General features: G+C 38.3%; 2 protein-coding genes and 1 pseudogene across 5 annotated transcripts in view; all 3 read right to left on the bottom strand.

Moving 5' to 3' along the window:
- Positions 1-26,343: 26,343 nt before the first annotated feature.
- Positions 26,344-34,381, bottom strand: LOC107769324 (G-type lectin S-receptor-like serine/threonine-protein kinase At4g27290; annotated as a pseudogene).
- A 1,764-nt stretch (positions 34,382-36,145) lies between these two features.
- Positions 36,146-45,532, bottom strand: LOC107785042 (G-type lectin S-receptor-like serine/threonine-protein kinase At4g27290). 3 transcript variants are annotated; one of them, XM_075235471.1, is made up of 8 exons: positions 44,402-45,525; positions 43,918-44,237; positions 37,779-37,895; positions 37,498-37,622; positions 37,220-37,430; positions 36,898-37,135; positions 36,667-36,817; positions 36,146-36,579 (listed from the first exon to the last, which is right to left on the bottom strand). In XM_075235471.1, the coding sequence occupies exons 1-8, from the start codon at positions 45,346-45,348 to the stop codon at positions 36,277-36,279; spliced, it is 2,412 nt and encodes an 803-aa protein (XP_075091572.1). In that variant the 5' UTR covers positions 45,349-45,525; the 3' UTR covers positions 36,146-36,276. The 3 variants fall into 3 exon arrangements, with proteins under 3 accessions (XP_075091572.1, XP_075091567.1, XP_075091578.1); XM_075235466.1 differs by having other exon boundaries at positions 37,779-37,901; positions 44,402-45,523; XM_075235477.1 differs by lacking the exon at positions 36,146-36,579 and having other exon boundaries at positions 36,666-36,800; positions 37,779-37,901; positions 44,402-45,532.
- A 25,491-nt stretch (positions 45,533-71,023) lies between these two features.
- The window catches only part of LOC107785043 (G-type lectin S-receptor-like serine/threonine-protein kinase At4g27290), a 4,926-nt gene continuing 3,860 nt past the window's right edge, over positions 71,024-72,089 (bottom strand). The window contains exons 6-8 of one of the 2 annotated variants that reach the window (XM_016606263.2): positions 71,931-72,089; positions 71,699-71,849; positions 71,024-71,608 (exon numbers count right to left, since the gene is read on the bottom strand). The exon at positions 71,931-72,089 is cut by the window's right edge and continues 79 nt beyond it. In XM_016606263.2, coding sequence (XP_016461749.1) covers positions 71,345-71,608; positions 71,699-71,849; positions 71,931-72,089 — 574 coding nt within the window. In that variant the 3' untranslated portion in view covers positions 71,024-71,344. Of the gene's footprint in view, positions 71,609-71,698; positions 71,850-71,930 lie in introns of those variants that run through there. The other variant, XM_016606264.2, reaches the window with a different exon arrangement.

The raw sequence follows: 72,089 nt of genomic DNA, 5'->3' as shown, positions 1-72,089 counted from the left end.
GAATGATACCTGGAGTATCAAATAGGTGTGGATATTTGCTCCGGATCTCCCACTCAGTCTCCCAAGTAGCTTCTCCATCTGACTAGCCTCTGCACTACACTTTCACTGAAGCTATGTCCTTTGATCTTAGCTTTCTAACCTATCTGTCCAAAATGGCCATTGGTTCCTCGACATAAGATAGATCTTTGTCCAACTGGACTGAGCTGAAATCTAACACATGAGATGGATCACCATGATACTTCTGGAGCATGGAAACATAGACCACTGGATGAACTGCAGAGAGGCTAGGTGGCAGTGCAAAGACTGTAAGCCACCTCTCCAACTCTCTCAAGAATCTCAAAAGGTCTAATATACCTCGGGCTCAACTTGTCCTTATTTCCGAACCTCATAACACCCTTTATAGGCGAAACCCAGAGCAAGACCCACTCACCAACCATGAATGCAACATCACGAAACTTCTGATTCGCATAACTCTTTGTCTAGATTGGGCTGTACGAAGTCGATCCTGAATCAATTTAACCTTTCTAAAGCATCCTGAACTAGGTCTGTACCCAATAGTCTAGCCTCGCCCGATTCGAACCAACCCACTGGAGACCGGCACCGCCTACCATACAAGGCCTCATACGGAGCCATATGAATGCTCGACTGGTAGCGGTTGTTGTAAGCAAACTCTGCAAGTGGTAAGAACTGATCCAAAGCACCCCAAAAATCTATCACACACTCACGAAGCATATTCTCCAGTATCTGGATAGTGCGCTCGGATTGTCCGTCTGTCTGAGGGTGAAATGATGTACTCAACTCCACACGAGTACCCAACACTTACTGTACAACCCTCCAAAACCGTGATGTAAACTGCGTACCTCGATCAGAGATGATAGATACGGATACGCCATGAAGTTTGACAATCTCGCGAATATAGACCTGAGCCAGCTATTACGAAGAGTAAGTAGTAACTACAGGAATAAAATGAGCTGACTTGGTCAACCTATCCACAATCACCCAAATTGCATCGAGCTTCCTCTGAGTCCGTGGGAGCCCAACAACGAAATCCATAGTGATCCGCTCCCATTTCCATTCTGGAATCTCTAACTTCTGAAGCAATTCACCCAGTCATCGATGCTCATACTTCACCTACTAGCAATTTAGGCATCGAGCTACATACTCCACTATATCTTTCTTCATCCGCCTCCACCAATAGTACTGTATGAAATCCTGATACATCTTTGTAGCACCTGGATGAATGGAGTACCATGAATTGTGAGCCTCTAAGAGAATCAACTCACGCAAACCATCTACATTAGGCACACACAGCCTGCTCTGCATTCATAATACATCGTCATCTCCAATAGTGACTTCTTTGGCATCACCGTACTGAATTGTGTCCTTAAGGACAAGCAGATGGGGGTCATCATACTGATGCTACCTGATGCGATCATACAAAGAAGATTAATAAACCACACAAGCCAAAACTCGACTCGGCTCGGAAACATCCAATCTAACAAACTAGTTGGCCAAGGCCTAAACATCCAAGGCTAAAGGCCTCTATATTATTGGTAAGCATGCTAAGATGCCCAAACTCTCCGCCTTATGACTCAAGGCATCGGCCACCACATTGGCCTTTCCGAGATGATAGAGAATGGTGATATCATAATCCTTAAGCAACTCCAACCACCTTCGCTGCTAGAAATTAAGATCCCTCTGTTTAAATAGATGTTGTAGACTCTGGTGGTCAGTATAAACCTCACAATGGACACCGTATAAATAATGCCGCCAAATCTTCAAGGCATGAACAATAGCTGCTAACTCCAGGTCATGGACCGCATACTTCTTCTCATGTATCTTTAACTGTCTGGATGCATAGGCAATCACCCTACTGTCTAACATCAATACTGTGCCGAGACCAATACGCAATGCATCACACTACACAGTATAAGACCCTGAACTTGTAGGCAATACCAATACTGGGGTTGTTGTCAAAGTTGTCTTGAGCTTTTAAAAGCTCTCCTCACATTCCTTGGTCAACCTGAACGGAGCACCCTTCTGGGTCAATTTGATCATAGGTGCAACAATAGAAGAGAAACCCTATACAAATCGGCGATAATACGCTGTCAAACCAAGGAAACTCTGGATCTCCGTAGCTGAGGACGGTCTGGACCAACTTTGCACTGCCTTAATCATCTTCGGATCTACCTTGATCCCTTAGCACGAAACAATATGACCCAAAAATTCCACTGAATCAAGCCAGAAATCACACTTTGTAAATTTTGCATAAAACTTCTTTTCTCTCAAAGTCTGAAGCACAGTTCTCAAGTGTTGCTCATGATCCTCCCAACTTCGAGAATACACCATAATAAAGTCAATAAATTCAATGACGAAGGAGTCAAAATAGGGCTGAAATACACTGTTCATCAGATGCATAAATGTTGTTGGGGCATTGGTTAGCCCAAATGACATTATAAGGAACTCATAATGACCATACTGAATCCTAAAAGCAGTCTTCGAGATATCTGGCTTCCGAATTTTCAATTGATGATAGCCTGAACACAAGTCGATCTTAGAGAACACTATGGCACCCTGAAGCTGATCAAATAGGTCATCAATATGTGGCAATGGATACATGTTCTTCACTATAACCTTGTCCAGCTGGCGGTAATCAATACACATCCGCATAAAACTATCCTTCTTCTTCACAAATAATACAGGAGCACCCAAAGGCGGTACACTGGGCCGAATCAAGCCCTTATCAAGCAACTCCTGTAAATGTTCTTTTAATTCTTTCAACTCTGCTGGGGCCATACGATATGGTGGAATAGAAATGGGTTGAGTTCCCGATAACAAATCTATGCCGAAGTCAATATCCCTGTCAGGTGGCATACCCGGAAGATCCACTGGAAATACATCAGGAAAATCCCTTACTTCAGGAACTGACTCCACGGTAGGAGTGCCAACACTAATATCTCTCACAAAGGCCAGATACGCATCACACCTCTTATCAACCATTCGTCGAGATTTAAGAAATGAAACAACTCTGCTAGGAACATGATCCAAGGTACCTCTCTACTCTAGACGTGGTAGACCTGGCATAGACAACGTCACCGTCTTGGCGTAACAACCAAGGATAGTGTGATAGGGCGACAACCAGTTCATGCCTAAAATAATATCGAAATCCACCATACTGAGAATTAATAAATCAGCTCTGGTCTCAAAACCACTTATAACAATTAAACACGACCGATACATGCGGTCCACAATAATAGGTTCACCCACGGGTGTAGAAACATAAACAGAAGAACTCAAAGAATCACGGGATACGCCCAAATATGGGACAAAATAAGATGATACATAAGAATAAGTTGAGCCTGGAGCAAATAAGATTGATGCATCTCTATGACAGACCGGAATAATACATGTGATAACATAATCGGATGCAACGGCCTTTGTCCTAGCAGGAAGGGCATAATATCTAGCCTGGCCTCCCCGTCTAGGGCGACCTATACCTGTCCGACCTCCACCTATGGATGGCTGTGCAGGTGGGGTGGCAACTGGTAAAGTAATCATGGCCTGAGAAGCCTGAGGGCCCTGTGGAATAGGGGGCCTGAGGAATATGACGAGGTGCACCCCTCCTAAGTCTGGGGAAATCCCTCAATATATGATGAGTGTCACCATACTCAAAATAAGCCCTCGGAGGATGTTGATGTTAGGACTAGCTCGGGCCTGATCGACTAGACTGCCCCCTTAAGGCACCCTGTACAGGAGGTACAGTAGACACTGGCGATGCATAATATGGAATCTGAGGTCTGGGAGTAACCGGAATACCACTAAAAGCTAGAAGTGTTGAATGAATAGGACGGCTCACATAACCTCTACCATGACGGGCTGCAATTGGGGCACGATAATTATTATATGTGCCAGAATCTCAGGGTCTCTTAGCTTCTCTCTCTTCCCTCTCCCAGATCCGCATACCTTCCAATCTCCTAGCAATTGACACCACCTGTTAGTACGTGATGTCCTTTTCTAGATCTCGGGCCATACTGAATCTGATACTATGGTGGAGACCCTCAATAAATTGGCGAACCCGCTCTCAAATAGTAGTAACTAAGGTTGGTGCATGCCTAGCCAAATCACTGAATTGGATCGCATATTCCGACACGGTTATAGAACCCTGCCGCAGCTGCTCAAACTCTATGCACCATGCATCTCTAAGACTCTGAGGAACATACTCCCTCAAGAACATATTTGAAAATTGAGTCCAAGTGAGTGAAGCTACCTCAGTCGGACTATCCAACTCGTCTGCCCGCCACTACTAGTAGGCTGCTCCTCTAAGATGGAATGTCATGAAAGAAACCCCACTGGAATCCACAATACCCATAGTACGGAGGATACGGTGACATTTCTCAAGAAAACCCTGAGCATCCTCTGAAGCTAAACCGCTGAATGTGGGAGGCTGGTACTTTTTGTACCTCTTGAGCCTGAGTTGCACCCCCTCTGAAACGGCTTCCCTAACCTCGGGCCGAACCGGGACAACTGGCTGCACTAGTATAACCTCTAGGGCATGTTCAACTTAGGCATGTGGCTCTGGGGTACAGGCAGCGGGTGTTTGTGCTCCTCCCCCGACCTGAGATGTGGCAGGAGCAAGTGGAATTAACCCTGCCTGAGCTAGAGTGCCAAACATGCTCAAAAACTAGGCAAGAGTCTCCTGAAGTGCAGGAGTGGTAACAGGTGTCTCAGGTGCCTGTTCTCCAACTGGAGTTACTGGTGGTTCCTCTGCAGCAGTTCGTGCGGGTGCTCTGGCTGCACCACGCGGTCTTCTTCGGCTTCTTCCCCGACCCTGAGCCCGGCCTCTTGTGGCTCCAACAGGGAGCACGATTGTCTAATCATCGGATCCAGTAGTACGTGTCCTCACCATCTATGAGAGAATAGAAAGACAATGGTTTAAAATTTTGAAGTCAACAAATGCTCATGATAAGGAATCAAAGTAGTGAATATTTTCCTAACAGTTTCGTAGCCTCCCGAAGATAAATACAGACGTCTCTGAACCGATCCGCGAGACTCTATTAAACCTGTTTGTGACTCATAACACCTATGAACCTAGAGCTTTAATACCAATTGTCACGACCCCAAATTTCCCTCTATAGGATGTCGTGATAGCACCTAGTCTCTAAGACTAGGTAAGCCTATAAATGCGAAATAACAATAGAAATATGAAATAAATAAATTTGCAAACTCACATACTTATAACTCCCAAAACCCGGTAGAAATAAGTCAAAAGCTTCTAAGAATTTAATCTAAGTGTCTCTATACATCAGAGTCTAAAGGAAATAACGAAGACAATATAATAAGATAGAAAGGAACTCCAGAGTCTGCGGACACTGGCAGATATACCTCAAAGTCTCCTCGTACGGATAATTCACTGATTCCTGATGTGATAAGATGTACCTAGATCTGCACAAAAAGATTTGAAGAAGCATAGTATGAGTACACCACAACGATACCCAGTAAGTGCCAAGCCTAACCTCAGTAGAGTAGTGACGAGGTCAGGACATGCCCTACTGAAATAATAAAAGAAAGGGAGAAACGTTTAACAATATAGTAATAATAATGACAATGGGGATAAATCAAGTAAGTAGTATGTCACAATTTAACTACACAAAATAAGGACAATTAACACCTCGTGGAAGAAAACAGAAATTTACAACTTTAAGGAAAACACCAAAAATAACCAAAGGCAATACAGCAACCATACAGGAATATCAACAAGGGCACTTCCGAGGTACCACATCGTAGTACCAAATCATAAATAAATTCACAATATCTCATTTCCTTATATCACCACGGGAGACTTCACATTAAATGTTTAAAGAAAACATTTTTTTATTCGAAATATCATCTCGCGTTTTAGCCACCCTTATTATACCGCATGACTTCTAGTAGTTCCCCTACCAGCCACGCGTATCAAGACACCCTTATCTCACCGCATGCTTTTCAACACCCACACCTTATACCACCGCATGCGTATCAATATCACAATTTTCACCTCAAGTGTCCAAATATTTTAACTTACCAAAATAAATCAACAATATTTTTCACAATAAAGAGCTCATGGCTCATTCCAAAATAAATCAACAACAATAATATTTTTCCAAAATAAAGAGCTCACAGCTCAATTACAATGGGTACAAAAATCTCAATAAAATATTCAGCAAAAATAATATTTCACAGATTTAACACCTTGTCTAAATATCAAAATTTTAAATGTAAAATACTCCATTTTTAATAATATTTAAATTTAAGAAATTTATCCTTCAAATAATGCACAGAACAAAAGAAACAGAGTTTCAACTAAGTAGGTAAAACACTTAGTAGGAATAGGTCCGGAAAATTTAAAATACGAAAATATATTAATGATGACGAATATAACAGAAATAAATAATTTAATTAATATGCAACAGTGCTCTGCACAATTTAAAGATATAATCTTCCATATTTAGCCTGTGTACACACTCGTCACCTCGTGTACACGACTTTTAATACATCAACATTTTCATATCAATACCAATCCTAGGGGAATTTCCCCCCACACAAGGTTAGACAAGTCACTTACCTCAAACGACGCTCAATCATTCAAGTAGTATGCCTTTTCCACGATTTTTCGACTCCGATCGGCTCGAATCTAGTCATAATTAATTCGATTCAATTAATACAAATTATAGGAATAAATTCCATATGAAAATATAAATTTTCTAACAAAATCCGAAATTTAATCCAAAAATCGCTTGTGGGGCCCACGTCTCGGAATCTACGAAACTCACAAAATTCGGCAACCCATTCAATTACGAGTCCAACCATACTAGTTTCACTCAAATCGACACCGAAATCTCAAAAATCGTTTTATGAGATTTCTAAAAGTTTCCCCAAATTTCCATCTCAAAACAAATTAAATGATGAAAACAATGATATATATTCGTTTATATTGATCAAATCCGAGTTAGAATCACTTACCCCAATATTTTTCCTTGAAAATCTGTCAAAAATCGCCTCTCCCAAAGTTCTAATTTGTCAAAAATAGGAAAATGGTACAAACCCCCCGTTTTATAACTTAAAGTCTTTGTCCAGGCGCTGCCCTCGATTTCATGACCTCGATTTCCTGACTTCGATTTCAAGACCTTGATTCTTTACCTCTATTTTTGAACTCGATTTTTTTACCTCGATTTTGACAGATGAAGGAAAAAACAGATCAGCCAAAAATCAGCAAACTCAACTTCAGCAGTCCCGAACTTCAATTCTTGATTCGTTAACCATCTGAAACTCACTCGACACCCTCGATACCTCAACCAAATACACCAACAAGTCCTAAAACATCATACGAACATATTTGAAGCTTTACATCACATAAAACAATGCTAAAACCACGAATCATACTCCAATTCAAGCTTAAGGAACTTAAGAATTTCTAACTTCTACATTCGATGTCGAAACGTATCAAATCAAGTCCGATTGACCTCAAATTTTGCACACAAGTCATAAATGATATAACGGAACTATGAAAAATTTCAGAACTAGATTTTTCCCCCGATATCAAAAATTCAACTCCCCGGTCAAACTTCCCAAAAATTCAACTTTCGTCATTTCAAGCCAAATTTGACTACGAATTTCAAAAAAATAATTCCGGACACGCTCCTAAGTCCAAAACCGCCATAAGGAGCTATTGTAATCATCAAAACTTCATTTCGGAGTCGTTTACACATTAGTCGACATTCGTTCACTATTTGAACTTAAGTTTTAAACCTTGGAACTAAGTGTTCAAATTCATTCCAAAACCTCACCGGACCCGAACCAATTATTCCGGCAAGTCCCATGACAAATGTAAAGCATAAATTGAGAAGTAAATGGGGGAACAGGGTTGTAATACTCAAAATGATCGGACGGGTCGTTACATCCAGTAAGTTCTTTTAATGTACCACTAACACAGAGTTCCTATAATGATTATTCCAGTTATCCGACACAGGCTCAGTATGAGCAGTCGAACCCACATAGGGGGTTGTTATCAGTGTGGTGATACCAGGCCCATCATGAGAGATTGTCCCAGACTTGGGAGAGGCGGATTCCATCAGAATACTCAGGCTACAGGCTCAATTCGAGTTACTACCCCACATGCACAGTTATTTAGGGGTGGAGGATAAGTGGGTAGAGGGCGCCCTAGAGAGGGAGGCCCAACCCGTTGATTTAATTGGTATGGTATGCTGAGGCCGCTACACCAGATGGTGTTGTTACAGGTGCGATCCTAATTTGTTATAAAGGAATATTTTCCTTAGTTTGATTCGATTCTGAGTATCGAAGTGAGTCCTCCTATTATGCTCCACTTATGGGTGAGCTTCATAATTTTGAAATCTATTTATGTATTTATCCTTGTTGGGAGATTTGATAGTGTTAGCCTGTGTCTAGCATTTTGTTTTGTACAATATTGAGGCTAAGAGTCCAAAAGTGACTTTCTGTTACTCACTATAGTGGGATTTAATATAAATTCGGGATAGTTTGGTAAAATTTTGTGAATTATATGCCCTACCGGTATGGGGGTTCATTTTGTGTTGTGAAATTATTTCACAGAATTTATTTTTAAAAAGGAATGGAAAATTTCAATTGGCACAATGTGCAAAATACTTGTGATGCAGGGTTGAGGACGAAATCCTCACAATTTTTATATGATGTGAAATATTTAAGCCGGGCTACAAGCCGCGGTGGAAATTATATAAGGACGATATCCTTGTGGTAAAAATTTTATGTGTTTAAATTCTCCCTTTGTGAAATTAAAATTTGTCAAGTATTAATAGGGAGTCATGCCTGATAGGCTTATGTGATAAATTCTTGTATGTATTGTCTGTGCATATTTAGCCATATTCGTGCTGTGAATATTGAGTGATAGCCTACGAGGTGAGTGCCCATGTGTTGAAAATTTGGTATTGAATTATAAAGGTCGTGAATCAGGCTGAGGCAAAGTGCTACATTGTGAAATATTATTCGGTTGAGTTGTTCACTCCCGAACATTTTGTTAAGATGTTGTGCACATTATCATTGAGTCGTGGGCTCTCTATTGTGGAAAATATTATTATTGTTGATTTCTGTGGCAAGTTATGATATTTGAGCACTTGAGGTGTAATTTTTAATATGTTGTGATATTTGAGCACTTGAGGTGCAATTTGCAATATGTTGTGATATTTGAGCACTTGAGGTGCAATTTGTAATATGTTGTGATATTTGAGCACTTGATGTGCAATTTATGATATGTTGTGATATTTGAGCACTTGATGTGCAATTTGTGATATGTTGTGATGTTTGAGCACTTGAGGTGCAATTTGTAATATGTTGTAATATTTGAGCACTTGAGGTATCATGAGATACTTTGGCACTTGAGGTGCGATTTATGAAATGTTTTGATAATGATACGCATGCGGTGATATAAGGTGAGGGTGTTGAAATGCATGTGGTGAGATAAGGTAGGCTTGACACGCGTGGCTAGTAGGGGAACTACTAGAAGTCTTGCGTGTGATAAGGGTGGCTAAAATGCGGGATGCTCTTTCGGGAAAAATGATTGTTAAAACTAAATGTGAAGGCTCCCGCGGTGATATATGAAAAGATTGTGAATTTATTTATAATTTGAGACTACGAGGAAGTACCTCTAGAGTGCCCTATGTTAAAACGTATTTATGATTTGGGACTACGAGGTGTAACCTTAGGAGTTCCCTGTGTTGATATTTCTCTATGGCTGCACTTGCCTTTGGTTATTTTATTTTTCCGTGATAGGTAAATCATTGTGTTCTTCTGTAATGTATTATTTGATTTTATTATGTGTTTTGTATTCCTTGTTGTAATGTGTTGGCTAATGGTTCTTCGTACGAGACTCTGAGGATTTGTGTTTCTGGTTTTTACAGGTTTACGAGGTTGAGTTATTTTGAATAAAAGAAATTGCTGCCATGTTTTAATTTAAAAAGTTTTACATCCAAAACAGCAGCTATCAGGTACTTCGTTTTAATTGAAAGGTTATTATCTTCACCCAAACGATTTTTAAAAAATAAATTCATTCTTTGTTGATTTCTTACTTGATTTAAAAATTATAAACTTACTTTATTGAAAATAAATTGATCCTATGGATCATATATACTTTGATATTTTGGTGCGTGAGTTGTACGTGCGGTTGTGACAGAAATATGGGCACGAAGTGCCATGGAAATATGTAAGTGGGCTGAGATCCGTATTTTATGATTATGAAATGGGGTGTCACAGGGTGACTTTCATTTTGAAAGAATTATATTCGAAATATATTTATTTGAAAGAATTATATTCAAAAGATATTTATTTGAAAGAATTATATTCAAAAAAATATTTATTTGAAGGGAGTATATTCGAAATATATTTATTTGAAAGAATTATATTCGAAAGGTTTATATTTGAAAAATAACTTATAGGTGAGATATTTATATTTGAAGGACTTGATTAATTGGTTATACTTGTGTTCATTATTTGTTTGATCAATATTTATGGTGTTCTTGCTGCCTTGTTGTTTACATCACTAGTTGATTATTATTGCAATCACTACTATTTATTTTCTATTATTTTTGTATACGATATTGCACAAGTTATTAGACTAGTGAGTGTCTTGAATGTACCTCGTCACTAATCCACCGAGGTTAGTCTTGATACTTACTGGGTACCGACTGTGCTGTACTCATACTACACTTCTGCACATTTTTGTGTAGAGCCAGGTATTTGAGATATCATACTCGGACAGAGTTAGTGTGTTGATCACAAGGATAGCTACTTAGTCGTCGCATTCCCTTGGAGTCTTTCCATTTTATTGTACTATCAACTCTTATTCGAACAGTATTGTATCTTCGATCCTTGTGATCATTACATGTAGTCAGTTAGAGTTCCTGACTCAATATTACCAGTCTTGGGAGGTTGTTATTATTATTTTCGTTGTTGATTTCGACACCTGTATTAAATTATATGTTAAAAAAAATGGCTCAAAATATAATTATAATCGGCATACCTAGTCTTAGAGATTAAGTGCCATGACGACGCCTGTGGTGGGATTTTGGGTCATGACAAAAGACTTGGCCTAGACCCACGACACCGACGAAGGTTCGTAGCTTCCTGGGTTTGGCAGGTTATTACAGGAGATTTGTTGAGGGCATTTCTTCTCTTTCAGCACCATTGACAAATTTGCCTCAGAAGGAAACTAAGTTTCAGTGGACTAATGCTTGTGAGCGGAGTTTCCAGGCATTGAAGGACAGATTGACTTCAGCACCGGTTCTCACACTCCTAGAGGGTACCGATGGTTATGCTATCTATTGTGACTCTTCGGGCATTGGATTGGGTTGTAAACTGATGCAGCATGGTAAGGTTGTAGCTTATGCTTCTAGACAACTAAGAAAGCATGAGAAGAATTACCCGACCCACGATTTAGAGTTAGCCGCGGTGATTCATGCACTAAAGATATGGAGGCACTATTTGTATGGCATTCATGTTGATATCTATATGGATCATAAGAGCCTTCAATATATCTTCAAGAAAAAGGAATTGAATTTACGCCAAAGGAGATGGTTGGAGCTACTAAAAGATTATGACATTGATATTTTATACCATCCGAGGAAGGTGAATGTAGTAGTCGATGCCCTCGGCCGTAGATTTATGTGTAGCATGTTATATTTATAGCCAGAGAAGTGTGGGATATCCCATGAAATTCATCAGCTAGCTAGTCTTGGAGTTCGATTACTAGACTCAGGTGATACCGGAGTTACTATTCAGGATACGTCAACATCCTCTTTTGTACTGAAGTGAAGGAACGCCAGTATGAGGATCATGTTCTAGCTCATTACATAGATACATCCCCTCAAAAAGAGAATACATCATTTGAGATTACAGGAGATGGAGTCCTCAGATATCGAGGTTGATTATGTGTTCCTAATGTGGCAGGGTTGCGCCACCAGGTTATGAGAGAAGCTCACTATTCTCGTTATTCTATTCATCCAGGAGTGACAAAGATGTATCATGATATCGGGGGAATATACTGGTGGGACAGAATGAAGAAGGATATAGCAGAGTTTGTTGCTCAGTGCCTTAATTGTCAGTAGGTTAAGATTGAGCATCAGAAACTCGGTGGATTATAGCAGGCTATAGAGATTACGACTTGGAAATGGGAAGTGATTAATATGGATTTCATCATAGGCTTACCTCATACCCAGCGTAAGTTTGATTATATATGGGTTATTATTGATAGACTTACAAAATCAGCCCATTTTCTGCATGTTAGGACTATGTATTCAGCAGAGGATTATGCAAGGCTTTACATTAAGGAGATAATACGACTTCATGGTGTCCTTATATCTATTATCTCAGATAGAGGTGTTCAGTTTACAACTAATTTCTGGTGGTCCTTCCAAAAATGATTGGGGACTCAAGTAAGTCTTAGTATAACATTTCATCCCCAGACAGATGGTCAGGTGGAACGTAATATTCAAACACTGGAGGATATGCTACGGGCTTGTGTGATGAACTTCAGGGGTAGCTGGGATGATCATCTTCCACTTATTGAGTTCACATATAATAATAGTTATCATTCAAGCATCCAGGTGGCTCCATATGAAGCACTTTATGGACGGAAGTATAGGCCACCTATCGGATGGTTCGAAGTTAGGGAAACTAAGTTAGTAGGACCAGAGTTGGTACAACAGACAGTTGAGAAGATTAAGCTTATACGGGAAAGGCTATTAGCATCTCAGAGTCGTCAGAAGTGCTATGCAGATAATCGACGACGAGACTTAGAGTTTCAAGTAGATGACTGGGTATTCCTAAAGGTATCACCAATGAAAGGCGTTATGAGATTCGGTAAGAAAGGAAAGCTTAGCCCTCGGTACATTGGACCTTATAAAATCATACGCAGAGTAGGCCAGGTAACATATGAGCTAGACTTGCCTTCCAACTTGGAGTCAGTACATCCAGTTTTTCACGTGTCTATACTCCGCAAGTATATTGGAGATCCTTCTATAGTAGTTCCAGTTGATGATGTTCAGGTCATAGACCAACTATCATATGAGGAAGCTCACATTGCTATACTAGATAGACAAATTCGGAGATTGAGAACTAAGGACGTAACTTCAGTTAAAGTACTTTGGATGAACAAGAATGTGGAGGAGATGACTTGGGAAGCTGAAGAAGACATGAAATCTAGGTATCCTCACTAGTTTCTGCTTTTGGAGGAGGATCGGACTGAGACATCACAACCTTTAGGTACGTATATGGTAATTGATTCTTATGTTAGTTATTATCATTGGACATGTGAGGCCATTGATGTTATTGATGATTGTGGACCTGTGTGGATTTATGTTGTTTGGTTTTCTGTCTGACAGGTTGGTAGCAGTACCATTATAGAGGAGACTCTGCCAAAATTTCTATAGATCTCTGGGAGTTTAACATTTGAGAACGAATGTTTCTAAGGGGGAAGATTGTTACACCCTGTGCATACCAAGGTGACGTATAATGAGTATGAGACTTGTTAATCGTGATTTAAATGAATTTAAAGTCATAATATAACTATATATAATGTTTGGATAGAAAATATAAAGTTTGGGGAAAATCAGATTTAAGTTACCTTGTAATAGGGCTTTTTGAGAAATAAATTCCGTATACTATATGAGGTATTTTTGGGATATATTATATACCAAATTTAAGGTATTGGAATATAGTTTCCAATGCTCTTAACCGTTTGATCATACGACATTCGGATAAAAAGATATAAATGTCGGAAGATGGGCCAATGAGAGGGTGCCAAGCTAGCACCTCTTTGACTTTTTAAAAGTTGATATATAGGTCTTAACTCGTCTCTCTCTTAATTTTTGCATAGAACCCGACCAGATAACACCATAAAACCTATCATTGAGCTCTCTAAAAGGGTTTTAAAGAATACTAATATCCCGGGTACGAAATCGAGAAGCGATAACATCAGAACGATCCCTACGACGTAAGTATCATTAGACCAACTCTTATTTTTCTTTGTAGTTCGAGTTTTATAAGGTAATTCATAGTTAAGAAACGTCTAATTTCTGTATTTATGTGTTTAAATATCAAGGAAGGTTGATAAATTAGTTTTCTAATATTTAGAACTCATTTAGTGGACTACAACACGAGTGGACTGTTTTGTAGTCCACTCGTCTTGGCCTATTGTGCTGCTGATTTATGGAGTTTGGAAGGATGAAGGGTGTGGAGAAACTCCACATGTGGTAGGGTAGTATGTTGGTTGCTCGTCATTGCAATTGCAGGCTAATTGATAACTTATTGATTGGGTATGTTATGGTATATTTGGGGTTTTTGTTGTATTGAAGGTCCCGAATTGTCGTTGGGTTGTTTTTGAGTTGCTGATAGTGTTGTGTTTGTATCTGGCCTATAGTAGGCTTGAGGGAGCAGTGAAATCAGGGGAAATGCTGCCTGTTTTATTTTAGAATCGAGTTATCATTTGAAATACGTGATATACCACCGCCATCTAAGTTGTACACGTATTTCTTTGTTATAGGGTTGGCGCGCTAGTTGTCATAAGCTTGTTGTTGAGTTGCATTGGCGACTTGAGGTATGTTAAGGCTATCCATTATTTCCTTTTGGCATGATCCATATGATACAAATGAAACGTGCAAATGCGGAACTTTCATAAATGACTCTATTCATAGAAGTACTAGGGGTACCTATGTTCTTGATTCCCCATGTGTCCTATTATTATATCTTATGTTCATGGGAATCAAAAAAATACGTAAGTTGCTAAAGTTTATCCGAAGGCATATTGATCTTATGACATTTCGAGAAATTTTACTACCTTACTTCATTATGCATTGCATTTATTTATATATGTACATTGTCCCATGACCAGATGGTGTGTCACGACCCAAAATCCATTAAAGGTCGTGATGGCGACGGACACTGCTGTTAGGCAAGCCAAAAATAAATATTTAATTTGGTTCTCATTTTAATATTTTTGAAATCATATTTCCCTCAATTAAATATTTACAGATTAAATAATAATATTTTTAAGAATTTCAATACAGGACAACCCATAATCACCCCAAAACCCGGTGTCACAAGTGCATGAGCCTCAACTAGGAATGTAAAATAAAATACAACATCTGTCCGGAATACAAATTTGGACAGGAGAAATATAAATACTCTGAAGGAGACTCTGCTGGTTGCTGATCGTAGAATAGAATGCAGCTCACCTAAGTCCTCGCAATAACCGCGCCTCTGCGCCCACAGGGTCACTAGACATATATGTACCTGCAGAAAAATGTGCAGCAAGTGTAGTATGAGTACGTAAATCAATGCATACCCAGTAAGTATCCCGCCTAACCTCGAAGAAGTAGTTACGAGGGGTTGACTGCGACACTTACTATGGGCTATAAATAAAATACCAATGATATAAGTAAGCATGAATTACGTAGAACGGCTATAAGCTTAATATCATGAAATTAGTACACAATTCTTTTGTTAATAAGAAATCTACAAATTTATTTTTCATCGTTTATCATTTTGTATTTCAGGCCGATGAAGCAATATCAATTATCATAAATTCCAAAGCAACCAATTCAATCATGTGCAAATCATGTCGAGTTCGCACGGCCCGATCCAATATAAATATTTAAACTGTGCACTGCCGAGGGTCGAACGACGCGAACCATAGATGTATTTATCTGCTACCGAGGAGTTCGACCCGCTCCATAATATGAAAAAAATACATTAAACAACCAATTCAAGAATTATTAAGGGGCAAATATTCCAAGAATTTCAAAGTCTCATTTAACGGTCAAGTAAATGAAGTTTAACCTTTTTACAATTCCCTTATCGATTTTCTAAATGTTTTAAACAATTAAATTAACAAGTAGGGCACAAACATCGCAAGTACAACATGATATGGATCCTAGACTACCCGGACATAAGCATAATAGTAGCTACGCACGGACTCTCGTCACTTCGTGCGTATGTAGTCCCCACAAATAGAAACACATAATGATTTGATTTACCTATGGGGTTAATTCCCTCTTACAAGATTAGAAAGGAGACTTACCTCGCTCCGAAATTCCATAACCGGCTCTAAAGCCTTTCCAACAACTCAAACCAATACCCATCACTCCAAAACTAGTCACTAAAGGTGCAAATCCATAAATATATACTCTAAAACTCATAATAATTCAATTTACGACAATTTCCAACTCCGCTCGAAAAGTAGATAAAAACATCACCCTCGGGCCCATGTACCCGGATTCCGAAAATTTTCGAAGATAAACTTTACCCATAACACCACGAACCCAAATATATTATTTATTCCAAACTCTATGTCCAATTTCGTGATCAAAATCCAAAAATATCAATTTTTAGGTTTTTATTCAAAATCCCAAATTTCTACAAATGTTCATGCATAAATCCATGTATAAACCTTGTATGTAACTCACAACTAGTAGAAATCACTTACCTCATGCTTGATGACGAAATTTCCTCTTCAAAAGCTCCAAAAACCGCCAAGGTCATGTGAAAAATAGGAGAAATGAACCCATTAAAAACATTCTTCCCAGCCCGACTTTCACACCTGCGGTCAAATAGCCGCTTCTGCGGCTCCGCACCTGCGGAAATTCCATCGCAAGTACGGCTCCAGCTCGACCCAACAGTCCCCGCATCAGCGCCCCATGTAGCGCATCTGTGCGTCCGCTTCTGCGGTCATCAAGCGCTTCTGCGCTCGCGCACCTGCGTGTTTATGCCCGCTTCTGCGACCCTCATGGCCGCTTCTACGGCTTCGCACCTGTGACCCAAACCTCGCAGATGTGGTTACACCAGAAGACAGCAGCCTCAGCATTTCTTCCAAGTCCAAACTCGATCCGTTTACCATCCGGAATCCACCCGAGGCCCTCGGGACTTCAATCAAATATACCAACACGTCCCAAAACACATTACGAACTTAGTCGATCATTTAAATCACATCAAACAACGCTAAAAACACGAATCACCCTCCAATTCAAACTTAATGAACTTCGAAATTTCTAACTTCTACAATCGATGTCGAAACCTATCAAATCACGTCCGATTGACCTCAAATTTTGCACACAAGTCACATTCCACATTACGGACCTATTCCAACTCCCGGAATCAGAATCCGGCCCCGATATCTAAAATTGCACTCCCGGTCAAACTTCTCAAAACCTTAGAATTTCTAACTTTCGCCAAATGACCCCAAAATGACCTACGAACCTCCAAATCCACATCCGGACGCGCTCCCAATACTAGAATCACCTTATGGAGCTATTCCCAAACTCGGAATCCCAAACGGACATCAATAACATTGAAATGCACTTCAACCCAAATTTATGAAATTCTTCCAAAACACCAACTTTCAACAATAGGCGCCAAAACGCTCTCGGGTCATCCAAAACCCGATACGGACATACTCCCAAGTCCAAAATCATCATACGAACCTGTTGGAACCTTCCAATCCCGATTCCAAGGTCGTTTACTCAAAAATAAAACCTTAGTCAATTCTTCCAACTTAAAGCTTCCGAAATTAGAATTTTCTTTCCAAATCAACTCTGAACTTCCCGAAATCCAACTCCCACCATGCGCACAAGTCATAATACCTGAAGTGAAACTATTCAAGGCCTCAAATCGCCGAACAACGCGCTGAAGCTCAAAACGATCAGTCGGGTCATTACATTCTCTCCCACTTAAATATACGTTCGTCCTCGAACGTGCTAAGAAATGCTCTGGAGTTGTCCGAAATCATTGTTTATTACCTCGTGCACCTACCCATGCTACCACAACCCAGTTGAGTACATTAGCTTGAGTAAACCCGAAAATTCTCCATTTTCTAGTCAAATAAGCCTTAGAGCCAAATTCCAACATCTGAAATCCTCTACCAGGTTTGTTTCCAACATACGAACACCGTATCCATCACTACACGATGCACCAATACATGATTGCATACCTTTACTAAATTCATACCATGCACCGTGTAACTCAGATGACCATAATAACATCCTCTGACAATGATAGTCGAAATCCCACGAATCTGATGCCCACACGCACCTCACGAAGCATATAAGTCCCGTTTCAACTCTCACAATACTGACACAATAGAAAGGATGCGTAGAAGTTCATAGCCAACTTCTGAGTCGACAAATCATTGAGTCCCTCCTCCTGACAAGGACCATTACCCCATTATGAACCAAATAACAATATTTGCTTCTTTTTTTAATATGCCTGATATAATCCGATCGCACTAATCCCAAGTCCAATAATCTCGTCTCACCCAGTATAAGTTGTTCCGACAATAAGCTACCACCAGCACTACCAAAGATCTCATATAATGCCACCATGTGCCAATAATCCACAAGTTCACATGTGATACATAAGGAAAAATGAACTCTGGAAAGAACTGCTTAACCTACGTGACTAATTAAACAACCGAAAAGATGTTATGAACCTTCTTCAGAAAATGAGAAGCAAAACACACAAGAATAGGTATAGGGAACTGTACTCAGCATCACACTGTTGAGGCGTGCAACCCGATCCATACATGATACCGTTGCGGCATGCAACCAGATCCAACCATGATACCCGTGGCGGCGTGCCACCCGATCAACACATAATAATCAAAAGAAAACACACCTCGAGCCTTAACGCTCATACTCACAAAATGCTCGAATATCAACCATAAGCACACCAAGTGAATAATACAAATCCTGGGGAGATAGGTAGCGCCCTACGCTATAAAACCCAAGCACAACTAAGGTGCGATATATAATATCCATCTCAAGAGCCATCCTGCTCACATAACACCACCGCTACGTGGGACCTCAACATATTGTACAAATAATCAAGCCGACTCACGACCCATAGGGCATAATAGAGTATTACATGAAATAGATGGCGACGGAATTAACATCAAATGCCCGAATACTCCTCCATAAGGAATGATATTCTGAATGAACACACTCAGGCTAGTGTAGAGTACACATCCATATTTGGACCCATCAACGGACCCCAAATCGATTCTGATCATATCATGCTTGCGCAAATACCCTTTCAAGGATCCACAATACCTTTTTCCCATGACACACAAAGAACAACCACCGAATCCGGAACAAACTTCCACAATTCACAATCAACCGAATAGTGCGCCTTTCAGGCCTAAACTCTCACATTAGCGATAGTACCAAAATCTTCATACTTGGTTTCAATCTTTAATCAATCAAGTGACTACATGTTACACTTATACAATATTCCCGTGGGATATGCTCCCACGACCTCCCGCACCAGGTAACAAGTCTACACATCCATACCACCGGCCATACTAATGATGTAAAGCAAATCAAGAAGCCGCAAATCAGCACACAAAGCCTCTTACACAGGACATCGATCTCAAGTGACGCTTAAGACAATACCAACTAATTCTAACCATCTGAATTCTTCCCTGATCATCCGAGCTCATGACATTCTTGTCAACACCGAACCACAACCTTGATCCTTAGCTTCCAATTCCCCATGCCACTCACTGCACCTAACATGCCAATACGTGAGAGTACCAGAATTCCATAATAACCCCTGATCCACTAATAGGATAAACACTTCATCGTATAGAAACCTTTTACTTAGCTCATTTCAGAAGAACCAATGCAACACACAACTAAATTCCCAAACCGCAGAAAATACAACCTCATGTCGTAATCTAAACTGCCATAACTCTTCCGGAAATCCCTTTACATAACAAAGCCATACAAATCGAATACCTCCCAATTCAACCAAGTTGTGGTGGCGCTCAAGCCAAAGTTTACAACCACAAACCACATGTATAACTTCACGCTGGAGAAACTGGTCACTGCCATAACCGTGTTGATTCAACCATTACCAACCGAGCCACTTCTTCTAATTTACTCGGGACTTGCCCTAGAAATAATAATAGCTCCATTCAAAACATCATGAACCCAAATCCGCACTCATCCTGAGTGACCCTATTTCACGAGACCACGTTGTCTCCAAAACCCACGAACCATCGTATACCCTCCTTATGCGCATATTCGCAACTTCAACCGGTACACCCATTCTAAAAATCCCTCTATGAATCCGAAGTTATTTTCTCCCATTCCTCCAATGACACACCACAGATCGAAGATAACGTAGAACACTCCAAGCCACTTTTCATAATCCACTGCAAAAGCTCAATACTTAACCATACTACTGGCTGGAAATCCTTAGGCACCGCACTTTGAATTTTCTTTTTTTCAACCCACTAGAACCATTGTTGAGAGTCACCCACTCTGACTTGTTCCCAATTATCATCAAACTCCAAGGCCCTGTTGGCACATGAACACCCTCTCAAAAAAGCATCCGGCTGAATCACATTCCTTGTAACTTACCTCTACACGAAGCATAAATCCTGAGTCTTCCCAAAGCCAGAACATGAATCGATAAGGCTAATTATAGCGTACATTCCTTAAATCCTTTGATCGCATTGCCACTAATGTTTTTTTTTCCTTAGTCATAATTAATACGCTACTAACCAGAAACCTCACAAGTAGATAACCATACAATCCAATCGTAGGCGGTGGGGCTCTCCCACTTAGCTCGAAGCTACCATTGCATAACTCTGGAACCCACCAAGATTCCTTATCATCCATTGACATGATCTTGCACAATTAACCCACCAAATTTCTCGAAACCTTTCTGTTAAACTCTCCATGGACACTCTGAATCACTAGCCACACGCACATATTCGGCCTCTTCCTGAATAGTTAGTAGAAATTCTTCGTAGGAGCTTCGTCAACATCACGCAACCGCTAACCTGCTCACAAGAGATAACCTAACTATGGAAACTCCATGCCGACATCATCCAATGCCGCTGCACTGGGTACAATTACTATGAAATCAGTAACCCATCCTGAGCTATTCCAAATTAAGCTCGTAAACCGAGTCATTGTCTTGGGCATCAATTAAAGGTGCGACAATACATCCCAAAGTCATGTTATATCCTTCTTCATATCAAGCATCTTCTTTCTGTTGTATCCAACCTTCCTCTGTATAGCAGCCAATATTCCAAATTAAGCTCGTAAACCGAGTCATTGTCTTGGGCATCAATTAAAGGTGCGACAATACATCCCAAAGTCATGTTATATCCTTCTTCATATCAAGCATCTTCTTTCTGTTGTATCCAACCTTCCTCTGTATAGCAGCCAATATTCCAAATTAAGCTCGTAAACCGAGTCATTGTCCACCATGAATCCCAAATCACTCTAAACTTTCTCAAGGAGTGTAGTCATCTTACCCCAGAACCCATATACTGCTCTGTCACTCTCCCACTTTGGTCAAACTCACTCCTTTAAGCAACTACTCGACTCATATTTCTCACATTTGGCCTTCTAGAAGTTTATCCACTACCAGACACCTCCCTCATGTCCTTCTTCATCCTTCGCCGCCCAGTTGTTGCCTTAAGTCAGATCCATCTCTGCAACACTTGAACCAATAGATCGCTACCAACTTTAAACCTCTCTGAAGATCATCCTTCTCAATCCATCAACACTAGGAGCACTGATTCGATCATAAACCACTGCACTCCATGGTCTCTTACGGCCGCTTTCCCCGGCCCCATTTTACAATACTCTACCCTAAAGAAGAATTGAAGAAGACCATAAAACCGATGAACTTAACACATTCAATCAAGGACGACGACACCACATCACAAACGAAAATTCCACCACACTCAAAATACCAAGTCTCGTTACTCCATCAACCCAAACACTCATAGTCTGATTGCCTTTTCTCCATTGGAAATGCACTGAGCAAAACCTCATTTCAAGTCATTACAATCCATTAAATGTCGTGATGGCACCGGACACCGCTGTCAGGCAAGCCAAAAATAAATACTTAATTTGGTTCTCATTTTAATATTTTTAAAATCATATTTTCTTCAATTAAATAGTAAAAGATGGAATTTTACAGAGTAAATAATAATATTTTTAACAATTTCAATACAGGACAACCCATAATCACCCCAAAACCCGGTGTCACAAGTGTATGAGCCTCAACTAGGAATGTAAAATAAAATAGAACATCTGTCCAGAATACAAATTTGGACAGGAGAAATATAAATACTCTGAATGAGACTCTGCTGGCTGCGGATCATAGTATAGAATGCAGATCACCTAAGTCCCCGCAATAACCGAGCCTCTGCGCCCACAGGGTCACTAGACATGTATGTACCTACACAAAAATATGCAGCAAGTGTATTATGAGAATGTAAATTAATGCGTACCCAGTAAGTATCCCGCCTAACCTCGAAGAAGTAGTGACTAGGGGTCGACTCTGACACTTACTATGGGCTATAAATAAAATACCAATGATATAAGTAAGCATGAATTACGTAGAATGGTTGTAAGCTTAATATCATGAAATTAGTAAACAATTCTTTTTTAATAAGAAATCTCCAAATTTATTTTTCATCGTTTATCATTTTGTATCTTGGGCCAAAGAAGCAATATCAATTATCATAAATTCCAAAGCAACCAATACAATCATGCGCAAATCATGTTGAGGTCGTACGGCCCGATCCAACATAATTATTTAAATTGTACACTGCCGAGCGTTGAACAGTGCGAACCATAGATGCGTCTATCTGCTACCGAGGTGTTCGGCCCGATCCACAAAAGCGAAAAAACACATTAAACAACCAATTCAAGATTTATTAAGGGGAAAATATTTCAGGATTTTCAAACTCTCATTTAACGATCAAATAAATGAAGTTTAACCTTTTTACAATTCCTTTATCGAGTTTCTAAATGTTTTAACCAATTAAATTAACAAGTAGGGCGAAAACATCACAAGTAAAACATGATATGCGTCCCAGACTACTCGGACATAAGCATAATAGTATCTACGCATGGACTCTCATCACCTCGTGCGTACGTATCCCCCACAAATAGAAACACATAATGATTTGATTCACCTATGGGGTTAATTCCCTCTTACAAGGTTAGAAATGAGACTTATCTCGCTCCAAAATTCCATAACCGGCTCCAAAGCCTTTCCAACAACTCAAACCAATGCCCATCGCTCCAAAACTAGTAAATAAAGGTACAAATCCATAAATATATACTTTAATACTCATAATAATTCAATTTATGATAATTTCCAACTCCGCTCGAAAAGTAGATAAAAAATCATCCTCGGGCCCACGTGTCCGGATTTCGAAATTTTCGAAGATAAACTTTACCCATAACACCACGAACTCAAATATATAATTTATTCCAAATTTCATGTCCAATTTCGTGGTCAAAATCCAAAAATACCAGTTTCTAGATTTTTCTTCAAAATCCCAAATTTTTACAAATTTTCATGCATAAATCCATGTATAAACCTTGTATGTAACTCACAACTAGTATAAATCACTTACCTCATGCTTGATGATGAAATCCCCTCTTCAAAAACTCCAAACACCGCCCAAGCCGTGTGAAAAATAGGTGAAATGGATCCAAACCCCTCTTTAAAAATATTTTGCCCAGCCCGACCTTCGCACCTGCGGTCAAATAGTCGCTTCTACGGCTCCGCACCTGCGGAAATTCTATCGCAAGTACGGCTCCAGCTCGACCCAACAGTCCCCGCATCTGCGCCCCATGTAGCGCATGTGCGCGTCCGCTTCTGCGGTCACCAAGCGCTTTTGCGCTCGCGCACTTGCGCGTTTATGCCCGCTTCTGTGGCCCAGGCCTTTTTGGCTAGCCTCCGCTTCTGCGACCCTCATGGCCGCTTCTGCGGCCCAAACCTTGCAAGTGCGGTTACACCAGAAGACAGCAGCCTCAGCATTTCTTCCAAGTCCAAACTCGATCTGTTAACCATCCGGAATTCACCCGAAGCCCTCGGGACCTCAACCAAATACATCAACATGTCCCAAAACACATTACGAACTTAGTCGATCCTTTAAATCATATCAAACAATGCTAAAAACATGAATCATCCCTCCAATTCAAACTTAATGGACTTTGAAACTTCAAACTTCTACAATCGATGCCGGAACCTATCAAATCTCGTCCGATTGACCTCAAATTTCGCACACAAGTCACATTCGACATTACGGACCTATTCCAACTCCCGGAATCAAAATCCGACCCCGATATCCAAAAATTCCACTTCCGGTCAAACTTCTCAAAACCTTCGAATTTCTAACTTTCGCCAAATGACCCCAAAATGACCTACGAACCTCCAAATCCACATCCAGACGCGCTCCAAATACCAGAATCACCTTACGGAGCTATTCACAAACTCGGAATCCCAAACGGACATCAATAACATTAAAATGCACTTCAACCCAAATTTATGAAATTCTTCCAAAATGCCAACCTTGCACAATAGGCGCCAAAATGCTCTTGAGTCATCCAAAACCCGATCCGGACATACGCCCAAGTCCAAAATCATCATACGAACAAGTTGGAACCTTCCAATCCCGATTCCAAGGTCGTTTCCTCAAAAATCAAACCTTAGTCAATTCTTCCAACTTAAACCTTCCGAAATTAGAATTTTCTTTCCAAATCAACTCTGAACCTCCCGAAATTCAATTCCGACCACGCGCACAAGTCATAATACCTGAAGTGAAACTACTCAAGGCTTCAAACCGCCGAACGACATGCTCAAAATGACCGGTCGGGTCGTTACATGGTGTTATATACACATATATTATATGTATATGGGATATGGGGAAAGGTTAAGACGTTATATACGCACCACCACCTCATCAGCTGGTATACGTTGATTATTTCGCCTACAGTGACTGAGATGATATGATGGGATACCCACAGAGGCTTGATGATGTTATGTACGCATATATCAATGCATGGTATGACATTTATACGCATATGCATGACATTATAAATGTTTCATGATTCACAGATCTATTCAGACTTACAGGTTGAGTCCTTTTCTCCATGTTTCTTTCATGCTTTTATATACTAATTTTTATGCCTTACATACTTGGTACATTATTCGTACTGACGCCCCTATTGCCTGGGGCCTGCGTTTCATGCCCGTAGGTGCGGGTAGACAGGTTGACGGTTCTCCATCTTAGGATCCTTGCTCAGGGAGAGTTGGTGTGCTCCATTTGATCTGGGGCTGCTATTGAGTTTTGATTCGATCCTTTTATATACATATGGTTATGACGGGGCTCAGTCCCGTCCTCTATACAGTTGTACACTCTGTTAGAGGTCTATAGACAGTCATGTGTAGTTGAATAGTATGTGGCCTTGTCGGCTCGCCCTACCATATTCCATATATATATATATATATATATATATATATATATATATATATATATATATATATATATATATATATATATATATATATGTCTGTGTGTGTGTGTGTGTGTGCGCGCGCGCGCGCGCCCCTTTTGGGCATGTTTTCCCATGTATGTTGTTCATATGAATCAGTAGTTTATTTTCAGAAGTTATGCATGACCTACACATATTTCATGTTTATATCTTAGACATATGCTTAGGGGTGTTCGATAGGTAGAACTCGGGCACTCATCACGGCCCATCGGTTTGGATCGTGGCAATACCGACCAATTTTGGTCGGTATATTTGAAAACAATTAATTAAGTTTTTTTTGGTAAATAATATGCAAGTATGATCAGGTCTTGGTCAAAGATTGACCAATTTCCGACCGACATCGGTTGGAATTTTCATATCTTTATTGTGGAACCACTATTTTCGTTGTGAGAAATATATTTTTTGACTTTTGTGACCAATTTACTCTTTTTCCGACCAATTTCGGTCGGTTTTGTTTCCGACCAATTTCGGTCGGTAATCTTTGGACGGGTTGTGCCCGTTTTCTAGTAGTGACTAATACCGAATGAATTGAACGAGTTACATAAACTTACCTTACTTTTACGCCTCTAAATTTTTGTCATAGGATTGTAGAAGCTTGTTAACATCCAGTCAATAGTATGAGTTGATTAAGGCGTGTTTATATTCTTTATATACTATATATCCAAGATTCTATGCTAATTTGACCAACAGAGACCATTGAGTAGAAGATCCCAACTTTTATACAATCTGCAAGTGATCTCCTATACTAACATCAAAACAGTCTTTTCCTATGCCTTTTTACCAAAGTAAGATCGTTCACAGAACCATTAAAGTTGTATGTTACAGTAACATGCAATTAGAATTGCAGTTGTGCTGTTACTAGTCTTAGTTATAGGGTTTATACTGCTGCATTCTTAAATATATACGAAATGTACAATTGCGAAGGATGTAAATGAATAGAATACAACTTGTTTCCATCCTTTCCGTTCTTCTTCAGCCTCCACTCTTCTTCAAATAAACCTGAAAATGTTCTCAGTAGACCTTAACCCCCTCTCCTTGATCTTAAAGATGAGGTTTTTCCTTATATGTCAAAGTGTACTTTTATCCGTATAAATTTGCACACTCACTATGTATTACATAAATTTCAGATTTTCTTATGATTTATTAATTGGATGCACAATGGGCTTGACCGTATTACAAAAGGGTTAACTGATAAACTCAGCTGACTCTATCTGTTGATTCCATTGAATTCCTCTCTATGAAAAAACCAGGCTGTTTTGGTTGAGGAAGAACCAGACCTTCATTTCCCAACCAGAAAACTACTGATGCCATTGTAGGCCTATCCTCTGGCAGTTTTTGGACGCACAACAAACCAACTTGAATGCATCTCAATAATTGAGATTCTGAAAATGATTCTTTCAAACATTCGTCCATCAGTTCCAACGCTTTGCCTTCATTCCAAAGTAACCATGCCTAAAGTAACAAACAGAACACATTTATACAAAGGCATTCACAATAGAAAGAGTGACTAACGAAACAACTTAGTTTTGTGCTGTATCTGCTTACATGTCCCAAAAGATTGTGATGATGTTCCAAATGACTAAATTTCCTGTTCCTTTTGCCACTAATTATTTCTAGAATGATTACGCCGATACTGAATACATCTGATTTTACTGAATATTTCCCATCAACAGCATATTCTGGGGACATATATCCACTGCATCAACTCATCAAATTTTAAGTTCATGTACTGATTGAATATAATAAAGATTGTATGATGAAGGTTTGTAGAACTTACTAAGTCCCTATTACTCTCTTAGTTTTTCCTTCCGTTTGGTCTCCGCCAAAACTTTTGGCAAGGCCGAAGTCAGAAATTTTAGCATTCAAGTCACTATCTAATAAAATGTTGCTGGTCTTGAGGTCTCTATGAATAATTCTAAATCTCGAGTCCTGGTGAAGATAAAGAAGACCTCGAGATATTCCCATAGCAATTTCGAAGCGGTTCTTCCATGGAAGTGAGGCATTTCTGCTTGGATCTGCACAATGTAGGCCTAATCATTGAGGGCTGCAGGAATGTTGAGGACTTATCAAATACTAGGAGTAGTATAGTTAAAGAATCATTACCAAAAATGAAATAGTCCAAACTAGTGTTTGGCATAAACTCATAGATTAGCATCCTTTCTTTTCCTTCAAGGCAGCAACCCAAAAGCTTGACAAGGTTCCTGTGTTGCAGCTTGGAAATGAGAACGATTTCATTTCTTAACTCTTGAACGCCTTGTCCAGAATACTTTGATAGCCTCTTTACTGCTATCTCTTGTCCATTTGGTAGGATACCCTACAATGTTTTTTAGCAACAGTCAAATGTGCCACTTCTAACTAGAGGTTGAAGATCAAAGTTGATTTACCTTGTAAACTGGTCCAAAGCCACCCTCACCAATCACATTAGCAGAGGAGAAGTTTTTAGTGGCACTAGCAACAGTAACTAAATCAAACAATGGCAACTCGGGGTCTTCGTTTCCAACTTCTGCACCTGTCAGTATATATTTGTCGGTCACGAGCATGATATTAATGAGCTCTTCCATACAACAGATTATAAAAAAAGAAAAAGCAACCCAATCTTTTGGTAAAGGTGAAGAATATTAGCTAGATGGAGATTTTCTAATAAAGAATATTAGACAAAGGTACCTCTAGTATATTTTTCTGTTCTTCTGTTCTTTCTTTGGAAGGAAAACCAAGCTACAAAGCTGAGGATAAAAGCTGCTACCACTGCTGAAATGATCGCAATCAGGGCTGACCTCTTTCTCCTCCGATTCCCGTCTGAGTCTATTCAAGAAATAGTCCATAAGCAGTCTTCAATTGAAATATGAATTGGCCATTTCAGTATGAATTGTTTCAGTGATTTGTTTTTATTTTGTTATTGAACCTCTTCCCCTAAGCTAGTAATGCTTTCGGGTACTGGACTTTCCTCATCTACATTCGCGCTGCTTCTCCTGGCTGCATGGTGCTTCTACAAAGAGAGTTGAAGCACCTTCAGATTTTCAGTGTGCAGTACTTACTGAAAAAGTAGCCAATTTCAAGCTGTACTGGTAGTTAGAACATCTTTTCTGTTAGATGACCAAAGTACAGCGGACTATCTCAGGTAGTATCTAATATTACTCTGAAGCTAATATGTTTTGTGCAGCAAAAGTTTCAAGAGGTCAAGTTAGAGGCGACTCCAATATTTATAGTGATCGATTGGGCCAGATTTGGTGTGAATCGTCTCTCTCTCACACACACACTATCTCTTTGGCCAGAGCTGAAAAGTGTACAACCACCTAAGTTGCTCGGACTCGGGTGGGATTGTCTAATACGGGTGCGGATGTTTAAGGATACGGTTGCGAGGATTCTGCTAAAAATAATTCAAATATCTAAAAATAGAGTTATAAAAATATTTCTAAATTATGAGACATTACGTGAAAAACTTGCAAGGTATTCTAAGAAGGAGAAAAATATTGATCAAGAGAAGAATGCGATAAGAGGAAAATGAGTGACATAGAAATGTCTATATACAAGGTATTCAATTTTCTTTAAAATTTCACTTATCTTTTATTTTTATTTCAAATCTGTCCCCAATTTCACACTCGATTTTGGTCAAAGTACCCAAAATCGGTTTATCAGACCCGGTATAGATTCACACTCACACCCACGTTGTGTGGACATAGGTACCAAACTATAAGTGAAGTGTTCGAGCGACTTAGACAACCACACTCTGACACATGGGCACCAAACCGTAAGTGAAGAGTCCGAGACTTAGATGACACATGGGCACCAAACCGTAAGTGAAGAGTCCGAGACTTAGACAACCACACCCTCTGTTGACATCCTATATCTTCCTTGACGTCTAGCATATCTTAAGCCTTTACAAGGGAGAAAACTTCTCCTTTAGCAATCCTTTTAATTTATCAGTGTGCTAATTGTAGTGCCATACAAGAAGAGCGTAAGGGTCGCTGTCACACTATTTGTAGGACAAGACATTTATCAGCTCCTGCTTGTATGGCACCTCAAAGGGGGGGAAATGCAGACAAGACACTTGATGGATGATAAAACCTTAGACAATTTTTCTTATGTTTCAGTAAGTTAGCAACACCACCCGGTCGACTCAGCGGCAGATCTAAGATTTTGAGTTCATGGGTGCTTAATTTTTTTTGACGTAACGTTACTATGTATTATTATATTGTATAAGTACACAACTAGTTGAACACACATGTGAAAAAAGTTAAGAAGAAAACTCATATTTTAATATTATGGACACAGTAAATCTGTGATGAATATGCAATTGGCCAAATAAAAAGAAGATCGGTGGATTTTACCTTTCTGGAGGAACTGTTTATCTTTAAAAGGGATTGAACTTTGGGATTTCTTTTAAGATGATTTTTTTCTTTGCTATAGAGAATTAGGTAAATTAAAAGAAAAACATAAAGCTAAAAACAAAGGTTAGCAAAAAAGAAATTTAAAAAAAGTAGTATTGGGTTAAGAAAGTGTGCTTGAAAAGTAAAAAAGAACTAATTGAGAAAAATATTTAAAAAATAAATAAAAAGAAGAAGAAAGAAAGTAGCCTTGAATATAAGGAAAGGAAATTGTTTGCTTGGTTAAAAAAAATACTGTGGTGAGATGGAGTTTCGAACACCCGCCCCAAGCAAGATTTAATCTTCCAGCACCCTTTCCTAACCGCAGCACCCATCACAGTTTATTTTACCCAGGTGCTTTTTGACCTTTATATATATTTTCTTAAGTTTTTTATGGAGTTATACCTACATTAAGTTAAGGTTAATGGGTGCTTAAGCACCCAAATTTTACATGTAGATCCGTCCATGAGGGTCGTCATAGTTGGTTAAAAGTATTTTTATCATTTACGAATCAATTAACATATTACCAACTATTACAGCACCTAATCAACTTTAAATCAAGTAAGTACATAAGATAGTAGAGTTCCTTCAATTCTAAAGAGTTGTGAATCTATATTGTATAATAAAATGAGAAAATGGTACAGGGTAGGGTCATTACCTAATTCTGAAGCAGCGACTCTCACGAACAGGTCTTGCTCATTGTGGCTCAACTCTCTAATATCAATGAGTTCTCCAAACCATAGTAAGCATCCACTTCCACCATTTATAACATCAAGATTTGAGTAGGCTGTGCAATTGCAATCAGTCAAGCACATTTTTTTGCATTCTTCAAGGTTCATGCTCTGATTATACCACGAGTGTCTAGAATCCGGCATTTTAATACCCGTCATTTTAAGAAAATCATCTTGGTTACAAACCAAAGAAGTTCTCCTTACACAACCACTAGATCAGTCCGCTGCATACCATTGATTCGGATACCTGTGAAGACATAATTATGTAATCAAAATAAACTTCCACTTGCTTGACCTGGGGATAAGAATTTAGCCATGGGGCGAGGGAGCTTGTGAAGACATAATTAAATAACTAAAAATGTGCCCTCCCTAATAACTTAAGAAGAAACAGTCACACAATTAAACAAATACCTAGGCTCGAAACCTCTCAGACAGTCACATGGAGGTGAGTTATTGATGTTGCAGCTTGCATAACGTCCACATAAAGCAAAACGATCACAGTTACCAAATTGTGTTGTCAAGTAGAGAAACCAGCTCTGACTGTGCTCTATCCATGTTAGGTGCTCTACAACCCCATCTGTGTCGATCACCACCCTGGTGGGCAGGGACGCATTCATAATCCTTGTGTTGATATTGTCTTCTCTATTTGCTTTGTGTGTGATTGTGTGCCAGTTAACCCTCCATCTTCCGCAATAATTGGTATCAGAGCAAGGGTTTGAGTTTCGGCATATAATCTAGGGTTAAAATATCTTCATCATATTCAACAAAGTACGAAATAGAGAAATTTGATAGGGGTTTTAGTTTCAGTCTATGAAAGATTAGGATGAAATCATCCCTGTGTTACAAGGATTATGGAAGGCAATTGATGAGGATTTTCTTGAAGAGATGAAAGAGACAGAGAAGGCAGACCTAAAAGAGAGGGCTTTGAGTACCATCTTCATGAGCGTTACAAATAACGTTCTTCGAAAAATTGCTGAAGAAACTTCTGCATCAATGGCATGGAAGAAGCTGGAAGATCTGTAGTCTAAGAAATCGCTGAATAACTGTCTCTACCTGAAAAAGAGGTTATACTATCTCCGTATGAACGCGAAGGTACACCTGATAAAACTCACCTTGATGAATTTAATTCAATTACAATGGACCTGAAGAATGTGAATATCAAAATTGAGAGTGAGGATCAAGCCTTGATTGTGTTATGTTCTTTATTACCGTCTTATGATACTTTTGCCGATATACTGCTATATGGGAAAGATAGTATTTCACTGAAAGATGTTAGTAATGCACTAAAGTCTAAAGAGTTGAAAAGGAGCTTTTCAGACAGCAGATTTGAGGCGAGGGTCTTGTGTGTAGAGGAAGAACACAACAAAAAGACTTTAACAGGAAAAAGCCGACCGCCAGATCGAAGTCTAGAGCAATGAAGCAAAACTGTTATGAGTACGAAGAGCAAGGTCACTACAAGATAGATTATCCTAAGCTGAAAGAGAAAAGAGGGAAGCAGAAAATAGATAATTCTGCAAATATTGTTGACACTAGCAATAATTCTGATTATAGTGACTATGTAGAGGAAGTCTGTGCTATGATTTCTAGTCACGAGCAGAATTTCTGGGTTCTTGATTCTAGTGCTAATTTCCACATCTGTCCACACAAGAATTGATTTACAACTTACAAGCAGACGAGTGAGACTGTCTACATGGAAGATGATAATCTATTACCAGTAGAGGGGATTGGTAACATCAAATTGAGAATGTTCGATGGAATTATCAAAAACATTGAGTGTTAGCATATTCCTCGGATAAAGAGAAATTTGATTTCCCTTTCGATTTTGGATGATCAAGGGTATCATTTTCATTCCGAGAATGGAATACTTAAAGTGTGTAAAGGCTTCATGGTACTCATAAAGGGTAAACTGCATTCTTAATTATATCATCTTCAGGGCAGTGTAGTTGAAGGTGAAGCTGTTGTAGCTCCTGAAAAAAGTGATCTAAATCAATCTCAGTTGTGGCACTTGCGACTTGGTTATATGAGTGACAAGAGATTGTCTTTGTTGAGCAAGTAGAATTTGCTGGATGTATACAAAAAGTAAGTTTTGAATTTTTGTGAGCATTGTGTGTTTGGTAAACAGACAAGAGTAAAATTCAGTAAGAGGGTAGAGCACAAGACCATAGACAAGTTAGATTATATGTACATTCAGACTTGTGGGGTCCAAACAGAGTTCCCTCCAAGAGTGGTGCCGGGTATTTTATGACTTTGATTGATGATTACTCAAGGATGGTGTGAGTATATTTTCTGAAAATAAAAGATGAGGCTTTTTCGACATTTGTTAAATGGAAGACAATGGTTGAGAGGCAGACGGAAAGAAAAGTTAATCATCTTCGGACTAACAATGGGTTGGAATTTTTCAATAATTTGGTTCGATAATTTCTACAGCATAGAGGGCATAGTAAGACACTGTACTTATGTCAGAACACCATAACAGAATGGTGTTGCAGAATGTATGAACAAAATGCTTTATGATAGGGCACGAAGAATGCTTTCACACTCTTGTGTTAGCAAAGATTTTTGGGTTGAAGCAATCAATACAACTTGTTATTTGGTCAACAAATCTCCATCCATAACTATTTAGTTCAAAACTCCTTTTGAGGTTTGGTCTGGTTCGCCAGCTGATCATTCAAATTTAAGGATATTTGGTCGTCTCGCTTATGTTCATGTGAGGGGTGAAAAACTTGAGTCGCGGGTAAAGAAGTACATATTTTTAGGGTATGCAATTGGAGTGAAAGGTTATAGGTTGTGGTGCACAGATCAAAAGACTCTATGGCTAATTATCAGTAAGAATATAACATTCAATAAATCTGCCTCAATGGACAGTCAGAGGGAGACGACAATAGTAGAAACAAATCGTGGTGTCAGTGACCGCATAGAGCTAAAAATTGAAACCTCACTAGCTCGGCACGGTAGTTCTAAAGTAGAGGAAGTGGAGGAGGTTTAAAATATTGATCAAGATGATAATATTGATGCACCTGCCCAACAATAACCATATAGCATTGCAACAGGCAGAGAGAAGAGAGTGATTAACCGACCACAAAGTTTACAAACGTAGTTGATGGGAATTTTCTTGGATATACGAATCCTATGAGATTTGCTTTGGCAGTTGCAGAGATTGTTGATAATTTTGAGTGTTATAGCTATTCAGAAGCTATTTTTAGTGTAGAACCAAATTGACGGATTAGTGTTATGGCTGAAGAAATTGAGTCTCTTAACAAGTTTAGATGTTGCCTAGACATGGTTGATGTGTGCGGCAATGGGTAGAGCCCTTGCGAGGGCTGAGGGCAAGGTAGAGAAGCGTGTTCCTATTGATGAAGAAAATTCAAGCCAAAAAGAAGATTTGTTATTTGTGGCTTGAATTACTTCCTTGTATTTTTAGGAAACCTATAATCCCTATAGGTTTGGCAAAACTCATTATTCCGTTCCTTGTCAAATTAGGAAACCTTTCTCTTATAGGTTTGAGACTATTTGGGATCTATATATATGGGTGGCAGTTGGGGATTCTATAGATTGTATTGTGCTTTTCTTCTCATCATAGTGGAAAACTCTCTGCTTTTGTCCCCGACGATTAGGCTTTGCCGATCCTTGTTAAATCCTTATGTTAATTTTTTTTTCTATATTTGCTTTGTGTGTGATTGTGTGCTAGTTAACCTATGATTACGTAACAAACCCAGACGACAGTTCCAGTTGCTATATTCTTGTACCATATGCCAACATAGCGATTATTGGAATTTCCGGGGCTGAAAAATCCAAGTTCATAAAAATCGCCAGCTGAAACAATTGTGTCACCATCTCTAATGGGTTTATCTGTAGTGATCGTGTCTAATGCTGCGGAAGTTAGTAAGACCAAGAGAAAATGGGATCAAATGAATGAATAACTGAAATGTGAATTGGAGTTATTGGAAGCATCTTATCGAAATGGCTCATTTTATTTGTTTCCGAGAATTCTTAGTGAAGGTTTATCACGGCTTCTACATTTTATTGGCAACAACCTAAAATTTTCTCCTGTGAATTCTTTTTAACTTTTTTACGAGCCAATCACTTCAGTTTACTGATCAATTGAACAATATCTTTTCCCAATTGAGTAATTCGTTCAACTTAACTGTTGGAGGCATGAAGGCGGCTAAGAGCTAGGATGTGAAAGTCTCAACTGTTCAAAGTTGTACACCTTTGACTCTCCAGTTCCCCAGTTGCAGATAAAAAAATATTTACAAACTTTGTGTTTATTAAAGCAATAAATGCACGATGTAAATACTTAATGGTGATTAAATTAATTGATATTGTCACCTCATTTTAATATGTCTGTTAAGATTTAGACATACCTACTAAGAGAACTATTCAATTAATTGCATTACCCATAAGTACTATGACCTCTATTCTCCTTTAGTAATCCACAACGAACCTTGTAGTTACTTGAGAATACTATAAATGAAGTACGTATTTTATCACAATACCCACAATAATAATACTCTTTTTGTTTCAATTTAGATAACGCATTTTACTTATCGAGAGTCAAACTGTGTGAAGGTTGACCAATATTTTAAAATATATTGTTATCGTATTGACATGAGAAAAATTACAACTTTTACTACTTTTCGTGTAGTTTTTGAATATCCAAATTTTAATTTTAAAATACTAAGGTGAACTAATTTAATTTAGCTTCAAAGTTTAGTCAAATTGACTCTCGATAAGTGAAATATATCATCTAAATTGAAACGGAGAGAGTAATAAATAGTCTCAATAATACGAGGAAATGATTTGAAATGAGTAGTTAATAATAAGAGTAAAAGAGAAAGTAATATTTTTCCTCTATATTTGCTAAAGTGAAAAAAAATAATTGTTGGCAGATACTTGTCATTTTAGACACAAGAGAGAATTAATTATTCTCTTTTCAAATTAACCCTTTAGCATCAATTGTTCCAGAATTAAGAAGCACGTAAATAGACAAAGATTAAAGAATTAATAAGGAGACTAGACTAGTCAAATTGCTGTTTTTATTAATATTTTCTTAATGAGAATGTAAAATCTTATCCTGATAGCAAAATGGGAATAGAGAAAAAGTAATTTTTTAAAAGTGACAGAGAAAAAGAATATGAGGAAATATACTTTAGTTCAAACATCATGTAGGTATAAATATTTTCCGTTTCAGACCAACCCCTTTACCCTTCTTATCAGTGTTCTTCCTCTCACTGGCTATTTATATTTGTGATGGAGAAGGGAGTGATGGAAAAGGATACTTCCTCCAACTTTCTCTTTTTCCTTTTCCTGATGTAATCAGTCGGGTCAAATTGAACAATTTCAGCTTTAAGGTATTGACGCATTTGTTTCTTCTTTTTTCCTTTCATATTGTGATAAAGTCCCCATGTTACATTCAACTGAGGAAAAAACAGAGGACAAGTTTAATCTTCTAATTGAACTCTTGGAATTTGTTCAGAAAGAACATGGCGAAGCGTTATTGCGTAATGTTTTTATACGAAGAAAGTGTATATCAAGTCATTTGCCCTACCACGATAAAAACAATAACAAAAAAAAAAAAAAAATGTCTAAGTAGGGTGGGGGGTGTGCGCCTTGTGTAAGCTAGATGAGCTGTTTCCTATAAATCCTCGGTTGAAGAAAAGCATTCAAGAAAGGTTTGAAAAAATATTGTCAATAAACTGTCAGTTTTAGTTACTCCGTCATATATACACTAGTACTGTTGAAACAAGACAAAGTAAATGCATTTCACTTCTAAAATCCAATTGTATTTTATGTCTATCTTGGCTCTAGGACTGTTAACGACACGTTGTTACTGAGACATCCTTCATCAGCTGACTCTGTTGATTCCATTGAATTCCTCTCTACGTAAAAACCAGGCTGCTTTGGTTGAGGAAGAACCAAATCCTCATTTCCCAACCAGAAAACTACTGACGCCATTGTAGGCCTATCCTCTGGTAGTTTTTGGACGCACAACAAACCAACCTGAATGCATCTCAACACTTGAGATTCTGAAAATGATTCTTCCAAACATTCGTCCATCAGTTCCAACGCTTTGCCTTCATTCCAAAGTAACCATGCCTAAAGTAACAAACAGAACACATTTATACAGTTGCATTTACAAAGAGTCAAATTAAGGGATCGAAGTTCTGCGCCATATATGCTTACATGTCCCAAAAGATTGTGATGATGTTCCAAATGACGAAATCTCCTGTTCCTTCTGCCGCTAACTATTTCTAGAATGATTACACCGATGCTGAATACATCTGATTTTACTGAATATTTCCCATCAACAGCATATTCTGGGGACATATATCCACTGCATCAACTCAACCAATTTACGTTCATGTACTGACCGAATGTAATAAAGATTCAATGGTGAAGGTTTGTAGAACTTACTATGTCCCTATTACTCTCTTTGTTTTTCCTTCCACTTGGTCTCCGCCCAAAATTTTGGCAAGGCCAAAATCAGAAATTTTGGCATTCATGCCGCTATCTAATAAAATGTTGCTGGTTTTGAGATCTCTGTGAATAATTCTTAATCTTGAGTCCTGGTGAAGATAAAGAAGACCTCGAGATATTCCCATAGCAATTTCAAAGCGGTTCTTCCATGGAAGTGAGGGATTTCTGCTTGGATCTGTACAATGTATCATTGAGGGCTTGCAGGAATATCGAGGACTTATCAAATACTAGGAGTAGTATTTAGTTAAAGAATCATTACCAAAAATGAAATAGTCCAAGCTAGTGTTTGGCATAAACTCATAGATTAGCATCCTTTCTTCTCCTTCAAGGCAACAGCCCAAAAGCTTGACAAGGTTCCTGTGCTGCAGCTTGGAAATGAGAACGATTTCATTTTTTAACTCTTGAACGCCTTGTCCAGAATACTTTGATAGCCTCTTTACTGCTATCTCTTGTCCATTTGGTAGGATACCCTGCAATTTTCTATCAACTGTCAAAAATACCACTTCTAGCTAGAATCTCAGATCAAAGTTGACTTACCTTGTAAACCGGTCCAAAGCCGCCCTCACCAATCACATTAGCAGAAGAGAAGTTATTAGTGGCACTAGTAACAGCAACTAAATCAAACAATGGCAACTCCATCTCCTCATTTGAAACTTCTGAACCTGTCAATAATATACATTCACCCGTCACAAACATGATATTAATGAAAATTTGGTAAAGGCAAACAGTATTAGCCAGATTAAAGTTCACCTAGGTCACACAGAATTCAGGGTTAACAATTTTCTAGTAAAGCTGTTTGACAAGAGTAGTATATTTACCTGTTCTTCTTTTCCTTCTTTGGAAGGAAAACCAAGCTAAAACGCTGAGGATAAATGTTGCTAGTACAGCTGAAATGACAGCAATCAGGGTTGACCTCTTTCTCCTCCGCTTCCTGTCTGAATCTGTTTAATAATTAGTCCATAAGCAGTCTTCACTCTTCAGTAGTGAATTGCATAAGTGTATTACTTTTATTTTGTTATGAAGCCCCCGCAGACTTGGTAACAATAACTTGTGAACCAATGCTTTCAATCTGTCAGATTTACTGAAAAAGTAGCACATGTTTAATCGATATCGAGCTGCACTATTAATTGGGACATCTTCTCTGAAAGATGACCCAAATTAAAGTACAGTAGCACTATCTCATGTAGTAGTATCCAGCAGTACATGATGCTTATATTCTTTGTGCAGCAAAAGTTTTAAAAGGTTAAGTTATTGGTTCACAGTTGGTGCAAATTATTATATACACATGCACACACTTTCATGGTTCAGACCTCTTCTCTTACTGCTCATTACAAATCACAAATTGTGTTCTTGTGAGAAATTCGAGTTAATTGTTGAAACTTGAATTTCGTTGGCTTTGTAGAATCCTGGATAAATTCTGCCACCATCTTCGCAGTAACGTAAGTCAGAGGCTAAAATTCCTTATGGACAAGGATTACACTATCAAAACCAGTCTTTTATTGTTCCCCAACTCTATAATTTTCCTAACACCAGCTACTAAAGCACCTACTCAACTTTAATGTCTATCAACTATCAAGTAAGAAAATAAGATAAGTAGTAGATTTCCTTCAATTCTAAGGAATTGTGCATTTCTATTGTGTAATATGGCCAAATTTTCATGACATTTGCCATGACATAATATTCATTATAACAAATTTGTGGTTCATGACATTTGCCATGACATAATATCCATTATAACAAAATTGTGGATCATGACATTTGCCATGACATAATATCCATTATTAGGCCAAGGATTTCTTGCTATAAATAGAGGAGTTTCTCCTCATTTGAAAACACACCAATTCAAGAACTTTTCACTCTTGTCTTTCTTTCTCCTCCTTTATTTCATTATAGAGTAGTTCGTAAGAGAGTGAGTGTTGGGAAACACTTGTGTGAACTCTTTCTTTGGAGTGATCTTGTGAGGTTATTCTCTTAGGGTATTTGGGATTAATTAGAGTATTTACTCTAATTTTGTACTCTCTTTTGTACTCTTGTTGGTATAGTGAAATTGCTCATCTCCGCTTGTGGACGTAGGTCACCTTGACCGAACCACATTAAATTTGTGTCTTCTTTATATTCTTTAATTGCCGTTATTATCAACTTTCATTGTCTTTGTTATTGTCATTATACCATTGTTTGGCTAAATTTTGCACTACCCGAGTTCCCAATCCTAATAAATTAGTATCAGAGCCAGATCTAACCGGGTTAGTTTAAATAGCCAAAATGACTCTAACAAAGTCTTATGTTGAGAAATTTGACCGAAGTGCAAACTTTGGAATGTGGCAATTAAAGATGGAAGCTATCCTAATTCAGGATGGCTTAGATTTGGCACTGCAAGGAAATGAGAAGATGCCGGATAAAATAGCAGACGAGGAGTTTGCCGTCATAGACAAAAAGGCAAAAGCAGGTATTATTTTAAATCTTTCAAATGAGATTTTACGTGAAGTTGCAGGAGAAAGCTCAGCCAAAGGCATATGGGAAAAGCTTAAAACCTTATATATGAGAAGAACAGTAGAAAACAGGCTTTACCTAAAGCAAAAACTCTACACTTTTCGTATGGCTGAAAGTACCTCTATACTTACTCATCTTGATACTTTTGATTCTCTTCTTATGGATTTAAGTAACATAGATGCTGAAATCAAAGATGAGGATCAAGCTGTGTTATTGCTTGTTTCCTTACCCAGTCGTTTAAACATATAAAAGATACTATGCTTTATGGAAAGGATAATATCTCTTATAAAGATATCAAATCTATTTTGAAATCAAAAGAACAAATAGATAGAGACATTATTGGAAAAACTAGTGGGAACCAAGGGGAAGGCTTATTCATAAGAGGTAGATCCAATAAGAAAGATTCAAGTAGTGACAAACCTAAATCAAGGTCAAAATCCAGATACATAAATGTCATGTGCAAATATTGTCATAAGAAATGTCACATTATTTCTGAATGCTTTAAATTGAAAAACAAAGAAAAGCATACAGAAAAGAAAAATGAGCACAAAAATACTGACACTGCCGAAGCAAGTTTAGCTGCTGATGAGACTAAGGAAACTATTTTTTTAGCAACTAATAATAGTTTCAAATATAACAATGAGTGAACTTTAGATTCGGGTTGTTCTTATCATATGTGTCCCAGTCGGGATTTATTTACCACATATGAATCTATTGGAGGTGGAGTTATCTTGATGGGCAACAATGCTGCCTGCAAAGTTATTGGAAAAGGTATAGTCCGAATCAAAATGCACGATGGTGTGGTGAGAACTCTCACCGATGTTAGACATATTCCTGACTTGAAGAAAAATCTCATCTCTTTGGGCACTCTAGAATCTCTTGGGTGCAAGTACACAGGTGAAGGTGGAGTTCTGAAAATTTCTCATGTTGCTCTTGTGATCATGAAAGCACGCAGATCTGGTACGTTGTATACTCTTTTGGGATCTACTGTTACAAGTGCTGCTGCAGTTTCAATATCAGATAAATCAGATTCTGACATCACCAAATTGTGGCATATGCGATTGGGGCATATGAATGAAAAAGGTCTTTCCATCCTCAGCAAAAGAGGTCTCTTATGTGGCCAAAGTACCGAAAATATAGAGTTCTGTGAACATTGTGTGTTCGGAAAATAGAAAAAAGTTAGCTTCAAATCTCCAGCGATTCATATAACAAAAGGTACTTTGGATTACATTCATTTAGATCTTTGGGGTCCTTCACGTACCCCATCAAAAGGTGGTGCCAGGTATATGTTAACTTTCATTGATGATTATTCAAGGAAAGTTTGGGTTTATTTCCTAAAAAATAAAAGTGATGTTTTCTTAAATTTCAAAGAGTGGAAAATTTTGATTGAGAAGCAAACAGGAAAACAGGTTAAGCGGCTTAGAACAGATAATGGCTTGGAATTTTGTAATAATGAATTCAACGAATTTTGCAAGAATAAAGGAATTGCTCGACATTGTACTGTGAGAATGACACCTCAGCAAAATGGTGTGGCAGAAAGGATGAATAGAACTCTTTTGGAAAGGGCTCGTTGCATGATTTCAAATGTTGGGTTGACAAACACCTTTTGGGCAGAAGCTATCTCTACAGCTTGTTATATTGTCAACCGAGCTCCTTCTGCACCTTTGAACTTTAAGACTCTAGAGGAAGAGTGGTCAGGTACTCCTGCTAATTATTGTGATTTAAAGATATTTAGTTGCCCTGCATACATGCATGTAAATGATGGAAAATTAGAGCCAAGGGCTAAAAAGTGCATTTTCCTTGGGTATGCATCTGGGGTGAAAGGATACCGACTATGGTATCCTGATCCCATGGCACCAAAATTTATAATTAGCAGAGATGTAACCTTTGATGAATCCTCTATGTTACATTCTAGAAAAGAGTCTTCTAGTTCTTGTGATACAGATAAAGGAAAGTGTACACAGAACCAGGTGGAGATTGAGGTTGGCATTCCTTCTGAGCCAAGCTCATCAACTTTGGAGCAAAATACAGTTGAAACTCCTGAAGTTGAGACATAAGCTGAAATTCCTGAAGTTGAACCAGAATAAGAGGAGTATTCTATAGCCAAACATAGACCAAGAAGAGAAGGTAAATAACCATTAAGGTTTAGAGATTATGTTGCATTTGCTTTTTCAGTTGCACAGGAAACTGAAGAAATTGGAGAACCATCAAAATATTCAGATGCAGTTTCTGGTGCTGACTCAGCCAAGTGGCTGATTGCAATGAATGAAGAAATTGAGTCTCTCCACAAGAGTGGTACTTGGTCTCTTGTGAAGCTGCCATCAGGAAAAAGAATTGTTGGTTACAAATGGGTCTTCAAGAAAAAGGATGGCATTCCAGGGGTTGAAGATGCGAGGTATAAGGCACGATTAGTTGCAAAGGGCTATAGCCAGGTACAAAGAGTTGATTTTAATGATATTTTCTCACCTGTTGTTACACATAGCTCTATTCGTGTCTTGCTTGCCTTCGTTGCCATGTATGATTTGGAATTAGAACAACTTGATGTTAAGACAGCTTTCTTACATGTCGAACTTGAGGAATAAATATACATGCATCAACCCGAAGGATTTGAAATTGAAGGAAAAGAAGATCATGTTTGCTTGTTGAAGAAATCCTTATACGGATTAAAGCAGTCTCCAAGGTAATGGTATAAAAGGTTTGATTCCTTTATGTTGGGTCATGATTATTCGAGGAGCATGTATGATAGTTGTGTTTACTTCTGGAAGTTAAATGATGGTTCATTTGTGTACCTATTATTATATGTTGATGACATGCTCATTGCTGCTAAGGATTTAACAGAAATTCACAATTTGAAAAGTCAGCTGAAAAGTGAATTTGAGATGAAAGATTTGGGAGCAGCTAAGAAAATCCTTGGCATGGAGATCAAAAGAGATCGAAGAGCCAACAGGCTATTTCTGACCCAGAAGAAGTACTTGGAGAAAGTCTTAGAGAGGTTTGGCATGAAAGATGCTAAACCAGTTAGTACCCCTCTTGCTGCTCATTTTAAGTTATCAGCTGTTCAGTTCCCGCAGTCAGAGGAAGAAGAGAGGTACATGGCACAGGTTCCTTATTCCAGTGCAGTCGGCAGTATTATGTATGCAATGGTTTATACACGTCCAGACATTTCACAAGCAGTGAGCGTGGTAAGCCGGTATATGGCTTGCCCTGGTAAAGCACATTGGCATGCTGTGAAATGGATTCTCAAATACTTGCGAGGTACTTCAAACACATGTTTGGAGTTTGGGAGAAATACTAACACTTTGGTTGGTTTTGTAGACTCAGATTATGCAGGTGATCTTGACAAAAGAAGATCACTGATATGCTATGTATTTTGCATCGGGGGGTGCTCTATTAGTTGGAAAGCTACATTACAACATATAGTAGTTTTATCTACTACCGAAGCAGAATATATGGCAGTGACCGAGGCGATCAAAGAAGCTTTATGGTTGAAGGGTCTATTTGCGGAACTCAATTTACACCAAGGTGGTATTACCATTTTCTGTGATAGTCAAAGTGCCATTCACTTGACTAAAGATCAAATGTATCATGAGAGGACGAAGCACATTGATATAAAGTATCATTTCATCCGAGAAAACATTGCTGAAAGAAAAGTCTCTGTTCAGAAGATCAACACTAGAGACAATCCTGCTAACATGTTCACAAAACCTCTTCCAGTGTCCAAGTTTAAGCTTTGCCTGAACTTGATTGACATTTATGAAGAATGATTTTGCCCATTGGGAATTTTTGCGGAGAAGGTGAAGCAAATTTATTATATATAAGCCGAAATTAGGCCAAGGTGGAGATTTGTAATATGACCAAATTTTCATGACATTTGCCATGACATAATATCCATTATAACAAATTTGTAGTTCATGACATTTGCCATGACATAATATCCATTATAATAAATTTGTGGACCATGACATTTGCCATGACATAATATCCATTATTAGGCAAAGAATTTTTGCTATAAATAGAGTAGTTTTTCCTCATTTGAAAACACACCAATTCAAGAGCTATTCACTCTTGTCTTTCTTTCTCCTCCTTTATTTCATTATAGAGTATTTCATAAGAGAGTGAGTGTTGGGAAACACTTGTGTGAACCCTTTCTTTGGAGTGATCCTGTGAGGTTATTCTCTTGGGGTATTTGGGATTAATTAGAGTATTTACTCTAATTTTGTACTCTCTTTTGTACTCTTGTTGGTATAGTAAAATTGCTCCTCTCCGCTTGTGGACGTAGGTCACCTTGACCGAACCATGTTAAATTTGTGTCTTCTTTATATTCTTTAATTGCCGTTATTATCAACTTTCATTGTCTTTGTTATTGTTATTATACCGTTGTTCGGCTAAATTCTACACTACCCGGGTTCTCAATCCTAACATATTGTATAATAAAATGAAAAACATGGTACAGGGTAGTGTCATTACCTAATTCTGAAGCAGCGACCCTCACGAACAGGTCTTGCTCATTGTGGCTCAACTCTCTAATATCAATGAGTTCACCAAACCATAGTAAGCATCCACTTCCACCATTTCTAACATCAAGATTTGAGTAGGCTGTACAATTGCAATCAGCCAAGCACAGTTTTTTGCATCCTTCAAGGTCCATGCTCTGATTATACCACGAGTGTCTAGAATCCGGCATCTTAATACCCGTCAATTTAAGAAAATCATCTTGGTTACAAGCCAAAGAAGTTCTCCTTATACAACCACTAGACCAGTCCGCTGCATACCATTGATTCGGATACCTGTGAAAACATAATTATGTAATCAAAATAAACTTCCACGTGCTTGGCCCAGGGATAAGAATTTAGCCATACGGCGAGAAAGCTTGTGAAGACATAATTAAGTAATTAAAAATGTGCTCTCCCTAATAACTTAAGAAGAGACAGTCACACAGTTTAATAAATACCTAGGCTCGAAACCTCTCAGACAGTCACATGGAGGTGAGTTATTGATGTTGCAGCTTGCGTAAGGTCCACATAAAGCAAAACGATCACAGTTACCAAATTGTGCTGTCAAGTAGAGAAACCAGCTCTGACTGCGCTCTATCCATGTTAGGTGCTCTACAACCCCATCCGCGTCGATCACCACCCTGGTGGGCAGGGACGCATTCTTAATCTCGTATTTGTAGTAAATTTCCTGCTGATTAATAACAAACTCGAAAGTATAATATATATTTGGTTTAGAATTAGGGCTACCACTAAATGCAATACCGTTCCATGGCCCTACGTTATATACTATAGATGAATTTTTCAGCACGACCAATTGCGGGTACCCATGAGAATCAAGAAAGTCTACATATTCACCAGGAGCAGGATCATCAGTGCTCTTCCATGACGATATGTACCAATCCATGCCCGTGACCAAGTTACGTCCAAGCTTCATGCCAGGTAATAAAGTATTTCCTGGATAGTCAAAACTCTGCCACACGAGATTAATTTCCGCGTCTCTGTCATTTCTGTCACTGACAACAAGGTTCCCAGAATCCAAAATCCGTGCTTTTGGATTTTTTAAGGATCTTGATGAGTTTGATGACCAAATTGAGGCATTGGAACTGTTGACAAGTACAAGAGTTCCATTGGGTTTAAGTGTTAACATTCCTGAAGTGTCATTCAATGGAATGTTTCTGTTGGCAACCCAGACGGCAGTTGTAGGTAATAGCTTCTTGTACCATATCCCAACATAGCGATTCTTGGAATTTCCAGGGCTGAAAAATCCAAGTTCATAAACCCCACCAGCTGAAACAATTGTATCACCATCTCTAATGGGTTTATCTCTAGTGATCGTGTCTAATGCTGCAGAAGTTAGTAAGATGAAGAGTAATTGGGAACAAACAAATAAAGGTAGCCCTTTCATGAATTCTGACTCATGTTTTTAGTTGACAAGGTTAAAGCCTTAAAGCCATATTATAGGGGACACAGAGTGAATTCCACTAACTTTGACTGACAAGGCTAATTTTCCCTGTCCAATCTAAAGTTATGTTCATTATTCGTTTATATAAAGAAAATGACAAGAAATCTTATTTGCATAACTGAAATGTGAATTGGATCTTGGAAGCATCTTAAGGAAATAAGCTAAATATATGTATGGTTTTGGAAAACTCTTAATGAAGGTCTTTCACGGCTTCTTTATTTTATTGGCAACTACCTAGAATTTAGAATTTTCTCCTGTGATTTCATTTTAACCTTTTTACGAGCCAATCACTTAACTGTGAATAGTATCACTTCAAAATTGAATAGTTCGTTCAACTTAACTGCTGAGACTTGAGAGGCATATATAAAGGCGGCTAAGAATTACATTATTAGCATGTAAAAGTCTGAACTTGTTCAAAGTTGTACGCCTTTGACTCCCCAATACCCACTTATAAACCGGTGTTTGCAATAAATCTATGCTATGCCCCTCCACATTTGCTTTTATTATTTAATCTTCGTTAATTTTTATATAAACTTTTACCTTATTTTATCACCGAGCTATGCTAAGTTAGTATTATTGGTGGTTTCTTTTAATATGTCCTTTAAGGATTTGACACTCCTATTAAGTAAAATTAATTAATTAATCACATTAATCATAAAGGATATATGAGTAAATCCTCATATCTCTTCCTTAAATAAAATAATAATAAATGACAATACGTTTTTAGAATAGTAAAGGTGTGACGAGAAAAAGAAAATTCATGTCTTCTTAGCTTTTAAATTGCCAAATACTTTTACCAAATCTTTTAGATAAAGTGAAAAATAAAAGAATGTGAAAAAATATAATTCAGTATAAACATCAAATACGTATAAATATTATTATCTTTTCAACGGAGAAGGGAGTGATGGAAAGGGATACTTCCTCCTCCTTTTTTCTTTCCTTTTCCTGATACAATCAATCAGGTCAAAATAAAAAATAAGATTTCTACCATTTCTCATTACATATTTCATAATATTGACGCATTCGTTTTTTCTTTTTTCTTTTCATAATGTAAATCGTGGTAAAGTCACCATATCTCTTCTTCTTTTTTCTTTTTCTTTTTTTCATTTTATTTTAAGAGAAGTCACCGTTTAATATTCAACTTAGAGGAAAAAACAAAAAGACTAGTTTGCCATGCTAAATATAATCTTCTACTAGTCTTCCTGGAAGTTGTTGAGAAATATCTTTCCGAAGCGTTATTAATGTTTATACAGTACAAAGAAGTTATTGTTATAAATATATTATACTCCATTTAGTACTCTTGTATAAATAAACTTTCTAAAAAATCTTATTCATATTGGATTTCACTGTAACTATGTTTATCTATTTAGTACTTTATTGGAAATAAGCCTCCTGAAGAATTTTATTATTTCGACACTCCGTTGTGGATAAATATTACTCTTGTATAAGATTATCTATAACTGGTACAATAACAGCTTACAAGCAGCTTATACAACAGCTTGCAGTAGCAGATTACACAACAACTTCCCTTCTTGTATAACTAGAAGAGATTTTAGTTCAATATATACATCAGATTAAAGTTGAATAATATATCAGTTTCTCTCTATACTTGTCTTTACTTTACAGATTTTATTTTATAACATGTTATCAACACGAGACTCTACCATTTTGAGTAATTACTTCGAATTTAATTTCTATTTCAATGTTCATATCAATGTAAAGCGACACTCTTACGTTCGTAGTTAGATCTTGTTCATTCCGAGCATCATAAGGCAGATTATATCCTTGAGGTGGCGAATTTTTCTTTTTGGCAGTAGTGAGCCGAGGGTCTATTGAAAACAACCTAGAGGTAAGGTCTGCGTAGACACTACCCTCCCCATACCTCACTTGTGGGATTTTACTGGGTCGTTGTTGTTATTGTTGTAGTAGTGATGTAGATATCACTTACATCTGGACTGAAAATATGCGTAAATTAATTTGAGCCTTTTGCTTATATTTTAATATCTTTATCATCGCTTGCTTGGTTATATGTTACGTATATAGTACCTATTTTGGTATTTATTTCCATCCTAATTATCTTAATAAAGGATTATAAAGTGGATAACATTATTAGATCCACTTAAACTCCAGTGGAGTTTGCAAGAAATATACAACCACAAGAAGTGGTTATGTTTCGTATATCTCATTGTAACTAACTTTTGTTAACCACCACAAGTGGTATATGCCTATGACCACGCGAAATGATGATTTAGGCTTTCTATGGTTACTATTGAAGATAAGCTAGAGAAATATTCTCTATATTACATACACACCTCGATTTGCTTCTGAAGTAGTAAATATTTTAAAAGAGGTTGCAACATCACAATTTGATATGATTAATGCGCGTTCAGATAATTATGTTTGATTTCCTGAAGGATGATAATTTTTGATAAATAATAATCTATTCTCTGAAATGAATGTGACAATATTAATAAAGCCGTAAATATGAACGCGCTCTTGATGTAAATATATTATGATTCACCTCCATAAGAGGTAATATGATTGAAAGAATATATACTCAATTTTTCGTATTTTAAATTTGCTCCCGAAGAAGTAACACAATTGAAATTTCCTCCTCAAGTAGGAAAATATTATGAAGAGGTGTTTTCTTGTGCTTAAACAATTATTTTATATTGTTTATTTGATTATGATTTTCTCTCATGATACTTGAAGTGTCTGAGCAATATTTGATAGTACAAAATGTATCAAAAACTCCTGAAGAGCTAATTGTTTGTCTAGAAGACACATGACACCAGTAGTGTCCGAATAATATTAGATTGTGGATAATAAATAAAGGCTCTCGAAGAGATAATATATAAATATGTCATTTATATTAAAAGATTATGGTCAAAATATATGTTATAGTATACTCAAAGTTTACTAATACAAATGGATATCATATTGAGACTACAAATGATTGTAAGATAGAAAATCTTCATGTTTTCACAATCATAGGGGGTAAAATAATATTTATGTGAGAAGTTACCCGACTTATTTTTCAATTTGTACTACATCATTTTACAGTAAACCATAAGTTTACTAATGCAAAATCTGTCATAGTAAATCAAAAGTTTTACTGAGGCAAAAGTAGCTATAATAAACTATAAATTTGCTGATACAAAAGTAGCCACAGTAAATCAAAAGTTTACTAATACAAAAGTTTATGCCATAGTAAAACCAGATATAACGATCCGACCGGTCGTTTTGAGTATTACAGCCTTGTTCTCCTATTTACTACTCATTTTGTGCTTTACAGTTGTTATGTGACTTGTCGGGATATTTGGTTCGGGTCCGGTGAGGTTTCAGAATGAATTGAGACACTTAATCTCAAGGATGGAGACTTAAGTTGAAAAGGTTGATCGGATGTTGACTTATGTGTAAACGACTCCGGAATAGAGTTTTGATGATTCCAATAGCTCTGTATGGTAATTTTAGACTTAGGAGTGTGTCCGGATAATTATTTGGAAGTCTGTATGAGAAGGTCCGTGATCGCATAGGCTTAGCTAGACAGTGGAGGTTTTGTGCTATGCGGTCGCATGAGAAAGTTGAACTTGAAAGCATGCCTATATTTCTGTACTATTATTTTCTATGATAGGACTGTAATTATTGAGCTCGTCACTACTTTCAGCCCAAAGGTTAGCCTTGTTACTTATTGAGTACATTGGGTCGGTTGTGCTCATACTACACTCTGCACTTTGTGTGCAGATCGAGGTACTTTCGGATACGTCGGTTGCTAGATTTTGGAGATTTATCTATTGAAAATTATCGAGATAGCTTCTTGGCGTCCACAGACCTTGACTCTCCCCCATTTCAATTATTTGTGTTGTTCATTATTTTTCAGATAATATTTTTATTAGTCAGACTGTATTGTCATTTAAATACTCACATACTTAGTGACACCGAGTTTTGGGAGTGTATTGTATAAAGATAATATTTTGTATAAAAAAAATTGTGGGATTTTACTCTTAAATTTATTTATTGTATTTTCAAACTTAAAGGAAATTGTGGTTTATTAAGGTTGTCGGTTTGCCGAGTATTAAGATAGGCGCCATCACGATAGATGAGATTTTGGGTCGTGACAAGTTGGTATTAGAGCCTAGGTTATATAGGTCTCACGAGTCATGAGGAGGTTTAGTAGAGTCTTGCGGATCGGTACGGAGACGTCTGTACTTATCTTTGAGAGGTTATCGAACCCTTAGGAAAATTTTACTTTCTTGTATTCTGTCGTGCGAATTTGTTGATTTCAGAAACTAAATTTATGTATTCTATTCTCTCACAGATGGTGAGGACACGTACTACCGGATCGGACGGCCAGCCACCAGTTAGGGCTATGAAAGATCGAGGTCGTGGTAGAGGACGGGGTCGTGGTAGAGGTGTAGCTCGCACAGCAGTTCGAGCAGCACCTGTAGAACTACCAGTTGCTCCAGCTCAAGAGCAGGTTCAAAATAAAGTTGAGCCGGCGACACCAGCTCAGACACCAACTATGCCTATTGTGATTTCAGGCCTTCAGGAGGTTTTTTCCCAGATATTGACTGTTTGCATTGGCCTTGCTCAGGTGGTTTTGGCTCATGCCGCACCAGCCACTTCTTAGGCCGGGGGAGGTACTCATACCCATGTCGCCTGTACTCTAGAGTACGTGGTGCATAGACTTCAGGTATCGGGGGCACTACCAGTGTAGCCGGTTGCAACTGCTCAGTCCAGGTGGGTCTTATTATGAATGTCGATGAGCAGAAGAGACAAAAGAGGTTTGGGAGACTCCGTCCTCCATCATTCAGTGGAACTGAGTTAGAGTATGCTCAAGATTTATTGGACATATGCCAGCGTATTCTTCGTACAACGGGTATTCTGGAGACTAGTGGGTTCTCATTTACTACTTTGAAGCTGACCGGGACAGCCTTCAGATGGTGGGAGACTTATGAGAGGAGTAGACCAGTTGGTGTAGCACCACTTTCATGGCATGAGTTCTCTGTATTATTCTTGGAGAAGTTTGTGCCACAGACAAGGAGGAGCTGCGCAGGCAGTTCAAGAATCTACGTTAGGAGGACCTGTCTGTGACCCAGTATAAGATGCGGTTTTCTAAACTGGCTCATCATGTAGTTTGGTTGGTTACCACTGAGAGGGAGAAGATTAAGAGGTTCATTAATGGCCTCAACCAGCAGTTTCATTTTGTTATGACTCTGGGGAATGCAACAGGTGCTAAATTCGACGAGGTGGTTGATAGTGCTCGGCGGCTAGAGATGGTCCATATTTAGGAGCGTGAGGAGAGGGAGTCCAAGAAGTCTCGTGGTCCGGGTAATTCTATCGGTGTTTCTTCTGGGGGAAAACCCTATCACAACAGGGTTCGTCCTTATAGGCCCGCTCAGATGGCTCGTCCAGCTCATCGTGGCGCATTAGCTAGCCATGGTTCATATAATGCTCGACTGGGTCAGTCTTCTCTTAATGCACTTCCAGCTCAGAGTTCATCTCGTGCACCATCAGTTCAGGGTTCATCTGTACAAGGTTCTTCTGGTAGTTATTCTGGTTCTCGAGGTCCGCCTCAGAACTTGTCACATTTTCCGAGCGGGATTGCTATGAGTGTGGAGAGCTGGGTCATGTGAGGAAATTGAGTCCCCGCCTTTCGCAAGGTCAAATTCAGCAGAGGAGTCAGGCTACGACTCCTGCACCAGCTGCAACACCACCCGCCCAGCCAACACGAGGTGGGGCTCAGGCAGCCAAAGGTCGCCCTAGAGGGGGAGGTCGATCAGGTGGCAGTGAGGGTCAATTCTATGCTATTACTGCGAGGCCAGGTGTCGTTTCTTTAGACATAGTGATCAGAGGTATTGTCTCAGTATGCCACAAGGAATCTTCTATATTATTTGACCCAGGTTCCACATATTCGCATATATCATCATATTTTGCACGTTATTTGGATATACCCCATGAGTCCTTAGTCTCATATGTTCATGTATCTACGTCGGTGGGCGATACTATTATTGTGGATTGTGTATATCGGTCATGTGTAGTGACTATTGGGAGACTTGAGACTAGAGTTGATCGGCTTAATATGGTTGATTTTGATATAATCTTGGGTATGGATTGGTTGTCTCCATGTCATGCTATTCTGGATTGTCACGCTAAAACAGTGACGTTGGTGATGCCAGGATTGCCGAGGGTTGAGTGGAGAGATTCTCTAGGTTATGTTCCGAGCAAGGTAATTTCTTATTTGAAGGCCCAACGGATGGTTGGGAAGGGGTGTTTGTCATATTTGGCCTTTGTGAGAGATGTTGATGCATACACTCCTACTATTGATTCTGTTCCGGTAGTGCGAGACTTACCGAATATATTTCCTGCAGACCTACCGGGTATGCCACCCGAAAGGGATATTGACTTTTGTATTGACTTGGTGATGGGTACTCAGCCCATTTCTATTCCTCCGTATCGTATGGCACCAGCTGAGTTGAAGGAATTGAAAGAGCAATTTCAGGAACTTCTTGATAAGGGGTTTATTAGACCTAGAATGTCGCCTTGGGGTAGACCAGTTCTATTTGTGAAAAAGAAAGACGGTATTATACGGATGTGCATCGACTACAGGCAGTTGAACAAAGTTACAATCAAGAACAAGTATCCTTTGCCACGTATTGATGATTTATTTGACCAGCTTCAGGGAGAGAGGGTGTTCTCTAAGATTGATTCAAGGTCTAGGTATTACCAGTTAAAGATTCGGGACTCGAATATTTTAAAGACGGCATTCATGACCCGCTATGGTCACTATGAATTTCTTGTAATGTCTTGTGGGCTGACCAACGCCCCAGCAGCGTTAATTCACTTGTTGAACACTATATTCCAGTCATATCTTGATTCTTTCGTCATAGTATTTATTGATGATATTCTTGTGTACTCGCGTAGCTAGGAGGAGCATGCACAACACTTGAGTATTGTATTACAGAGGTTGGAGGAGAAGAAACTTTATGCCAAGTTCTCCAAGTGTGAATACTGGCTTAGTTCGGTGGCGTTCTTAGGGCACGTGGTGTCTAGTGAGGGGATTCCGGTAGATCCGAAAAAGACAGAGATAGTTCAGAGTTGGCCCAGGCCATCTTCAGCTACTGAGATTCGGAGTTTTTTCGGCTTGGATGGGTATTATCATCACTTTGCCCTTGACCAAATTGACCCAAAAGGGTGCTTCTTTCAGGTGGCCAGAGAGCTTTTAGAAGCTCAAGACTGCCTTGACCACAACTCTAATTCTAGTTTTTCCTTCAGCTTCAGGCTCTTATACAGTGTATTGTGATGCTTCTCGGATTGGTATTGGGTGTGTCTTAATGCAGGAGGGTAGAGTGATTGCTTATGCTTTGCGCCAGTTAAAGCCACATGAAAAGAGCTATCATGTTCATGATGATATAGAGTTGGCAGCCATTGTTCATGCATTAAGGATTTGCAGGCACTATCTCTACGGTTTATCTTGTGCAGTATTTACGGATCATCAGAGTCTTCAGCACTTATTCAAATAGAAGGATCTAAATTTGAGGCATCAGAGATGGTTGGAGCTACTAAAGGACTACGATATTACTATTCTGTATCATCCCGGGAGGACCAATGTGGTGGCCGATACCTTGAGTAGAAAGACGATAAGTATGGGTAGCCTTGCATTCATTCTTGTTGGTGAGAGGCCTCTTATAGTTGATGTTTATGCCTTGGCCAACCAGTTCGTGAGATTAGATGTTTCGGAGCGCAGTCGAGTTGTAGCTTGTGTGGTTTCTCGGTCTTCCTTATATGACTGCATAAGAGAGTGCCAGTATGATGATCCCCATTTGCTTGTCCTGAAGGACACAGTTCAGCACGGTGATGCCAAAGATGTTACTATTGGAGATGATGGGATGTTAAGGATGCTAGCTTCAGTGAAGGTGTAGTGGAGAGACCAGCCAGTTGGAGAAGCCACCTGGGAGATTGAGCGGGAGATGCAGAGCAAATATCCACACCTATTTGAGACTCCAGGTATGATTCTAAACCCGTTCGAGGACGAACATTTGTTTAAGAGCGGGAGAATGTAACGATCCGGTCGGTCGTTTTGAGTATTACAGACCTGTTCCCCCATTTACTGCTCATTTTGTGTTTTACAGTTGTTATGTGACTTGTCGGGGTAATTGGTTCGGGCACCGTGAGGTTTCGGAATAAATTGAGACACTTAGCCTCAAGGATGAAGACTTATGTTAAAAAGATTGACCAGATGTTGACTTAAGTTTAAACGACCCCCGAATAGAGTTTTGATGATTCCAATAGCTCTGTATGGTGATTATAGACTAAGGAGTGTGTCCGGATAATTATTTGGAAGTTCGTAGTTGATTTTGTCTTGAAATGGTAAAATTAGGAAATAGAAGGTTTGGAAGTTTAACCGGGAGTTGACTTTATTGATATGGGGGTCGGAATCCAGTTTTGGAAATTTTTATAGGTCTGTTATGTCATTTATAACTTTTGTGCAAAAATTTGAACTCAATCGGACTTGATTTGATAGGTTTCGGCATCGAATGTAGAAGTTGAAATTCGTTAGGTTTCATTAGGCTTGAATTGAGGTGCGATTCGTGATTTTAGCATTGTTTGGCATGATATAAGGCTTCGACTAAGTTCGTATGATGTTTTAGGACTTGCTTGTTTATTTGGTTGAGGTCTTGGGGGCCTCGGGTTAGTTTCGGATGGTTAACGGATCAATTTTGGACTTAGTGTTAAAGCAACAGATTTTCTGGTGCACTGTCTGGTTTCCTTCTATGCGATCGCGTAAGAAGGACCGCGATCGTGTAGGCTTAGCTGGACAGTGGAGGTTTTGTGCTATGCGATCGCTTGGGGAGGTACGCGATTGCGAAGCTTTGGACGCCAGTGCATCGCGAGCGCGTGAGGAATGTCGCGTTCGCGAAGAGGAATTGGAGCAGGAGCTGGTCACGCAAAGTTATTCTTGGTTATCGCGTAGGTGTATGGAGACAATACTTCACGATCGCGTAGGTTTATGGAGCCAATACTTCGCGATCGCGTGATGTTATCCGCGATCGCGTAAGGTTAAATTTTGGCAGTGGGAAATTGTGCTCCGCGATCGCGGGAATTGGTTCGCGATCGCATAGAGTAAATGACTGGGCGGCAGAACTAAAGTTCTGAAAATGAGACTTCTTGATGATTTGGAGCTCGGGGAGAGGCAATTTTCAAGGAAAACAGCGGGATAGGAGTTCTTAACTCAATTTTGGTCAAATTGCCTGAATCTATGGTTATTTTTAGTATTTAATTAGTGTTTTAAGTTGGAAAAATTGAGAAAGCCCTTAAGGATAAATTGAGGATTTGAGGGTCGAGTTGATGTCGGAATTTGATAAATTTAATATGGTTAGACTAGTGGTTGAATGGGCGTTCATATTTTGTTATTTTTGTCGGGTTCCGAGATGTGGTCCCCATTGTTGATTTTTGGGTGGATTTTCATATTTAATTGGGAAATTTAGTATTTTCATATGGAATTGATTCCTATAATTTGTGTTGACTATATCGAATTAATTGTGACTAGATTCGAGGCGTTCAGAGGCTGATTCGCGAGGCAGGGGCATATTAAAATAAAGAACTTGCACGGTTTGAGGTAAGTAACACTTCTAAACTTGGTTCTGAGGGTATGAATCCCCGAATTACGTGCTATATGAATTATTTGGAGTTGACGCACATGCTAGGTGACAAGCGTGTGAGAGGACACCATAGAAATTACAACTTAATTGTTTCCGTGGAGTTGCATAATCAAATAATAATGTCATTATCCACATATCCTCCACATGTTAGAGAAATTTGAGCTTAGACTCATATTAAAGATCATGCTTAGGCTACGTGCCAATATTTTGGGATCCACAAGGGTCGTATTGCCGTTGAATTAATTGTTTTAAAAATATAAATTTCATACTCAGTCATGCTCATCCATTTGTGAGGATATTTATGGGATCAGGTTATATGCCGCATCAGACTTTATTGGCTTTATATATATTTATTACTATATGGATGGAGCTGCACTCCGCAGCAGGACTTATAGGCTTTATTATTATATGGATCGGGCTGCACGCCGCAGCAGGCCTTACAGACTTTATTTTAATGGGATTGGGTTGCACGCTGCAGTAGGCCTAAATTATAGCGCTTGGGTTGAAGGAGCCCCTCCGTAGTCTGCACCTCCACGGTGAGTGCAGTTGATATTATGTTGAGCACGAGAGGTTTTAATTATGCTGCATCACGTATGACATGTATATTGGCATGTAGGCATAGAGATGTCACATTCCTCATATCATTCTGATTTAATCTATTTTTCTTGTATGGAGTTTAACTGTTGAACTTGAAAGCATGCCTATATTTCTGTACTATTATTTTCTATGATTAGACTGTAATTAATGAGCTCGTCACTTCTTTCAGCCCAAAGGTTAGTCTTATTACTTATTGAGTACATTGGTTCGGTTGTGCTCATACTACACTCTGCACTTTGTGTGCAGATCCAGGTACTTCCGGATACGGCGGTTGCTAGATTTTGGAGATTTATCTGTTGGAGACTATCGAGGTAGTTGCTTGGCGTCTGCAGACCTTGACTCTCTCCCCTTTTAATTATTTGTGTTGTTCATTATTTTTCAGACAATATTTTTATCAGTCAGACTGTGTTGTCATTTAGATGCTCATGTACTTAGTGACACCGGTTTTTAGGAGTGTATTGTATAAAGATAGTATTTTTTATCAAAAATTTGTGGATTGTTCTCTTAAATTTATTTATTGTGTTTTCAAACTTAAAGGAAATTGTGGTTTATTGAGGTTGTCGGCTTACCTAGTATTAAGATAGGCGCCATCACGACATGTGAGATTTTGGGTCGTGACACTAGAAGTTTACTAAGAGATAGCACATGCCATGATAAACTTGAAGTTTTTATTTTCCATTTTTAAATGAGCTATTTGAGAATTCAGATAAGCATATACTGAAGAACTAGAAGATTCTTCAAGAATTCTCTTATGTTACTTATTCTCATAATAAATTAATATACCTGCTAAAGTTGGGACCGAGACCAGGGGCGGATCTATATGTGGAATTGGGGGTGGCACGTCACCCGGTCACTCGGATAAAGTTTTATATACATACTAGTATTTTTCACAAAAACTCCTACAAAAAGAACAAGTGGCACCCCAAATCACAAAATGATTGAAAGTGCCATGGTTGAAGTGCTGAAATTCCATGCACAACACCCGGGATCGAGACTCTCCAGATGCTCTCCTTGTTCCCTTTTAGCCTTTCTTTTCTTTATGTTTCTTTTTGTTAATTTCTCTCATTTTCTTCATCTTAAATTTACACTTTACTTATACAATTCCAATTTTATTATTTATTTATATTGTATATTTGCTTCCTTTGTCTATTTCTGGATGTTCGTATATTATTTGGATGGATGTAATCTAATCATTTTCTTTTTTTATCCATATAATGTTATTTTATAAATTACAATTTTTTTTATAGTAATGCATCAAAGACATAATATAATATTAATTAGCTATATGTAAATGGAATAGGTGTATCATATATTCGTTATGCATAAAACACATTTTAAATTGGATTGAATAACTTCAAAATGGATCGAACCAAACCGAAGTAATCCAAAACGGATCGAATCGACTTAGTGTACACCTTAGTTCAATCTTCTTCACTAGTGGTCGTTAATAGTGGCACCCGTAGCCATCAAATCCTGGATCCGCCTCTGATCGAGACCCCTAAATTCTGGAATATATAAAAGGTGAATATGTGCACATTCACCTATCATGTAAATCACTTATAGATGCATATATGAGATGGTTACATGTGTGTTTATTGTCAACCTGCAGTTTGACATTTGAAATTGCTTTTCTCAATTAAGTGCATAATTTTTAAATTATGAAATCAAGATAGTTCATCTTGATGATGCTGGTTTATATCCAAGCTGGTTTAGCATTGAATATCTCCTATTAATGGCTAAAGTATTACTTATGAGAACAAAGCTTCATGTGTTGGTATAAGATTTTCTAAATTGCATACAACAGTATTTGTATGCATCAGACCAACAATATATGATAAGTCCTCCTCTCACAATTGGTTTAGGATTAGAAACCAAATATTTTTTACTATCTAATAAGTTTTGATGTGTGGTATATGATTAGTTTCTCCACCGCAATACACAAAGATAGGTTTCCAAAATAAGATTGGGGATATATGTTAATTTTTCTAACATTTGGTAGATGGAGTAAACAGCTGGAAAATATACTATATGAATCGAATTATTATTAATATGATCCTCACTCAAAAGATAATTCAAGTCAAATGCCAGAAGCATTTGTTGATCCAAAATTAAATATCATATTTCAACTACAAATACTCCTATTAAAATTAAAATCCCCGAAGGATAAAATTTACTGCACGCATAAAGCATAGTAAATCGATCGGTTCCAAAGTTAACAATCCTTGAAAAATGATAGGAGCAAATGATCAAAGTGGTCATAATGAGGAGGAAATGAGCTCTAGAAGATCCCACGGCATAACATTTCATGAAACTCCAGAAGAAGTTCTGGTACCTGAAAATAAAGAAAGTGATGAGATCTCAATAAGTTTATCGCTTAGGAACCGATACAAAATGATCGTCGACGATATTTTGATACAATATAGTGCACAATATTATAAAAGATTGTGAGGATAAAACCTGTAGTCCGGACATCTGAAGATGTCATGACATTTAAATACAAGTCATAACCTATATGACTAATTTGAGTAAGTCTATATGAAGATCCCTGAAGGATTTAAAATGCCTGAAGGATTTAAAATGCTTGAAGCATATAGTTCAAAGTATGGTGAAATGTAATCGATCAGATTACAAAAGTCTTTGTACGGTTTAAAGCAATCTAGGCGCATGTGGTATAATCGCCTAAGTAAATATTTGTTGAAAGAAGGTTACATAAGTGATGTCATTTGTCCATGTATTTTTATAATGAAAACGTCATCATTATTTGTTATTCTTGTTATTTATATTGATGACATAAATCTTGTTGGAACTTATAACGACCTGGCTGGTCGTTTTGAGTATTACAACCCTGTCTCCCCATTTACTGCTCAAATTGTACTTTACAGTTATTGTGTGAATTACCGGGGTAATTGATTCGGGTCCGGTGAGGTTTTGGAATGAATTGGAATACTTAGTTCCAAGGTTTAAAGCTTAAGTTAAAATAGTGACCAGATATCGACTTATGTGTAAACGACCTCTGAATGGAGTTTTGATAATTCCAATAGCTCCGTATGGTAATTTTGGACTTAGGAGCGTGTCCGAAAAATTATTTGGAGGTACGTAATGGAATTTGGCTTGAAATGCCGAAAGTTGAATTTTTGGGAAGTTTGACCGGGGGGTTGACTTTTTTATAACGAGGTCGGAATCAAATTTTGGAAATTGGAATAGCTTTGTTATGTCATTTATGACTTGTGTGCAAAATTTGAAGTCATTCCGGGTTGATTTGATGTATTTCGGCACAAGATATAGAATTTGAAAGTTCAAAGTTCATTAGGCTTGAATTGAGGTACGATTCGTGAGTTTAGTGTTGTTTGATATGATTCGAGGCTTCGACTAAGTTCATATAATTTTTTAGGACTTGTTGGTATATTTGGTTGAGGTCCCGAGGGGCTCGAGTGAGTTTCGGGGTGGTTTCGGGGGTGGTTTCGGACCATTTCTAGGACATTTTAAATTGCTTGTTTTTGTCCACAGAGGTGTGAATCGCGATCGCGAACATCAGGTCGCATTCGCGAAGAGTAAACAATAGTTTGGGGCATTGTGAATCGCGATCGCGGAAGCTATTTCGCGATCGCGTAGAACAAACCTCCGTTGCACTGACCCGACTTTGGAAGCTTATATCTCGCAATCTATATGGAATTTGGAGATGATTCAAAAATAAAAGTTGTAGCCCTTTGTGTCTAGTATCCAGACAGGTAAAAATATATCATTTGGAGTTGTGTACAATAAGTTATGATAGATATACTCTAGGCTGTCTAGGAAGTGTTTGGAAATTCTCTGTTGCACAGGGCTGACTTTGAAAGCTTATATCTAGGAATATATAAGGAATTGGGGGATGAGAAAGAAATGAAAGTTATAGTCCTTGGTGTCTAGTTTTCAGAAAGCTAAACCAATTATAATTTACAGTTTTGTACAAAAGGTTATAACCATTATATTAGAGGATGTCTTGAAGTGCTGGGAATTTGTTCTTCGCAATCGCGAAAGGCAAATTTTGGGCTGGAAATTTTTATGCTTCGTGATCGCGAAGAGTAAATGACTCGACAGAAGATAAAATCGTGGGTTTTGGTGTCTTTCTTCATTTTCGGATTTTGGAGCTCGGATTGGGCGACTTTGGAGAGGAAATTTTCCACAAAACTTGGGGTAAGTGTTCTTGACTCCCTTGTGATTATATTCCATGAATTAATCTTCATTTTCGGCGTTAGATTATTGATTTTTCAAAAGAAATCAGAGGAATTTCTACAATTTCATAAAAATGCATTTTTAAGATTTGAACACCGATTCGGAGTCAGATTTGAGTGAAATTAGTATGGTTGGACTTGTAATTGGATGGGTTATCGGATTATGTGAGTTTCGTCAAATTCCGAGATGTGGGCCCCGCGGGTGACTTTTGAGCTAAATTTTGGATTTTGTGAAAAATTAGCATTTTCTTATGGAATTAATTCCAATAAATTTTATTCACTGAATCAAATTAATTATGGCTAGATTTGAGGCGTTTGGAGCCAAATCCATGAGGCAAAGGCATACCGGATTAAAGAATTACACGGTTTGAAGTAAGTAACACTTCTAAACTTGGTTATGAGGGTATGAATCCCCAAATTTGGTATGATATAAATTGTTGAAGGTGACTCACACAATAGGTGACGAACATGTAGACGTGCACCACAGAAATTGTGTCTTGAATAAATCCTGTGAAGTTGTAAAATTAAACAATCATGTTATTATATGAATATGTGGAACATATTAGGGGAAGTTAGATGAGGCTAGTAGTAAAGATCATGTTTAGGCTATGTGCCGATATTTTAGGACCCATGGGGTCGTGATGCTGTTGAATTAATTGTTCTAAAAGATACATTTCACACTCAGTAATAATTGTCCAATGTAAGGATATTTATGGGATTGAGCTGCGCAACGCAACAAGCCATTTGGCTTTATATATGTTACTATTTTATGGATCGAGGTTTCCTGCCTGCAGCAGGCCTTATTGGCTTTACTATTTTATGGATCGGGGCTGCCCGCCTGCAGCATGCCTTATAGGCTTTACTATTTTATGGATCGGGGCTGCCCGCCTACAGCAGGCCTTATTGGCTTTATTATTAAATGGATCGGGGTTTCCCGCCTGCAGCAGGACTCATTGGCTTTATTATTATACGGATCGGGACTGCCCTCCTGCAGTAGGCCATATTGGCTTTATATCACGCTTGGGCTGAAGGAGCCCCTCCGAGAGTCTGCACACACACCCAGTGAGCGTGGTCGACTTATAGCGCTTGATTTGAAGGAGCCCCTCCGGAGTCTGTACACCCCCAGTGAGCATAGATGATTATATATATTCGGGATGGATTTTCTAGGGCATGGACTTGCCTTACTTATTGCTTATATATATGTTTGGGATAGATTTTCCCAGCGCATGGACTTGCCTTACTTATTTATATTGTAATGAACTGGACATGAATCTTGTCCGTATCATTTGCATTTGGGGATAAATTATCCCAGGGATGGATTGGCCTTATACGGTACTGAATGACTGACTGTCAGTCGATGTGTATATATATATGGGTTGAAACACCCCGGGGTTGGACTGGCCATAAACTGTACCGAGTGACCGAATAATTGGTGACCAGTATCTACAGGAGGTCTTGCTACTGAGATGTCATATTCCTTATATCATGCAGTATTAATCTATTTTACTTGTACTGAGTTTATGTGTTGAACTTGAAAGCATGCCTACATTTTGTACCATTATTTTCACTGGACTGTACCTGCGGAGCTCATCATTTCTTTCAGCCCAGAGGTTAGTCTTGTTACTTATTGAGTTAGTTGTACTCATACTATACTATGCACCTCGTGTGCAGACCCAGGTGATTTCGGACATGGAGATTGTTAGATTTCAGAGTACTATTTGTTGGAGACTATCAAGGTAGCTGCTTGGCGTCAGATGACCTTATCTCTCTTTCTTTCAGTTATTGTACTGTTCTATACTTTCAGGCAGTGGTTTTTATTTGTCAAATATTGTATTCACATTAGATGCTCATGTACTCAGTGACACCGGGTTTTGGGAGTGATATATTAGAAATTTTGAGATTTCTTCCGCTGAATTTAATTATTTTGTTTTCAAATTTAAAAGAAATAGTGGTTTATTGGGATTTTTGGCTTGACTAGTATTGAGATAGGCGCCATCACGACAGGTCAGATTTTGGGTCATGACAAGTTGGTATCAGAGCTCTAGGTAACATAGGTTTCACGAGTCATGAGCAGATTTAGTAGAGTCTTGCGGATCAGTATGGAGACGTCTGTACTTATTTTCAAGAGGCCGCCGAAACCTTAGGAAATTATTTACTTTCTTGTATTCTATCGTGCGGAATTGATTCAGCTTGAAATATAACTCTTTGAATTTCTTCCACGCATTTGTATGCGCACATGAGCGCTCGGTATCAGCTGTGCATCGTCGGCTTGTGATTTTATGAACGAGGTTCTAGATGTGTATTCTGTGTTTTGGTGATGGGCCAGTCTGGAGGACTTGAGGCCAGGTTTAGACCGCAGCTTAGGCTCGGTAGCTTCGGTTGTAACCTATACATTTGGACTCATATGTCCGGTAATGTCCCTACGAGTAGAATTTATGGCTCAATGAACGGTAGAATGGCTTTTTGATGAGTATAATGTAACTGCGGGATGTATTAAGATGATTTGAATATGACGAGAAGTGTTTCCTTGAAATATAAAGGAAGGTCATTGGGTGCTTTCTTTTCGTTTTGATGTGACATACAATCTCGAGTGTGAATGTTTTGAAAGATCTTTCACGTTGTTAAATTTTGGGGTAAATTAAATTCTCGTGTATGGTTAATGAGTTTGGACTCAGACAGATTAAGTGATTTCATAGTAATTGTGTCTGCGAAAGGGTATAACAAGATGCTAATTTGAGACTAAGCAGGTGGGTTACTCATGCAGAGTAATTTATGTAGGTTTATTCCTTATGATGTGAATATAGAGTTTCTTTTCTGCCAGCGGGGTGTATGTGTTGAGAATCGAATTTGAATCTGGTTGAGAAAGTTGACTTGAGTGTTAAGAGAATGAATGCGAGATTAGCGGGTGATTGAGGTATTTTATGGTTGGTGTGTCTTGAGCTTGAGAAGAATTTTTGTTGAACTGACTGCGGTATTAAAGCAGTAATAAAGTATGGGTATTGTGAGTTATCAAGTATTTTAATCTATGGCTTTGAGCCAAGTGGGGGAGCCTGCTATTGACAATTCAATTCATAGTTATATGTCAAATGTTTTTTGTTTTGGTCTGAAGTATACTTGGGAATCAGTGATGACTTGCATAGGTGGAGTTCGAGAATTACTCGAGTAAGGAAATTTCTGGATACAGGTTATATTGCGCTTTATGAGTATATGAAAATCGTGGGATGAGTGAGTTGTTATTTGTGAATGATGTAGTGCACACGGAGTATGAATTTGATATGTGGTATTAAAGTAGAGTTACTTCCTTGAGTGTTGTTATGCTAATGGGGCACATGTCTTTTGGATTATTTGGGGGTGTACTGTGGATTTGAACAAAGAGGGTGACTCTCGAGAAAGTTCTTATGGATTCGAGATTAATATGTAAGAATTGAGAATTGTTGGCAGATTTGTTTATGGCTAAAATCTGAGATTTAAGTTGGATGGTGTCGAGACTTATGGTATTTTTGTATATCATTATGGATTTTATATTTCGGTATCATGAAGGTGAATGAAACGGCCTTAGACTCAAATAAGGTATTTTCAGAGTGGGTGTTTCGGTTGTGGTATTTATAGGGGTAATTATGATGTGGTGAGACTGTACAGATGTTTTAGTGGTAATATTCTTCGGTTTTGGTGACCTACGTGGTTTGGTCGAGTTAGAGGAATTTAGTTTTGATAGCTTGGTTATGTGCAAATGGATTTCAAAATGTTCTTAATGGTTTCTACTATGGGTTGAACCAGATATATTCTACCAGTGTAGGGAATGTGTTGTGTATTATTAATTCCTCCTGGAAGGAAGAAAGATGAAGGTTACTGAATGACCGAGTATGTAATTTGCTGGTTACCCATAGTTGATAATGATATTCCTGTGCTTGTCACATGATGGCATGATAGATGTGGTGTGTGGCGCGGGATTAAGATTTACATGTACAAGATGGAAGTTCATTCTTGAAAGGAAAATCATGAATTTTAGACAGAATGGTCAATTTCAGATAATTAGATGAATGTTATAATTGCTCGGTAATCCCTGAGAAGGGTGCGCATTTCAAAAGGCGCATTGTGTTTTGACTTACGGATGTTCATTGGTTGCAGTACTCACCTGGTTGATAAACTACTGATATTCAAATTATTGCTATATGGCACGGAGGAATTATGGGAATATTCCTAGTGGGATGATCGTGCATGAAGGATGTGATAGCCATGCGAGTGCTGGAGTTGTGATCAGTTATGATGGTTCATGTGTACTTATTCGATTGCTCCCATATGTTATGCATGAATTAAAGGTCTGTGACCATGCCAAGCAGATTATGTTATTGGCACGTGAGTTGTCCGTGTGGATCCATATACTGATATTATTGGCACGAGAGTTGTCCATGCGGGTCCAGATATTGATATTATAGCACGTGAGTTTTCCGTGCGAGTGATGTTAATGTGAGCTCTAGAAGAGCTGATTACTGTTATTAAATTTGTGTGTCTTGGTTCTACTATATATAATGAGCTTATAGCATAACAGTTGTGGCTCTGAGTTATATTCGTGCGGCATGTCTATGGAAAAATTGTGTTTAGTAATATAAGGTCATTGGACCTAGAATGGGTACTATCAGGTTTGATTTCGGTATATTCGGGAGTATAATATTAAAAGCCATCTCAGAAAGTGATTATGGTTCTGGTTGGGGCGAGAGAGCTCTGTGACTTGTTGATCTGGTAAGTGGTCATGAAATTTCGCGTGTTTCTTTTATTATCAACAGTGTACGAAGATTTTTGGGATGAGGTTTGGTTCGATATGGTTTTAATACTAGTATATGGTTGGTTTTGGAGTAGTCACTGTGATAAAAAATTGTGCTACGAGCATGCAAGTTGTGTAATCTGTTAGTTCATTATATCCGTGGTTATGGCTTGATACAGCTTGTTCAAACTCATATAGTGTGTAAATGTAAGATTTGTGTCTTGAAAGAAATTATAAAGGTTGGAAATTAATTTCCAAGGTTTATGGGCCAAAGTTAAATCAATGATTTCAGTGGTATTGTGTTGTGAAGCCTATATGGAATAGGGTGACGGGGGTTCACCCCCAGATACGTGTGTGGTAAGATGGAACAGTGATTTGATGGCTTGGAAATAACTCTTGGCACGTTCGAGGACGAACGTATGTTTAAGTGAGGGAGAATGTAACGACCCGACCGGTCATTTTGAGTATTACAACCCTGTCTCCCCATTTACTGCTCAAATTGTACTTTACAGTTGTGTGAATTACCGGGGTAATTGGTTCGGGTCCGGTGAAGTTTTGGAATGAATTGGAATACTTAGTTCCAAGGTTTAAAGCTTAAGTTAAAATAGTGACCGAATATCGACTTATGTGTAAACGACCTCGCAATGAAGTTTTGATAATTCCAATAGCTCCGTATGTTGATTTTGGACTTAGGAGCGTGTCCGAAAAATTATTTGGAGGTACGTAGTGGAATTTGGCTTGAAATGCCGAAAGTTAAATTTTTGGGAAGTTTGACCCGGGGGTTGACTTTTTTATATTGAGGTCGGAATCCAATTCTAGAAATTGGAATAGCTTCGTTATGTCATTTATGACTTGTGTGCAGAATTTGAAGTCATTCCGGATTGATTTGATGTATTTCGGCACAAGATATAGAATTTTGAAAGTTCAAAGTTCATTAGAATTGAATTGAGGTACGATTCGTGGGTTTAGTGTTGTTTGATGTGATTTGAGGCTTCGACTAAGTTCGTATGATGTTTTAGAACTTGTTGGTATATTTGGTTGAGGTCCCGAGGGGCTCGGATGAGTTTCGGGGTGGTTTCTGACCATTTCTAGGCCATTTTAAATTGCTGTTTTTGTCCACAGAGGTGTGAATCGCGATCGCGAATATCAGGTCGCGTTCACGAAGAGTAAACAACAGTTTTGGGGAGTTGTGAATCGCGATCGCGGAAGCTATTTCGCGATCGCGTAGAACAAACCCCCGCTGCACTAACCCGACTTTGGAAGCTTATATCTCGCAATCTATAAGGAATTTGAGATGATTAAAAAATGAAAGTTGTAGCCCTATGTGTCTAGTTTTTCGAAAGGTAAACTATATGTCATTTGGAGTTATGTACAATAGGTTATGATGGATACACTCTAGGCTATCTGGGAAGAGTTTGGAAATTCTCTGTTGCATAGGGTTGACTTTAAAAACTTATATCTCGGAATATATAAGGAATTGGGAGATGAGCAAAAAATGAAATTTATAGTCCTTGGTGTCTTTTTTTCAGAAAGCTAAACCATTTGCAATTTGGAGTTTTGTACAAAAGGTTATGACCATTATACTAGAGGATGTCTGGAAGTGCTAGGAATTTGTTCTTCGTGATCGCGAAGCATGTCCCGCAATCGCGAAAGGCAAATTTTGTGCTGCAAGTTTTTGTGCTCCGCGATCGTGAAGCATTTTTTCCGCGATCGTGAAGAGTAAATGACTGGACAGAAGATAAAATCGTAGGTTTTGGTTTCTTTCTTCATTTTCAAATTTTGGAGCTCGGATTGGGCGACTTTGGAGAGGAAATTTTCCACAAAACTTGGGGTAAGTGTTCTTGACTCCCTTATGATTATATTCCATGAATTAATCTTCTCTTTCGGCATTAGATTATTGATTTTTCAAGAGAAATCAGAGGGATTTCTAATATTTCATAAAAATGCATTTTTTGAGATTGGAACACTGATTCTGAGTCGGATTTGAGTGAAATTAGTATGGTTGGACTTGTAATGGGATGGGTTGTCGGATTATGTGAGTTTCGTCGGATTCCGAGACGTGGCTCCACGGGTGACTTTTGAGCTAATTTTTGGATTTTTGTGGAAAATTAGCATTTTTATGGAATTAATTCCAATATATTTTATTGACTGAATCGAATTAATTGTGGCTAGATTTGAGGCGTTTGGCGACAAATTCACGAGGCAAAGGCATACCGGATTAAAGAATTACATGGTTTGAAGTAAGTAACACTTCTAAACTTGGTTCTGAGGGTATGAATCCCCATATTTGGTATGATATAAATTGTTGAAGGTGACTCACACGATAGGTGACGAACATGTAGATGTGCACCACAAAAATTGTGTCTTGAATATTTTCTGTGAAGTTGTAAAATTAAAGAATCATGTTATTATCTGAATATGTGGCACATGTTAGAGGAATTTAGCTGAGGCTAGTAATAAAGATCATGTTTAGGCTATGTGCCGATATTTTAGGACCCATGGGGTCGTAATGCTGTTGAATTAATTGTTCTAAAATATACATTTCACACTCAGTAATAATTGTCCAGTGTAAGGACATTTATGGGATTGAGCTGCGCAACGCAGCAAGCCATTTGGCTTTATATATGTTACTATTTTATGGATCGGGGCTGCCCGCCTGTAGCAGGCCTTATTGGCTTTACTATTTTATGGATCGGGGTTGTCCGCCTACAGCAGACCTTATAGGCTTTACTATTTTATGGATCGGGGCTGCTCGCCTACAGCATGCCTTATTGGCTTTATTATTAAATGGATCGGGGCTGCCCGCCTGCAGCATGCCTCATTGGCTTTATTATTATACGGATCGGGACTGCCCTCCTGCAGTAGGCCATATTGGCTTTATATCACGCTTGGGCTGAAGGAGTCCCTCCAAGAGTCTGCACACACCCCCAGTGAGCGTGGACGACTTATAGCGCTTGATCTGAAGGAGCCCCTCCGGAGTCTGCACACCCCCAGTGAGCGTAGATGATTATATATATTCGGGATGGATTTTCTAGGGCATGGACTTGCCTTACTTACTGCTTATATATATGTTTGGGATGGATTTTCCCAGCGCATGGACTTGCTTTACTTATTTATATTGTAATGAATTACCTGGACATGGATCTTGTCCGTATCATTTGCATTTGGGGATAAATTATCCCAGGGATGGATTGGCCTTATACGGTACTGAATGACTGACTGTCAGTCGATGTGTATATATATACGGGTTGAAACACCCCGGGGCTGGACTGGCCATAAACTGTACCGAGTGACCGAATAATTGGTTACCAGTATCTACAGGAGGTCTTGCTACTGAGATGTCATATTCCTTATATCATGCAGTATTAATCTATTTCACTTGTACTGAGTTTATGTGTTGAACTTGAAAGCATGCCTACATTTTGTACCATTATTTTCACTGGACTGTACCTGCGGAGCTCATCATTTCTTTCAGCCCAGAGGTTAGTCTTGTTACTTATTGAGTTAGTTGTACTCATACTACACTATGCACCTCGTGTGCAGACCCAGGTGCTTTCGGACATGGAGATTGTTAGATTTCAGAGTACTATCTGTTGGAGACTATCAAGGTAGCTGCTTGGCGTCGGCTGACCTTGTCTCTCTTTCTTTCAGTTATTGTACTATTCTATACTTTCAGGCAGTGGTTTTTATCAGTCAAATATTGTATTCACATTAGATGCTCATGTACTCAGTGACACCGAGTTTTGGGAGTGATATATTAGAAAATTTGAGATTTCTTCCACTGAATTTAATTATTATTTTTTTCAAATTTAAAAGAAATAGTGATTTATTGGGATTTTTGGCTTGCCTAGTATTGAGATAGGCGCCATCACGACAGGTGAGATTTTGCGTCGTGATAGAACTCCAGAAGAGCTCCAAAAGGCAATTGAATATCTTAAGAAAGAATTTGAGATGAAAGATCTTAAAAAGATAAAACTTTGTCTTGATCTGCAAATTAAACATTTAGCAGACGAGATGTTTATCCATCAATCTACCTAAATAGAAAGGGTCTTCAAACGCTTTTATAGGGGCAAAACGCACCCATTGAGTACGCTAATGGTTGTTCGATCATTTGAAGTGAATAAGGATCTGTTTTGACCTCCAGAAGAGGATGAGGAACTCCTTGGTCCTGAAATATCCTATCTCAGTGCAATTGGTGCACTTATGTATCTTGCTAATGCTACAAGGCCTGATATAGCATTTTTTGTTAATTTATTATCAAGATATCACTCTTCTCTACAAGAAGATATTGGAACGGGATTAAGCATATATTGAGATATTTAAAGGGAACTTTTGATATGAGTTTATTTTATACTAACAAATATAGTACATATCTTGTTGGTTATGCAGATATAGGTTATTTATCTGATCCCCATAAAGCTCAATCTCAAACTGGGTACGTGTTTACATGTGGAGTTACTGTCATATCGTGGGACTCCACAAAACAATCTATTGTTGCTACTTCTTCAAATCATGCTGAGATAATAGCTATTCATGAAACAAGTAGGGAATACATATGGTTTAGATCAGTGATTCATTTTATTCGAGAAATACGTGGGTTGGAATGTGATAAAAAAAAACCACAATATTATACGAAGACAATGCTGCATGCATAGCACAATTCAAGGGAGGATTCATAAAAGGAGATAGAACGAAACACATTTCACCAAAGTTATTCTTCACATATGATCTCGAGAAGAATGGTAATATCGATGTGCAACAAATCTGTTCAAGTGACAATCTGGCAGATTTATTACTAAATCTTTACCAACTTCAACTTTTGAGAAAATGGTATATAAGATTGGAATGCAGAGACTCAAATATTTAAAATAAGGTTTTCATCAGGGGGAGTAAAATACGCGTTGTACTCTTTTCCCCATACTAAGTTTTTTTCCACAGGGTTTTCCTTATAAGGTTTTAATGAGCTAGCTAGCAATGCATATTACTAATTATGTGTACTCTTTTTCCTTCACTGAGATTTTTTTCCACGGGATTTTCCTATTAAGGTTTTAACGAGGCACATTATCTTTTAATGAACTTCCAAGGGGGAGTGTTATAAATATATTATATTGTGGATGTCCATTTATTACTCTGTTATAAATAAGCTTCCTAAAGAAGCTTACCCATATTGGACTTCACCGTAAATATGTTTATCTATTTAGTACTCTATTGGAAATAAGCCTCATGAAGAAGCTTATCATTTCAGCACTCCGTTGTGGATAAATATTACTTATGTAGAAGATTATCTATAGATGGTACAATAACAGCTTCCAAGCAGCATACACAGCAGCTTGCAGTAGGAGCTTACAAGCAGCTTATACAGCAGCTTACACAACAACTTCATTTATTCTATAAATAGAAGAGATTTCAGTTCATTATGTACATCAGTTTGAAGTTGAATAATATATCAACCTCTCTTTATACTTGTCTTTACTTTACAGTCTTTATTTTATAACGGTTATTTTATTTTACCATCAAGTTGAAGAGCATTTCCAACTGCTTTTCCTGGCCCAAGGGTCTTCTGGAAACAACATCTTTGCCTTTTTAAAGTAGGAGTATGGTACACTCTATCCTCCCCAAACCCCACTTGTGGGACTACATTGGATTTTTTTGTTGTTGTTGTTGTAGCCAGGTATATGCTTTTTCCTTGCAAGTGTTTGTCATAAATGAAATTGCAACTGATAATCTCAAAGGTACTGTAAGAGCCTTACTCAAAACAAGAGCTAGCTCACAATTTGAGGACTACCCAAGACAGATTTTCTCATCCCTTAATAGCTAATGTGGGACTCAACTGTAACAAGATAATAGAATAGGTTCTGTTCTTTTCTTCATCTTTTTTTTTTTTTTTTTTTTGTGACAATAACTTTGAGAACCTGTTTTTGTATGTAAATTCAGTAACTAACTATATTAGTCGTGCCACAACTTGTCTAAAACCTTTGGTGGGTCAATTTGGAATTGACCTATTCTTTATTACCTCACTTACCAATTCACTAATACCGAATGAATTGAACGAGTTACATAAACTTAGCTAATTTTTACGCCTCTAAATTTTTATGTCATAGGATTGTAGAAGCTTGTTAACATCCAGTCAATAGTATGAGTTGATTAAGGCCTGTCTATATTCTTGATATACTATATATCCAAGATTCTATGCTAATTGGACCAACAGAGACCATTGAGGAGAAGATCCCAACTTTTATATAATCTGCAAGTGATCTCCTATACTAACATCAACGCAGTCTTTTCCTATGCCTTTTTACCAAAGTAAGATCGTTCACAGAACCATTGGAGCTGTATGTTACAGTTACATGCAATTAGAATTGCAGTTATGCTGTTACTAGTCTTAGTTATAGGATTTATACTGCTGCATTCTTAAATATATAGGAAATGTACAATTGCAAAGGATGTAAATGCATAGGAGTAGAATACAACTTGATTCCATCCTTTCCGTCTTCCGCCTCCACTCTTCTTCAAACAAACCTGATAATGTTCTCAGTACCCCTTAAACCCCTCGCCTTGATCTTTAAGTTGAGGTTTTTTCCTCATTAACTGTCAAAGTTTGCTTTATCCGTATAAATTTATGCACTCACTATGTATTACATAAATTTCAGGTTTTCTTATGATTAATTAATTGGATGCACAATGGGCTCGACCGAATTTCAAAAGGATTAACTGATAAATTCAGCTGACTCTGTTGATTCCATTGAATTCCTCTCTATAAAAAAACCAGGCTGCTTTGGTTGAGGAAGAGCCAGACCTTCATTTCCCAACCAGAAAACTACTGATGCCATTGTAGGCCTATCCTCTGGCAGTTTTTGGACGCACAACAAACCAACCTGAATGCATCTCAATACTTGAGATTCTGAAAATGATTCTTTCAAACATTCGTCCATCAGTTCCAACGCTTTGCCTTCATTCCAAAGTAACCATGCCTAAAGTAACAAACAGAACACATTTATACAGTTGCATGCACAATAGAAATAGTGACTGACGAAACAAAGTTTTGTGCTGTATCTGCTTACATGTCCCAAAAGATTGTGATGATGTTCCAAATGACGAAATTTCCTGTTCCTTCTGCCACTAATTATTTCTAGAATGATTACGCCAATACTGAATACATCTGATTTTACTGAATATTTCCCATCAACAGCATATTCTGGGGACATATATCCACTGCATCAACTCATCAAATTTTAAGTTCATGTACTGATTGAATATAATAAAGATTGTATGATGAAGGTTTGTAGAACTTACTATGTCCCTATTACTCTCTTAGTTTTTCCTTCCATTTGGTCTCCGCCAAAACTTTTGGCAAGGCCGAAGTCAGAAATTTTGGCATTCAAGTCACTATCTAATAAAATGTTGCTGGTCTTGAGGTCTCTATGAATAATTCTAAATCTTGAGTCCTGGTGA

The sequence above is a fragment of the Nicotiana tabacum genome, chromosome 2, assembly GCF_000715075.1.
Source record: "Nicotiana tabacum cultivar K326 chromosome 2, ASM71507v2, whole genome shotgun sequence".
Taxonomy (NCBI): domain Eukaryota; kingdom Viridiplantae; phylum Streptophyta; class Magnoliopsida; order Solanales; family Solanaceae; genus Nicotiana; species Nicotiana tabacum.
Note: the sequence above shows the minus strand (reverse complement) of the source record. Positions and strands in the feature narration are given on the sequence as shown.

Excerpts from the sequence above, each read along its gene's own strand:
- LOC107785042 (XM_075235466.1), bottom strand. The coding sequence starts at position 45,348 with ATGAAAGGGCTACCTTTATTTGTTTGTTCCCAATTACTCTTCATCTTA. Across the intron at positions 44,238-44,401 it reads CTGAGAGGTTTCGAGCCTAG|GTATCCGAATCAATGGTATG; the intron begins GTATTTATTAAA and ends ATGTTTTCACAG. Across the intron at positions 36,818-36,897 it reads AAGAGAGTAATAGGGACATA|TGGATATATGTCCCCAGAAT; the intron begins GTAAGTTCTACA and ends GAGTTGATGCAG.